A 72,089-nucleotide genomic window follows, 5' to 3' on the forward strand; every position below is an offset into this window, starting at 1 on the left:
TTTTGTGTTGTTTCTGGGTTCCTGGAGAGGAACCGCCTAGCGGCATGACCCTGGCTGCCAGGCGATACATGCATGCAACTTATTTGGCTAGGTTTTTGTTTGAATGGCCTGACGATGATGTACTACCGCCAGGCGACGCGAGTCAAATTGACTCGATTTTGGGTTTTTACATGTTTTGGGCAACTTTTGATCGGTGGAAAACAGACTTTAATCATGGATTGATTAAAGGGAAGGGATTAATGGTGGAATTATGTGGTGATACGAGGAAAATGAACGATTTTTGGTATGAACTGGTTTTAGGGTTGAGCAATTAGGGATTTTTGATGCATGCTTTAAGTCCAGCATGAATTGGACTAGGAGTGATTCATTTGATCTTAATTTATTAAGGTTTAGATGTAGTGGATTCTATTATAGTCTGATGAATGGATGAACTGAGGGGATGGTAATTTGAGGACTCTCGGGTGCTGGGAAATTTTGGAATTTTTTCTAGAATGGGATACACCGCCTGACGGCACGGGGCCTGCCACCAAGCGTCGGCGTAGTAAAATGCAACCTTGCGTGGCTGTGAGGGATTTTAGGCGTTTGGGGGCTTTCTGCGAGAAATTGTTTTAGGATGGTGGAGCTTGGGGTCACTAGACCAAGAGTTAGTGAACCGAAACCACCTAAACTGTAGGTAAATTATGTTGGGTTAAGAAAATGGGAATAATGGAAAATATAATGTGATAAATGTTGTGATAAATGTTGTGATGCATAAATTTGTTGTATTGGAATATAGTAATCTGATGTGCCTTATTTGGATACCTTAGTCAATGCATGAGGTTAGTTAAGATAAGAGTATAGATGGTTGATGCTAGAAGTGCAGTAGGTAAAATCCATCATGGGAAACTATGGTAATCATGGTACTGCGAGGGAAACTATGATTAATCTACACCTGAATGATGAATGAGAGGATTTCCATGATTTGGTTGTACTAATGGATAGACTAAAGGGTGAGAATAATTCCAATTGGAAAGGTCATGAGCGAATTGTCACCTTTAGGCAATAGAGTCGTGGATACTAGAGGGTATGTCATAGAGATTTTGGATTGTTCAACTTCAACTGAAGGATGCGAATGCCATAAGGAAACAACGAGTGGAAGAATTATGCAATAGACTCAAACTAGTAATGCGCAAGTACTCGTGTAGCGCGTGGCAATGGTGATTAACCCGCCAGGCGATAGCCACTAACACAGTGAGGTTATGAGGTGATTGGCGCATGACGGTGAAGGTGGTCCCTCCAGGTGATGTTTGATGATCAGTGAGCTTTGAGGCGCTAGGAGCAGTGCCAATTAATAATGTATAGGCTATACTTGTGTTTTGCATGATTTGGATGTGCGTGATCTACAAGGCTTTGGTGATATCTCGAAGATCGGCTTGCAGGTGTTCCTTGAGTTGTGGCTCGGAATGATCCCTTGAGTTGTGGCTCAGGATAGGGCTTTTGAACCTTTAATTCACACAAATAGTTAGCCATGGAGTCAAGATCTATGATGCTCACACGAACCTACCCGCTCGTGGTCCTTCCTCTACCAACCTTTTCACTCGTAGTCCTGCTCTACAAACCTTCCCGCTCGTAGTCCTGCTCTACGGACCTACCCGGTCGTAGTCTAACACACATGATCCACCATCTACGAACCTCTCCACTCGCAGTATCTCTCAAGTGTAAGCACGAAATATATGAACCTCACTACTCGTATCCCCACATAAGAGTAACATGATATGAATCTCCTTGCTCATATCATCACGTGTTCACCACCATCCATGAACCTACCACGACACAACATCTCCTGATCCAAGTCTTGCATTAATGCATACAAGCAATACACGCATGCAACTACTTGTAGCACTATCGCCTGGCATAGCCTAAGCGCCGCCAGGCGAAATTCCTATGCAGACCGCTTGGCGGGACACCCTTGCCACCGGACGCCAAGCGCCAGGCCTCACCCAGACCCACTATTTCAGAGTCTATCGTCTGGCGGATCACACCTTGCCGCCAAGCGCCACGCGTTGCAAGGACACCCCTATTGGTCCTACACATGGTGGAGACTTGCAGGTCGCCAGACGCCACACCAGTAGCGCATTTCTGCTGATTTTTGGCACCTAAAAAGGATTTTTTCTTCGATCTGATTTACTTCCAAGGGAAAAAGGCACACTCTTATATCATAACCTAATTCTAATTACCTAGCCATATCAACGGGGTTTAATTACCTACAACTCATATTCAACATTCAAACATTCCAAAACACGTGATTTACCAACCACGCAATAATAACACCATGACTTAATCAACTTATAACAGAACCAAACTCTTACTCAATCCATGTACCAAATTCAGGTCATTAGCAATCTTATACTTAACCAACTTTTATACAGCTTTTCATCATTCAATTGCTATGCCTAATTTCACCTACTCCAATGCACCAAAATCCACATTTCTAGTTTAGTTATCCTTTTTTTTTCTCATTTCCCTGTTCCAGATTGTTAGACCATCACTAAGAATTTATTACGAAACTCTAATTCACTTTGCCGTAAGCACATCACCTCACTCTATGCATTGCCTTGTTTATCACTGACCCCTATTCAATTATTTTAATCTCTTTGTCACACTTAGTTTCCTTTCAACTCAATTCAATGATAACTCTCTCTCAGCCATCCCATAAATTTTCATAACCATCTCATTGTTCACCACTTATTATTGGCCGCCAGGCAGCACATCAGTTCCTGGGAATAACCCAGGTTCTTCTATGCCTTTGGACACCATTTTATTTAACCTTCAAAATCCAAGAATTCATGTACGAACCAATAGTTCACAATCATTTCATTTCCAGTTGCGTACTCAACCAATCACATCATACTAATCCAACCAATTCGTAATTGACTCCTATTTCCCTAATTCTGATTCATTCATCAATTTAACACAAACGCTTCATGTTTATATTCCCAATTTAGTTCCCACACATCATAATGATAACAACACGATGGCATCACGCATTTACACAGAAATACACAAAACAAAGACAATCACCACGCGTCGCCTGGTGGGTTTACCTTCGCCACCAAGCGGTTCATAGTAGAACCCAGAAAACTGGGCAGAGAAGATGATACAATCTATCAAACACGAATAAAAACATGCAAGAATGCCTCCCCTCACATGGTAATCCTTGCTCCAAATGGTCTTTTAACCTTTGCTTTATGATGCCCAAGAACCTTCCTTTGCTTCTCCAAAAACTCAGCTCTCCTTCTTCCAAAAACTCGACGATCACTCTCTCAATTTTATCTTCAGAATTCCCTTTCCACATGCCCAATTCAGTTTCTCTCTTCCTCTCTCACGTTTTCCTTCTTTCCTCTCCAAAAACTACCTTAGTTAAGTGTAATTAACCCAAAAACCGAAAATGCCATTAAGTTTCATGTTAATGGCTATTCAAGAACCATTATTGGTTGTCTCCCAGCCCACTAGGCTACCTCTCTTGGCAATGCACAACCACTTCAACTAATTCATTTTTCGTGATAATTCCTATAATTTTAGGATTACATTATCACTAAGCACATTCAAACATAACATTAAAATAATACACATATTAAAATATCATACAATTGGCATACATAGGACTCAAACTTAAGTCCTCCCACAATAATCAAGTACTCTTAACCAATTGAGCTAGTACCTTTCCACGTCATAACAATTCGCATTAAATGACATAAAGGCTCCTACAACCCGTATTTATTAAATTATTTAAATTTCTAAGGTCTTATAGATAATAGATGAACACGAGAAACTCTTGAGTTGTGGCTCAGGTTCATGAATGTTGCTTGTGTACGTGTGCATGTTGTGGCGCGTACGGATGGGTCTAGTTAGATTTCCCTCCTTAGTATTAAGATGACTTGTTTGGTAGTCTTGGGACGTTACGAATGTTATTCGTATTAGGAACTCCACCTGGCATTACAAAGTGTGGTCCGTAGCATGGTTCCCCGCACGTGCTATACCAGTTGTGGCTGGTAGGTGTGGCAACATGACATCTTGAGATACTCATCAGAAGACGTAGAACACGGTTAATATGGTGGTGGCCATGTGGTATGGAATCAAAGGATGAAATTTCTTTGGTGGGACTGTGATATATATATATATATATATATATATATATATATATATATATAAATGTGTGTGTGTGTGTGTGTGTTTGTATATATGATTATTTTAATTGTTAGTTCATCCTATTTGCTTGTGTTTGGCAATGATCGTGTACGCGATACACAAGAGCATATGATGTTGCAAGTGGATCTGGTGAGGCATAAAGTCGGAGCAGGGGCTAGACTGGAAGGGTTTTTTACTAGATTTTATTATGTTTTTGAATAAATTGTAATCTTTTATATTATTGAACATGAATTTTATAATGGAGTTATATTAGAGGTTTTGCAATACTTTATATTGATATCAAGTTTTAAATTTCTCGAGTTTTTTGGGAAATGATGTCTTAATAAATGGAGTCTATTTATTGTGTTTTAATTTTATTATTTAAAATTCATAATATCCGAACGAGATGTTACAAAGACGAATTATACCCTTCCCTTCGTGTCCCTCAGTCGAGATCACCGGTTGTCCTTTCAATTCGATCAGCGAATAAGCCAAGACCCTCCTTCCAAGACTTAGGTTCAAGGGTTGATTCGAAGACGCATCTCCTCTCTTCGGGAAGCTAACAAATAAAGAAAGCTTTCGGCATCCTTGCCTTTGTATGAGCCTTTTCGCTAATATGCTCAATAAGGGACTTTATTTGATGGTTCATGTAGGCTTGGGTCTTTCTTTTGTGCCCTATTGGTGGGGAACCCTTTGGGCCAATGTGTATAAGCTTGGGTTGTCTTAATATGGCTCATTTGACGACTCATTACATGGACGTAACGACTCTATTGGCATCGAATATCGAATCATTTCCACGAAACCTGGTTGTATAAAGTTTGTTTATTCATAATGGCAGTGTGATTTGGGGAGACTTTGTTTGCTCTGCAAGGTAGCCAAAGCCTGCTAGTTTTTCATTAAATAGGCATGATAGTCTTGAACTACAGAAAAGTAGTGGGGAGAACTAGCCAGAATTGTACCTGCCATCCAATTCGGTGACGCATGGCGGGATTCCTCTACCACTATATAAATGGAGGCTCCATAAATTTCTTCTTCATCAAATTCATTTAAATCAAAGAAATTTTGTAATAGCATAGCTATGGACATTGTAACTTCCAACAGGCTTACTGCAATTGATGCAGAACTGCGTCAAATACAACAAACGATTCAAAATCGTCAGAGAACTCTCCATTTATTTTTAAGGAATATTCAAGCGGTAGATTCAGTTGCGACAGACGAACACATTCACACTTCTATAGCAAACATAAGGAATTTTGAGCTATGGCTGGAAGTGCTGTAGAAGGAATAGCTTGAACTCATTTCGGAGGTTGTGTCCTGGCTGTGGCACTGGGTGACAGGTAGGGAAAACTAGAAAGAAAATTAGTTCCTTTATCTTCTTTCTACTTGTTAAGACCTATCCTTTGACTTATTTCTGTTTCAAAAATCATTAATCTAGTTAGCATATCATAATGCTTTTAAAGCTATAGTTCTCTAGGAAAGTCATATGTGGTTGTTTACGTAATGTAGTGTTTTATGTAGTCGTAATAAAGAAATAGTTTGGATGAATGTTTTTTTTCGATTGATAGAAGGACGAATTAGATTCTAAATATTGTTTTCAACCTTGCTCGCATAAAGTCGGATTTGAATTTCAATCGAACAATCAGGATGGATAGAAAGACATACCATCTGCGCTTTGATTCTATGGCCAAGTTAGAATTGCATTTTTAGAGGGAAAAAGTTTTTACATTTACATGAGTAAGTGATAATTTATAAGAATCTAATTTACTGATGCCTACCGGAAATCTCAGTAGTTGTTAAGCTAGACAAGCAACTATCAGCCCTCCAAATAGACAGGGAGAGATCCTTACCAATACATTATAGATCTGGCTTAAAAGACAAAGCAAAAAGCATCTCTTCTATTTATACAAATATGAATATCGATTCTTTGAGCTAGCCCAATACAGATGATTGCTGGCTTGCACTTCCAATCAAAAGATAAGATGCTTAAAAATCGATTTAAAAACCGAAAATTTTCACAAATCTGCTTAAATAAAAAAAAGCCAATTTGAGATTGTTTATCCAGGAAAGGCAACATCCATCGCAAACCTTAAACTATTGATTGAACTAAATCTAAATAAAGAAGGACATGAAGAAAAGAAGGTTTTTCTCACTACACGAGTAAGAAGTTACTAGCCACCTATTCTATATCTATAAAGAGAGACGAATTGCGCCTGCCACTCTACCGAGCTAACCAGAGCATATGAGCATCTCTTTATTTCAAGAAAGGATTGAACAAGTGATTAAACATCTGGCAGGAGAATCGACCCACTTTTTCAGATTATTTGTGGACGGATGGCCAATAGCTAATGTCGTTACCATTTCAACCGACTAAGAGAGAGAGGCCCATGCTTTCCTTAGTTTAGATTTCGAGAGGTTGGTCAATTTACCTTTAAAGCAATACAATGGTAGGTTATGAAATACATTGAAATGGATGAATGTGAGCGAGATTGATATTCCACAAAAATTCCCTTTCGTTTTTTATGTGATGCTTCTTATTTAGAGTTATTCAAAGACCAAGTTCTCCATCCTATTTTTGATTCTTTGAACTTGGCTTTTTACTATTGCAAAGAGGCCAAACGAAGTAACAAAAGCCCAATGTAGGTTGAACTCTCTTGAATGCCTCAGTACCCTCTTAGAGCGTTACTAGGAATTTTAGGCCTAATGTAAGGCCCCATATGGATTCAATTTAATAGTTTCTGCTTAGGGATTTCTAAGAGATTGATTGATAGAACTAAGTTAAACTTATATATAATATTTAACCTAAAATAAAGCCCTAGACTGAATTAAAGACACTACAAGAAAAATGTGAATTATCTACAGATAATTACATACGGATATGGATTCGTACGTAAGTTAGTTGTTACATACGGATTTTACATATGGATCTGAAAAATCATTTTACATACGGATTTTTCCGTATGTAATGCTAAATAAATTTCGTCTCGATTTGCCGTATGTAAAATCCGTATGAAATTTTGGCGCGTGAGAGCGGGAAATTTTGCGAAGGATATTATCCGTATGTAACGATATAAGAGTGGTAGATAATTTTTAAAAACTTTTACCTACTGATCATATATACGGATCTGGAAATAATTAATTAAAAATTAAAATCCAAAATATGCTTGTACCCTATCTCGCGCTCACTACTCTCCCTCCCTAAAAAATTGGAACTGATTCACCCACAGAGAAAGAAATCTCTTGCGCTCGTTAATCTCCCTTGCTCATTTTCGCTCACCACTCTTCATCTTTCTTCTTCATTCAATCTTCTTCATTCACTACTCTCACTGTCACCACTCTCTCTCACGGTCACCACTCTCTCTCACGCTCACTACCCCGCTTTCACTAAAAAAAGAAGAAGAAGCTTGTTCTTCCAACTTCCAACGCTCACTCAGTCTCCTTTCTTTTGGATTTCGTTCTTCTTCTTTCAACGGGTAAGTATAATTTGCATTCCTACGTAAATCCCTAAATTCTTAAAACCCTAAATCCCTTTTTTCTTTCTTACAATTGGCATAGAGCGCACTACCGTGGGATTGAGGCGAGCTGCTGCGTTTTGGGAAGATTCACAATGCTCTAAAGGTATGTTTCATAATTTCAGTGTTTCCTTTTTATTTGTCTATGTTAGTTGCAAAGAAAATTGTTAATTTGTTCAAAACCCTCGATGAGAATTATGGGATGAAGCTGAAATGGTTTAGGAATAAAAAATCTGTGACGAGAAAATGGGTTAGGATTTAGTGGAAGTGTGGGGTGAGAGATAGACGAGAAACTGAGGTGAAGAAGAAGTATTTTGTGCCTTGTCTTCCACACTTTTATGCCATGAGGTGTTTGTTTTCCATCTCTGAAGTTATTAGTTTATTTGTGTGTTGACCCACACTGGTTTATTTTGGTTTTTGGTTAGTGATGAAGTAAGTAATCTTGTTTTGGTGGCGGTGGGACCCTTGAGGGGCTACCCTTGGTTCTGCTAACCAGCGAGTCATAGGCTGGTTCTGGACTTCTTAATTGCCCCTTAAAAACAGGGGTGCCTGGTGCAAAGTATTAGGGGTTTTGTCAATTTTTCCAACTAAACATAATAGTTCTACACTGTAGCTTATTGGTTTCAGGTCCTTCAATCTTCACCCCTTCAACACGCAACATTTTAATTCTCCTTCAACTTAATCTCTGTTTTTTCTTTTCGAAATTCCTGAGATTGTGTTCTAGTTTTGTGAAATATAAACCACGCAATCATATTTGTTTATGGATGGAAGAGATAGAGTTGTACCTTACAGTTCATAGGCAATGACACGAACCTGACTTAAATGGATTTCTTTAAGAACTATACCTCTTTTCTTTCTTCCATTAGGTTAGGTCACAGTACTTTAAGGACATGTTGGGATTATAAAGATTCATTATAAACACATAATGATACATAAAACATGTGCACGAAAGTATTCACACACACATTTATTAAAAGGATTTTAGCACTAAAACGTGAGTTCAAGTCAAAAGTGCATTAACTTAAAGTTCACTTTTACTTCTGCATAAACCCATTTTGTAAATGAAAGAGAGGAATCAAAGAGATTCTCGGCTTCGAAAGCAATGATATATTTAACTTAATGTGATTTTTAGTAGGATGATATATTTTAGTAGGATGAAGTATTTTAACTTAATGATATATTTTAGTACTGAATACATATTTAACACCGACAATCACACCAAAGAAAGAGATGACCAAAAGTTTGCATACATTCTTATGGGTTTGTTTTTTGCTCTCATGATTGTGTATTATTTATTATTTTTATATTTTAATAATATTTGTTATGTGATAACAAATAATAAATGTGATCTGAAATGTTAGTTGAGACGTCAAATTATATAGAAATGTCTAACCTAAGTATTTGACGAATAAAATTGAAAAACAAAGGAGAATCCTATTTGAATTCAATATCAATTAATCTTTAAACCAGGTAGAACACAAATTATTTGAATATATTGAAACTCATTATATCCTCCTTATAATGAAATATAAAAACAAAACACTTTTTTATTTATTTTAACTTTTCAAAAGTCATCATATTGCTAGAAAAAAAAGAGGATAAATATGGTACGTTCAAGGGACTCTTAACGAAACCAAGAGTGAAGGTGTAAAATGAGAATATAGTGTATTAACAAAAAATTGTTTCTTCATGTGCTACAAGAAAATGGGTTTATGCAGCCGAAGTAGGATGAAGTATATATTTATTTTTTTATTTAATTATCATTACTACATTAAGTTTAAAATAATGTCATTACTACATTACTACATTAAGTTTAAAATAATGTCATTAAAACATTGTCAAAGAAAAGAAAGAATTCGCTAAATGTGATTAAAGAGACTTTCTAAATTTTCCTATTAAAAATAATAGTTTAAAATCAATAAATATCCTATATCAATAGTTTATGCCATTGAAAATGATTATCTAACATGTTTAAAGTAAAAGTTTGTTGTGACCAAATTATTCCAATCGATTTAGTTAATTATAAGACATAAATTACGAACCTGCAAGGTTCATCTTTTACAAAATGCTTTGGCATTTTGGGTGCTTAGGCCACTTTTTCACATAAAAATAAATCATTTTTTATTCTCTTACTTTTTGTTTATTTATTTATTTATATTTGAGTAAATCTCAAGTTTCTTATGAAAAATAATTAGGAGTATTCTTTCCTTAAAACAGTTGTAGATAATCCAGTTATCTACTAATGGTTCTTGATATATAGTTTCCTTCATCACATATTCTTCACACCCACAACACAAGAATCATCCCCATCCATGTTCAAACTTACAAATCTTACATATTTGAGTTCTTTGGAATTAAAGGGATTACAAATTTAAGCAATTATCTTAGTTTCAAATATCAATATAACTTTCAAGTACTGCATATTTTTATTTGATGTAAAAATGAGTTTATACAGAAGTAAAAGTGAACTTTAAGTTAATTGAATTTTACAAAACCACCTTATGTCCACATTGGAATATCTCTCGTAATTATCTCCCATTGGCTAACTTCGTAGATAGTCAAAATAATTGTTAGGTTAAGATATTTGTATATGTCATTAACATTATATTGTTTATATGAGAAATAATGGAGTGACTTGTAAGTTAAATATTATATATGTTTTAAACTTTTAAAGCAATTTAATCTTAAGACAGGGACCAATTCAATCTAAAAGTTTTTGTTTTGAAACTAGTTAAATGTTATAGCTAGTTTTAAATCAGCTAAATTTTAAAACTAGTTCAGTTTTAAAAATGTTTATAAGTACAATAGAATATAATGAAATTTGTGTTTTGATCATTGATTTGGTAATATTTTTTTGAATAAATTATTAAGGTGAATTGGCATGTGATTTTATCATGATTCCTTTGATAGTAAATCAGTTTTGACAACAAGGATTGTTGTCCTCTCTCCCAAGTTCAGAGAAAATGAAATCACTTAGATTTGTATAAAAAGTTTTGTGATGCAGTAGTCTTTTTTTTATTTTTTTTTTAGATTAAGCCTTATTAGGCTTGTAGTTTGTAGCCTTATAATGGGCTTTGAGTAGGGTATATGTAATTATAAGACAGTTGTAGTTGCAACTGTCAAATAGTTATAGGTAAATACTTGCTGTTAAGTCAGTTAAAGTATACCTATTGTATCTTGCTCTATGTATAGAGCCTTGTAATAATTATTTCCTAATTTTTCGTTAATTGGTATATGTACAGAACATGGATAAATTTCCATCAAACCGTGGATGGATGTATGATAGGTGTCATAAAGGAAGAGGTGCTTTGAAAGAGTCTTTTGTATTGGGAGTTGAAGAGTTTATAACCAAAGCTTGTCAACGAGATTGTTATCACAATGATGGTGGAGTTCGATGTCCATGTAGTAAGTGCGATTGTACAAAGATTTTGAAGGAAAGAGTTGTGAAGGTTCACCTTTACAAACATGGTTTCAAGCCTAATTATTGGATATGGACAGATCACGGTGAACGAATGCCAGAAGGTCATTTTGATAATGATGATAATTGCATGGGTTTTGGGAGGGATGGTGTACATAGGCAGTCAAGAGATGACCAATTTATGTCAATGCAAGACATGGTTCATGATGCTTTTAACCAACGTGAGCCATTCCAACGATCAAATTCGGATAACATGGAAGAGACTCCGAATGAAGAAACTCAAAGATTTTATAACCTTTTGTTGGATGCAAATAAGCCGTTGTATGAAGGGGCTTCAGACTCTAAATTATCTATGTGTGTTAGGCTATTAGCTTGCAAGTCCAATTGGAATGTTCCTGACCAATGCTTAGAGTTTATTTCAAAAATGCTATTGGATGTAACACCCATCAAAACGGGTTTGCCTAAAAGTTACTACGATGCAAAAAAGTTAGTCTCGAAGTTAGGATTAGAGGCTAGGAGGATTGATTGTTGCGAGGATGGTTGCATGCTCTTCTATGATAATGAATATGGTAAGAATGATGGTGCATTGCTTGAATGCAAATTTTGTCGAAAGCCAAGATATCGACACCACAACACAGAAGCAAGTAATAAAAATCAAGTTCCTATAAAGACGATGTTCTATTTGCCAATTATTCCAAGGTTACAAAGAATGTATGCCTCAACACAAACTGCAGGAGACATGACATGGCACTATGAGAACAAGACCACAAATGGTGTATTGCGTCATCCATGTGATGGAGAGGCTTGGAAGCATTTTGATAGAGTATATCCTGATTTTTCCATTGAGGCACGCAATGTGCGACTTGGTTTATGCTCTGATGGTTTTAACCCATATGTGCAGGCATTAAATATACCATATTCATGTTGGCCAATAATTGTGACCCCATACAATCTTCCTCCAGAAATTTGCATGTCTAAGCCTGACATGTTTTTGACTTGTCTAATTCCAGGGCCATTCAATCCAAAGGTTGGCATTGATGTTTTTTTAGAGCCTTTGATAGACGACTTGAAAAAGTTATGGACTGGAGTCCTAACATACGATATTTCAAGGAAACAAAACTTTATGATGAGGGCCATGTTGATGTGGACAATTAACGATTTCCCTATTTATGGTATATTGTCTGGTTGGGGTACTCATGGCAAATTGGCATGCCCGCACTGCATGGAGCATACAAAGGCTTTTAGATTATATCATGGGGGGAAAAATTCGTGGTTTGACTCCCATCGTAGGTTTTTACCAAATGACCATGCATTTAGGAGGAATAAGAATGCCTTCAAGAAGGGAGAAGTTGACATGGATGTTCCACCACCTAAATTGACACCAACAGAAGTTTGGAATAGAGTGAAGGATTATCCTAAAGTAACTGAAAGTGGTGTACAAAGAATAGATGGATATGGGGAGTGGCATAATTGGACGAAACGAAGCATCTTTTGGGATCTTCCTTATTGGAAGGATAATTTGTTAAGACATAATCTTGATGTTATGCATATTGAAAAAAATTTCTTTGATAACATCTTTAATACAGTGATGAATGTCAGTGGGAAGACAAAAGACAATGACAAGGCCCGAATGGATTTAAGTTTGTATTGTAGACGAAAAGACTTGGAGCTAAAGTGTCATAGTAATGGAAAGATGTATAAGCCAAAAGCAAATTACACACTTTCAGTAGACCAAATAAAACAGGTGTGTCATTGGCTAAAAGATCTTAGGATGCCTGACGGATATTCCTCCAACTTGTCAAGGTGTGCTGATATCAACAGGGGAAAGGTGATTGGGATGAAAAGTCATGATTGTCATGTATTCATGGAATGCTTACTTCCTATAGCATTTAGTTCTTTACCAACTCATGTTCTAAATCCCATTACCGAGGTAAGTCATTTTTTCAAAGATTTGTGTTGTACAACAGTGAAGAAGGAGGACCTTAATGTGATGGAACAAAACTTTCCAATCATTCTTTGCAAGTTGGAAAGAATATTTCCTCCATCATTCTTTGATTCTATGGAACATCTCCCTATCCATCTAGCATATGAGACAAGACTTGGTGGACCAGTCCAGTATAGGTGGATGTACCCATTTGAAAGGTAATAATATGTCTCTTAGTCTTCAGATTTGGACATAATTATCAATCCTAACATACCACTTTCATAATTGTAGGTTCATGGGATATGCTAAACGATCAGTTAAGAATAAAGCTAGGGTTGAAGGATCTATTTGTGCATCATATTTGCATAGGGAGACAACTCATTTTTGTTCCCACTACTTCAACTACTTTATGTTAAGACCACATAGTAGTAGAAATGAAGTTGAAATTGAAAGTGGAAGGCTTTCGACAACATTATCAGTATTTGACCAACTTGGTCGTCATTCTGGGAAGGAATCAACTCATTGGTTAAATGATGAAAAATTGACCTCAGCTCATGTTCATGTATTAATCAATTGCAATGAAGTTCAACCTTACATTGAGTAAGCCACTCACATTATTATTTTTCAAAATACTTCATTATTTTTATTAAATTTTCATTGACCAATATCATCACATGTGTGGACAGCTCCTTCTTACAATCCAATCAAATTTCTGAGTCAAATGCTTCGACTCATATACATTCAAAGTTCCCTTTGTGGTTCAGGGAACAAGTATGTATCATCATTTTCATGAAAATACTTTCTACATGACTTTTTTAATCACTCCTTCAATAGGTTCACACATTTTATGTTTGTAGGTTCATAAAGAACCCTTAAGTGTGAGGAACCAACATCTCAGAGATTTATCACTTGGTCCTTTAAGATGTGTAAAGGAATGGCACACCTTCTTTGCGAATGGATACAAATTCCATACTCATGCATGGAGTCAGGGCAAGAGAACGATAAATAGTGGGGTTCATGTAACGGGGCTTATAGAAGGAGGTGAAGATGATTTCTATGGTGTGATTAAACACATGTATGAGGTGGAGTACAATTCTTCAACTGCCGAAAAGAAAATTGTTTTATTTTATTGTGATTGGTTTGATCCATCAAGAATAGGTACAAGAGTGGATTCAAAATATGGCACTGTGGATATTCGAATGGATAAAAGATATGTGCTATTTGATCCTTTTATAATTGCACATAATGTACAACAAGTGTATTATGTACCATATCCAGCATCACGCACAGACAAACGTGGTTGGTGTGTTGTTATAAAGACCAAGCCTAGAGGTCGAATAGATTCTAATGATGTAGAAGTCGAAGTGCCATACCAAGTGGAGGAAATGTCACATGTTAATGAAATCATTGAAGTTGAAGAAGTTATCAGATTGCAAGATATACAAGCTGGTCTTGAAGAAGTAGACCCCATTAATGTATCATCATTTGAAGGTCATATGGATGAAGAGACAAATGAATGGGATGAATGGGATGAAGAGGGAGAAAGTGAAGATGACCATGGAGATGAACTTGAGAACTCTAGCTCTGAATAGATGTAGACATGTTCATGTATTTTGGATTCATTTTTTGCAAAGATTTAGACATGTTGCACAACTTTATACATGTTGTGCTTTTTACTTCTTTAGTTATTGCTTAACTTAACACATCTACAACTCTATATATGTGTTGTTACCAAATCTATTGTTTCCAATTTCTTGTCATTATCAATATTAACAAGTTCATGCTATAGTAAAATCTGTCTAACTTTAGTTTTCAAGCAAAATTTAGGTTTTAGCATCTATTTTGCATCTTAACTGTTGAATTCATTACAACATAGTATTGTTTAGTACAAAAGCAAGCCTGATTTGGGAGATGTTGAACTCCCTTTCTCTATGAGTTTGAGAATGCTTAGTACAAAAAATCAATATCAAAGGCTTTTACGATGCCTTTCTCGTTCACTACTTTTCTCTTGTGGTAGTGATTTTAGGTATGTGGTAGAGAATATAATAATTCTTTTTGCATCCTTATTGAATAATTGAGTTTTGGTAAGAGAAAGTAGACTTGTTGAATGTTATATCTATGAAATAAATTAAGAATGCATGATTGGATTAAAGAATCATTTTACTTAATTCCTTCCACTAAATAGCACATGATCCGTGAAGAAGACCATTATTCTGAATCAAATTATTGAAGTAGCTGTTGTCATTTTCATAGCATTTTTTTATCCTGGGCTTTAAGTAGTTATGTGTGAAATTGTCATTGACAGAGTACATTGATACACTTGTCCAGTTCAAGTCTTTGTGGAGGAAATTCAGGACAGAGTCAAAGTACATTGTCTCTCAAGCTATTGCTGCTAAGGTATGATGTTGGTTATTTGTTAAAGACTTTTAAGGTTCCTTTATATTAGGGAAAATGTAAAATCTATTTTATTGTGATTATTAGATTATTATTATTATTTTTAATGTAAATTTAGTGTCTATTTTGCTGTGATATTTAATTTTGTTTATTCCTTGCATTTCTAAAGGGTAAAAACTTACATTGCAATTGTATAGGTACTGTTGGCAATATTCTCCACTGAATAGCACTTTATTTGAGTGAAAAAGATCCTTCTTCTCAATCAAATATGTGAAGTAGTTATTGTCAAATGAATTGTGTGTCATGAAATCTGTTGCTGCCAATTTCTTGTCATTTTATTAACAAGTTCATGCTGTAGTAGAATCTGTCCAATTTAGTTTTCATGCAAGATTTTAGGTTTTACCATCTATTTTGCATCCTTATTGCATAATTAGTGTTGTTAGGATAAAGTAGACTTGTTGAATTCATTAGAGCATTTCGTGTTGATATTTCTTCTTCAACCATCACTCTTATGATGGAGGTACTAAAATATTCAAGTATTTTATTCATGTAGATGTCATCAGGTGGTTCTGACCGTCCTCTTCCCTCGTCAGGTCATGGCAATAAGGGGAAGGGGAAAAAAACTTATGTGGTGAAGTTATTATCTCGTATAAACAATATAAATCCGCCATCCACTCAGCCAACTACACCTACTTCAACCTCCACTGCTAGATCCACCCCACCTGCATTGGATGTTGCTGGGTTGACACCTACACCACCTCCTATTGTTGGATCAAGTGGACAAGCAACCCATGTTGGACCATCCAATGTATTATTACAAGCTGATCAATGCACATCATCCCATTCCCCTCGTGTTGCTTCTAATCCATCAACTCCTACCACAAACGTTGCACCATCATCTTCTACACATATCCCAGGGACACATTCAAGTTCAGCAGTTAATGATATGGATGCAGTTAATGATATTAATGTGGAAGAGGAGTCCAATAATCGTCCTATGATTCGACCTGTTGGTGGAGGGTAACAATATTATAAACTTTTGTATATAATTTAATGTTGGTATATCAATTTGTTGTATTATAATGTTTGAATTGTATTTGGTTTAGGTTTTATCCATCAAAAGTTGCATCAAAAGCCATCACAGCCACTATTAAGCAGCAATTTGATCAACCATGGCTAACATGGGGAACAATCCCTAAAAGTGAGAGAGGTCTTTACTTCCAACGTTTTAAGGTACCAATATAGTTATTCTAGGACAATTAATGTATTGATATGTTTTATCAATCAGTTTTGAAAATGCTTATCTAATCACAAGCTCATACTTAAAATTTGAGTCTCCTATTTTTGAAAAATAAATAGTGATATGCGATTGATAGTGAAAATCCTTTCTTGTGTACTTGTCATCCATGTTCCATTTTCCATGCATTTTGCTCCATTTGAAATAGATCTTACATTCATAAAGATGTCATTCATTTCACAGATGCAACGTCTTGATTTTATTTGTCTCATCATTTATAGCTGAAGCTCCATTTTTCTTCTTACACTTTCAATATTTCTTCAAACTTGTATAAAACTCTTGAATTTCAATAGTCATTTATCATATTGATATTTCTATTCTACTTTATTATTATACAATTTTAACCTATATTCATTGCAATCTTAGAGAAAGGTGTCATGGAGGGTTGAGGACGAGGATAGAATTCTAAAAAATTTTCACTCCAAAGCATCTCATAGACTTTCAGAGATGTTTAAAGAGGCTCGAAGAGAAGGTAAGAGGCCTAATTGGATTGGAGATTCTATTTGGAACAGTTTGTTGGAGAAATGGAACATGCCTATGTATCGAGAGAAATGTGATACAGCTAAGAAAAACCGATTATCTGAGAAAGGTGGGAGTTTACACACGGGGGGATCTATCAGCGTGCATGACCATGCTATTCGTTTGGTATGACATCTTTATATATGTCCTATTCATGTATGACGTAATAAGAATTGTTTCATTTATAAACTTTTTTGTTTCAGACAGAGGAGCTTGGTTGTGCAGTCCATGTTGATGAAATCTTTGAACAAACGCACATACGAAAGTCTACAGGGGATTTTGTCGATGAGAGATCTAGGCGGACACATGTTAGTTTCTACCATGTTTTTTACAGTTTGACACCTCAATTATTTACTATTTTAATACAAGCATTATATATTTGAACAGGAAGAATTTCAAAATAGATTTTCTCAAGCATTATCTGAGACTGCATCTGTTGGTGTCTCACAATCCACACCCATGGACCCTGCTGAGGAGGAGAGACTAAGGAACAGATGTTGGTTAGAAGCGGCAGGTGGAAGGTACAAGGGATGAGTGTATGGGGTTGGACATGTTGATTCTAATGATGATTGTGTTGATAGTTACATACAACAGACACAAGCATCTTCTAGTCAGCAAGTAAATCCAGAGCAGATTATTCAACTTCAAACGCGACTAGCAACTAGTGAAGAGCGCATTCGTCAAATGAGTTCCCAATTTCAAACCCAATTTGATACGATACAAAATTTTATTGGTGCGATCATCCAGTATTTGCCACCTCCAGCAGCAGCGGTTGCACAAACTATTTTCCAGCAGCCAAATACTGAGCAAGGGAATCAGGCTGAACAAGAAAATCAAGTGCAGCATCAACAAGTGGAACAAGATCATGAAGAAGCCCCTACTTCACCTCGTCCTTATCGTGATTATTAGTAGACTTTCTTTTTGTATTATATATTATCACTGCATGTTTTTGTATTCAGATTTTTGTATTTTATTGTCTTTGGATTTTTGACTTTGTTTGTTAAAACCTAGGTACGAATATTGTATTTAACAACTTTGATGTTATATAAATTCTCTGCTATGTAGTTATACTTTGAATTTTTATGATAAACTATTATGTCCAGGTTTGTACAGGTGTTCTACGAAACAATTTCATTAAAACTAATACAAGATGAAAGTTATGCAATTTAGTAGCAGTTAGGTAATTACATACGGATAGATCCGTAGGTAATTACATACGGATAGATCCGTATGTAATTACATACGGATATATCCGTAGGTAATTACATACGGACAAATCCGTATGTAAATTTAGCTACGACATATTTACATACGGATTTTTGTCCGTATGTAATCCGTAGGTAATACTCTCTTACCTACGGATTTTGTTAGTTACATACGGATTTTGGCTGTAGGTAAATCGAGTTTTTCTTGTAGTGAGAGCAGAGGTTTAATCCAAAACCAGGAAAGCAAGCTAGATTGAAGCCTAATGCAAAGCTAAGCCCCAGACTAAAAGTGAAGAAATGGAGTTCCACTAAGCGCACTTAACCAAAAACAAGATGGAACCCTATTAGGTAGGATAGTGGGCCTAGTCAGCCCAATATAGGCTGTCCACCAAAAAGGGGAAGTTCCCGTGATTGAAGGCTTTTGGATATCCTACCCTAAGGCTAAAGGGTTGGGCTTATAACAAAACCCATCGGTGGATAAGATCACATCTTCATAACAAAAGGTGTACACGTTCGACTTCACTCAAGGTAATGGGCCAAACCCAACGAGTCCAAACAAATTGGATCTTATTGTATGACAAAACCACATATAGGTAATTTTTTTCAAGAATTAATTTCTTCAAGCAATATGGTTTTACCAGTCCCAGCAGAGCCTGTGATGAACACGGATTTGCCTTGAGGGATGGTAGACTAAATATGCTTATGCTTGTTTCCCCTTTCTATTGGAGTGAAGGTTAGTCCAATGTTAGCATTTAGATCCATTTTCAGTCCTTGCTCGAAAATGCCACCTTTTCCTGGCTTTCCAAGCAAAGCCCAAGTCCAACCCATCTAATTATTTTATTACCATTTGAGGACGGCCCAGGTCGTTATTTGAGTGCAATCGGAGAAAGCAAGTTTACCTTCTTTGAATAATATAATTCGTTCTAATGTCAAAACTAAGGGAAAATGTCAGATCTTATCACTCAAGCGATAGAGGCAGAGGCTTTACTTCAATCGCCTACGCTAGGACGGAGTTGTTGTCGCGTGAGGATTGGTCGGGGGGAATGCCATCATGTAGCCAGGTATGAATAAGCCAGTGAAATAAGACAAGGAAATGTACGACATAACATGCGTAATACATAAACCAATATTGATCAAGTGGGTTTGTACTGATCCGCTCTTAAGCTGTCGAGTAAGGATTGCTCCATCTATAAAGAAAGGACACAAGGGGTTTCAGAATTAAGCCACGTGGCGATATCCGCGAAAAACGAAAGACTTTTTTTTTCGCTTTGACCTTCGCACATCTATAAATAGAAGTTTCTCTATTTGGCAAAGCAAGACGAGATATGGATCCACCAGTAACCACTTTAATGCTTTTTCAAATTGAGCAAGCAATTAATCATGTAGAGAACACAAAACTCTAAAGGAGCAAACCCTAGCTGCCATTTGGAAGCACATGCCTCCTGTCGAGGAAGAGGTCTTGGTAAAGTAGATACAAGAGCTTCGAGACTGTTTTTACGCTCTGAAAGAACGAAGGAGAGCTCTCATCCGAGAGCACGAATTGTTGCTTATCTAAGCAACCTCCATTATCTGGGGGGGACTAGGGGAAACAATTAAGAAGTCCTTTGTTTTTGCTTTTCTTTTTCTTTTCACTTAATGTGTTGTTTGTTTAATTTGTTGTATTGTTGTGTTTAGTTGTGTGGCTTGTTTGTCTATGTGTGCGTAAGCTTCATAAAGGGTCTGTCAACTCTTTTTAGAAATGAAAGACAATAAATTTTTTTTGCCTGGATGATCACTCATATGTCAAGTATACACACTGGTTTCGTTTTCCACAAATTGGTGATCTTTCACAAAGCTCACCCGATAGCTTAGAAAAAGCGTTGGCTAGGCGAAGAAAGGAGAAAGGTGGCAAAGGCAGAAGTGAAGATGCTGGAGGAGATCGACTTTGCTCAAGAAATCAAGTATACCACTTGGTTGGAAAACGTGGTACTAGTGTAGAAACCTAATGGCTAGTATAGAGAATCTGCACAAAATTCACTAATTTAAAAAAAGGCATGTCCCAAAGATGCATATCCACTTCCAATCATCGATCGATTGGTTGATAGGGTGTCTGACCATCAGGTGTTCAACTTTTTAGATGCCTATTATGGGTACAACCAAATACCTTTGTATCATTTAAATAAAAAGAAGACAAATTTTATCACCGAACATGCTAACTATTGTTATGAGGTTATGTCGTTCTGGTCGAAAAACGCAAGGGCCACCTATCAAATGATTATGGACAAGATCTTTCGGGAGCAAATAAGTAGTTGCATGGAGGTCTACATTGACAACATAGTGGTTAAATCCCAATCGGTCTGCAACTATGTAGAGGCTCTCATGGAAGTATTAGACCAAATCTGAAGGTATAATATGAGATTAAATCCTGCTAAATGTGTGTTCAGTGTAGCAATAGTAGAATTCCTTGGATTCAGGCTAAATGCCCGGGGGATAGAAACCAACCTGGATAAATGCGCAACCATCCTTGATATGTGGTAACCGCAAAACTTGAGAGAAGTACAAAGGCTGGTTGGCCGACTATCATCCTTGTCAAGGTTTTTACCTCGACTTACCTAGCGGATCAAACTGATCCTAAAGGTAATGAAAAAGTAGTCGATGGCCGAGTGGAACAATCAATGCGACAATGCCTTCACATAGGTTAAGGCCATTCTAACCAACCCTACTATCATGAAAAGACCAATACCTGGTAAGGAAATGTAGTTATACTAGTTTTAAGCAAACGAGGTCGTTAGTGTCGCCCTGATTTAAGAAGACTCGAAGAAAAAGTTATCATGTAATTGTTTGCATTAATGGTCGTCAAAAGGATATGTTAGCCCTTCATTAGCCGAGTGTTGCAATGCACAGAGACTCGATATCAACTCATCGAGAAGGTTGTGTTAGCCCTTCTAACGGTCGTCCAAAGGATGAGACCATTTTTTTAGAGTCACCAGGTAATTGTTTGCATTAAGGGTGTCAAAGTGAGTCGACTCGAGGTTAGTTCACCATTTATAATAATGAAATCAAAGTGCTTACTTAATTCTCGGAATATTAAAATATTATTATAAAACTAGTAGTTAAATATTAAAGTATCAACATATATAATTTCTCATCGTTACTTTTTAGTCACAAAAATATTGATTATATTATATAAATTACTTTATTTTAGGTTTAATTAGTCGGATAATATCATTTGAATGAAAGTGAGTACCATCCGACTAATTAAACATTTATTTTATTTATTATTAATTGTTAAATACTTTATTATATATTATTATTTTAAGAATTGAAGATGTTGATGATAATAAACATTTTATTTCTTCTCTATGAGGAGTGATGATATTGTTTTTTAAATAATCACATGGATTTACTCTTACTTTTATTTTATCGTACTTGTGTTCCTTATAGAAAAACATTATTCTAAATATATTTAAATTTGAAGGACTGAGATCCATTTCCATGGAGAGTAACCACTCCAAATACTCAAATTCCATTCTTCTTCATGCTCTTAAAATCTATTGTCAGAACCGCATTGAAATCAACCAGGTTATATGGTTCGTACTTACTTTTATACGTAAAATGTTTTCTTTTTACTAAAAACAAATCCGTTTCTACCTTTTACATATCCATTTAATATGTCACTTTAACAAGAATAGACTTTTTTTTTAAAAGAAACTGATTCTATGCAATTATTTGGAAAATATATATCTTCAGTTTAAAAAAAATGGGATCCTGCGACAGATAGGAAATATTACGTAGATTAGTTACTGCATGTATTATGCATACACTATCTCTTTGGTTTTGTTCTATATATATATATATATATATATATATATATATATATATATATATATATATATATATATATATATATATATATATATATATATATATATATATATATATATATATATATATATATATCAGCTTACAAAGATGTATGAGTGTATCTTTTGTTGGGTTTTTAATAAACTTATATGTATTAGCTATTATGGATAACTAGTCGTTGTAAGAAACTAATCGTTGTGAGTAGTTAATGCACTAGCCGTTGGAGTCTAAATAGTTAATAAATTAGCCGTGTATAGACGTTGAGAGTACAATGGTCATGAAATGTGGGTCTATAAATTATATTATGTATTGTATGAATGAAAAACAACACAAGAGGTGAATAAAGTTTGTTCATAAGTGAGGTTGATTGTCTACAAAGTGGTATCAAGAGCCACTTAGCTTGAGTGTTTGAGTGGAAAAAAGAGAGAGAGCTAGAGAGCTTGAGTGTTTGAATAAAGAGAGTAAGAGAGCTAAGTATTTGCAAAAAAAAAAAAAGAGTGAGATGGCTAGTCTTACAAACAGTGGTTCCTGCCCAAGTTGATAAAGGTTGTCAACTATGACAATTGGAGTTTAAGAAGGAAGGCTCTTCTTGGCTCCCAAGAAAATTGGGAGGTGGTTGAAGATGGTTTCGATGAACCAGCCAACACTACAGGTTGGTTAAATGCCCAATTGAAAGTGCTGAAAGAAGCACGTGTGAAGGACAAGGCAGCTTTGTACATCCTGTACCAAGCTGTGGACGAGTTCGGCTTTGAGAAGATTGCAAGTGCTAAATTTTCAAAAGAAGCGTGAAACATATTGGAGAAGGCGTATAAGGGAGATGACCGAGTAAAGCAGGTGCAACTTCAAACACTCAAGGGCGAGTTAGAGAGCATGAAGATGAAAGAGACCGAAGGAGTAGTTGAGTACATTACTTGAGTTGAAGCCATGGCGAACCAACTTGCTAGAAATGGAGAGACGTTACCCGCTAGCCGAGTTGTGGAGAAGATCTTGAGGTCATTGAAAAACGACTTCGAGAATGTGGTGTGCGCGATTGAGGAGTCCAAGGACTATCAAAACTCACGGTTGCAAAACTTGTAGTATCTCTTGAAGCACACGAACAACGAAAGAAGAAGAAGTGAGAGCTACTTGATCAATTATTCAAAACAAAGATGTCAATTAAAGATGAGAAAGCTTAGAACACTCAAGGTAGAGGACGATATCGAGGAGGTATAAGAAACGATCCTAGTGGTAGAAGCTGAGGACAAGAAGAGAAAGAACAATCTAGTCAACAAAATTGGCACGGAAGAGGACGAGGTCCATGAAGAGGAGGTCAATCAAGCAACTCAAATGTTGAGTGCTTCAAGTGTGGCAAGTATGGTCATTATGCAAAGGAGTGCTACTCGGGCAAGTGTTTTAGTTGTGGTAAGTTCGGACATTTTGCCAAAGATTGTAGATCTAAAAGTAGAAAGGAAGAGACGATCACCCTCACAAAAGATGTTGAAGAAGAAGCGACATTGTTGATGATGGCGCGTAGCTCGGGAGCCTAGCATAAGCAAGTGGTGAACTCGGCAAGAAGACCGAGTAGCATGGAGAATTCAGCAAGAAGACCGAGTAGCATGGAGAATTCAGCATGGACAATCAAGTAGTGTGAATAGCTCGGTGAGACAACCGAGTCGGTTGCATAGGATGGTAAGACATGTAGATAGCCCACACAGGGTGGTGGAGCATGTAGATACCTTGGACACCATGGTGGAGCATGAGGCTAACTCGGCTAACTTGGTGGAACGCCTACATAGCTCGGATAAGTTGGTGGAGCAAGTGGATTACTCAGATAGCTCGGTGGAGCATGTGAAAAGCTTGAGTAACTCAGAATTTGAAGAAGAAGAGCTTATAATCCAAAGGTTAGAGATTGCAAAAAGAGACTTGCAACAGAGTATTGAAAAGGAGGTTAGAGACAATTTAATTCTACAAGCAAGCTTAGAGAGAAGGAAACAGGCTTTGCAAAAGCGGCACTTGGAATTTGAAGAAGATGTTTCAAGTTAACAAGAACAGTTACAAGTTGATAAGGATCTGAGAGCTACACTGGAGGTGCAAGATGAGAAGTGGCGACTTGAAATGGATGAGGAGATTGAGCACAACAATACGTGGGTGTGGTATGATCTTTCAAAAGAAAGTCGACCTATTGATAAGAATTCAATTAACGACAAGTCGGCCACAAAGACAAAGAACCCAATGAGTAACAAGTCGGCCAAAGAGAAGAACAAGTTTGCTAGTAAGAATGCAAAAACTGAGAGAGTAGAGAACAAGTTAGTCATAGGGAAAGCGAAGTATAGGTCGACCATAGATAAAGCGAAGAACTTAACTATTCATGAAAGGGACAAACACAGTGTGAGAAGAGTTATTGCACGTTGGAAGCCGTGATGAAGAATAAAGGAACAAAGATGAAGAATAAAGAAGCATTTAAGTTTACGGGAGAGTTTTGTTGGATTTTTAATAAACTTAAATGTATTAGCCATTGTGGATAACTAATCGTTGTGAGTAGTTAATGTATTAGCCATTAGAGTCTAAATAGTTAACAAGTTGACCGTTTAATAGTCGTTTATAGTCGTTGATAGTACAATGGTCAAGAAATATGGGTCTATAAATTGTATTATGTATTGTATGTATGAACAAGAAGAAGAAGAGGTGAATAAAGTTTTTTCATAAGTGAGGTTGATTGTCTACATCCTTTCCTTTGCTACAATATATGAAATCTCCTTTCTCTCTCTTTCACTCTTGTGTTGTTTTCCTTACAGTAAAGAACTATTCTCGAAAGCAAGTGTGTTTATAACACTGGCCAATACAAAATTGGAAACTTTTCTGAAAAGTCAAAACTTGTGAACTAATGCGTGTAATCATGAGGCAGCCGTAGACTGTTGTTGTATAACCAAAACAGAAGCCCTAGTCTCCATATCAGGTGAAGCAAGCAAATCACCAATCACTCCCAGCTCCGAATATTCAGTCCAATTTTCCAACCCATAGGTTTGAGAAGATCTCATTCCGTAGCGTCTTCCGACAACGATGAAATCAAATTTGTTGGCTATGTCTTTGAGGAAAACCGTTGTCTCAGATGCATCTTCTATGGTGCGCTCTTCGTATGTCACATTTTCCAGTTTTCCATAGGCTCCACGCACCTCCCTCAACTCCTCGTCATCAATCATGTCTTCCCAATTCGACATATCACGGTCGTATGCGACCAACCTATACACAAACAACTTGTTGCCGAGGTTTTTCGTGAACCTCCTAGCCAAGCACAAGGCCTCTCTGTCATCGGGTCCTCCCAGGAAAACCATTGCCACTTTGTAGTTTGCCATGCTGAACCCAGCAGAGCCACGTGTCAGAAGAATCCCAATGGAGCAAGGTGCCCTTTCCAAGACCCTTGAGTTAAATGACCTTATGTTGCTGTCCTCTAACTCAATGGAACCATCCCCTCCCCATTTCACATGAAATGGAAGGATTATAATGGCTGCGTTTTTGTCCAGTGCAAGGTGACACACATCTTCATGCATCAGTGCCATTGGGGATATGGCAGTGTAGGTGTTGGCGGTGGCACAACCCGCATAGTCACGTTCAAAAAGGTCAAAGGTCACGATGAGTTCCCCGGAGTAGTTGTAGGAGGACCCCACCTTTTGCTGAAGTCTGTGTGCGATGAAAATGGGAGTGGACCTTCCCACCAGCTCCATCAGATGCACAATATCTGCCACCAGTGTGTTCTCTGGACAAGGAGAACACAGCTGGAGCACGTTTTTCATGTGAATCACTTGGTATGTCTTGTGGATGCATGCGACAATCCTAAGCTCATGATTCTGTTTCAAGTTCATGATGTTCCTTTTTTGATACCCCGCGTATTTCCTTGAAGGGTCATACAATGCCTTCACACCAATCTTCGAAGTTGTTCCCAGAACCAACACCGACACGATCAGAACACCTATTACTTTTTTGTTTTGTGCCTGCAATGGTTGAAGAATCAAAACCACTTACTTATCTATTATTATAACATGGTTGAATGAGTGGTTCAAGAGTTAATCACGTACCATTGAATCGAACATGAGGACATAGGAGCAGACATCCACGACACCTTTGGTGCTCAAAATGAGAGCAAGGCAGAAACCATCAGAGAAGGGCATTTTACAGTAGCCGCAAATTCCCATGCACAATAGTATCTTAATCAATTGGGCTAATAGAATGAAGAGGAACACGACCACAAAGAAGGATAAAGGTACACAGGCTTTGAGATCCACCTTCATGGTGCAACATGTGACAAAAATTGAGGTGAGGAACCAACTGCTAAACAGCTCAAGTTGGGAAACCAATTCTGACCCCAATGGAGGACCTTCAGGGACTGCAAGGCCTAAAATAATAGCCCCTACTAAGAAGGGTTGGTTGAAATACCCTGCGAAGAACCCTAATCCCAGAAACGACACTATGATGGAATAGATGTATATCTTGCTCACGGGTTTCCCTTCTGGGGTGTTCTTCACAATCCACTTCATCGCCGGTCTCCCAATCAGTGGAATGCAGATTAGGTAAACAAAAAAAACCACTACGTTTGTGATTAGACTAGGAACTCCCAACTGCACGCTTTTCACATAGTCAGCGCCGAACCCTGCTGCGATTCCACCTACACAAATCACAAACATGAAAAAACACAAAATCAATAAGGATAATGGTAATTTCATTATTTTTTTTTTAAATACAAAAATTTACTTTTTTTTATAAGATTATTTTACTTGTGTAAAATTTGTTAAATGATAATCAAATCGTGTAAAGAACATCTTTCCTATCAATAAAAAATCTATAGTCACCATATCCATCCCATTACTTTACCTTTGAAATTTAAATTTAATCTAATTTATATAGTTATTTAATGGAACCAACTTTATAATTTTGTCTTACATTTTTGTTTTTCTTACAAAAGGTATTAAATGGATGAAAAAATTCCGTAACATAACCCTTAATAATCACCTTTAATTAAATAGTTTCAAACTAAATATAAGTCATACAATAGTTTTACAAATTTACACGTTAAGGGAGCAATAAAAAAAGTATGTAGAAATTATAAAATGATGTTTTATTAAAATATTATTTTATAAAGTAGTTTGACTGATGAAGAAAACGATTCCATTACCAGTTAGGTCATTGACGAAAGCTGTGGAGAGGGCAAGGCGACCGAGTTCGGAGTTGAGGATTCCAAGGTCGTTGAGCATGGTGGAGACGACGGCAAAGGAAACGCCGCCCTGAGTTACGATTACCATTGGCAAGCTGGAGAAACTGTCATAATCATCATTTATTTGTGCCAGCTGAGAAGACACCATGCTCATGACGGTAAACCCAATAGCTATGGAGACGAAGTAGGAGGAAAGTGCGATGACCCATGCCTTCTTCCCCGTTTTCGTGATCAAGCTCAGGTCCATTTGCACTGAGGTTATGAAGAGGAAGAACGAGAACCCTAACGCTGACACTGTGTTCAGGATATCAGCACTCCCAAAAGGGAACAACATCTTCTTGTACTGTTCAAATGGTCCTGTCGGAATTGTTGGCCCTAGCAGAAAACCAGCCTGAAAAAACATGCAAACCCTAATGCTTTAACACATGTTGTTTAGAACCAACTTTTAAAGGAACGATGATGATGATGATGATGATGATGATGATGATGAGCAGAGAAAAGGGGCACACCATGACTTGTGAAACGAAATAGGGGAACCCAAATTTCTTGAGAATGAAATGAAAGGCTTGCGTGACGGCAAAGATTGTAACCATTTGAATCTGAAGCATGGTGTATGCAGATTGTGTGGGCGATGAACCATTGGGATGGTTCCAAATGCCATCGGAGATAATATTCATGGGCTGATCCATGCACACGTTGTAGATCTCACGTCGTGAGAGAGGGATGCTGAGCATGAGCGTGGCGGAAGAGAAGATGGTTTGGTTGGAATTCATCTTGAAGGACAAGCAAAAAGAGTGTTAAACTCACCACCTCTCCCCTTCTCTTTCAAACCCTCCGAGACAACCTTATAATTTTCAAGATGTCGCAGAGAGTTGAAGAGAAGGTGATAGTGGTGAGACAACAACAAAGTGATCGAAATGGTGAATTACAATGAAAGGAAAACGAAGAGCATTAGAAGAGTGGGAAGGGAAATATAATTAGGGCTTTAACAACTAGATACAGAGAAAAACCTGAGTTTACAAGTTTTCATTTACTTAATTTGATGGTTATGAGGAACTTGCCTAGGTGTTGCACGCTAATTTGTGGCTTCTCCATATAGAAAACAACAGTGAAAGCTTTCTGTGACAGATCATGTGTATTTTTTAACATTCTATTTTGTTTATGTTTAGGGTGTCATTTTTTTTTCAAACGGACTCTTTTTTATTACATATTTAATTTTATCTTATTAGGATGTATTTTTCTTTTCTTTTCAGGTGACTCATATATTTAATTTCCTTTCTAACAATTGTTTGTTTAAAATTGACATCTTAGTGAGTACTACAACATTATTTTATCAGTAAAAAAAGTAACTCGAATAAATAAAAAGAAAGAGAATACCCACCTTTATATCAAGAGCCGTCACTACAGCCAAAAAGTTAGAAATCTCCTCTTAACTAAATCCTCTACTTCCTCTTACAGCATGCAAACAGAGGAAAAAAAAAAAACTAACAAGTTTATAAATAGTGTGATATAAGAAAAAAATTACATTAATTAAATAATGTAATGAATTACAAGAATATTTTGATTTGATTTTAATAATACATTTTAAAATAATTAATTACAGAGAAATTAATATATAAAATAAAAAAAATAATATTTAATTTCTTTTCTTAATACTGTTCTATAAAAATAAATTAAATTCAAAAAGAACTAAATTTTAATGTAATTTTATATTTTTATATAATTGTCATTTATTTTCTTAATATTTATTTTGCAAGAAAAAAAATTAAAATCGCTAATATCAAATTAAACAAAATAGTTAAAAATTACAAAGTAAAAATAAAATTTACTAGAATAAAATTAAGGGAGTGATTAAACATTTAATATTAGTTTGAATGAGCAAGGAAATATATTATATAACATTGTTCTTACTAAGCTAACAAACTCCTTATGAATCTCGGTATCCCTTTTAGGATTGTCTTCTCACTTCTTACAATTACCAAGTTATCCTCGTCACTTTTTTTATTACATCGAGATTTCCCATGTCCAAAGGGGTACTTTCAATAACATTTTAACGTTAAAGTCAACTAGATGTATATATAATAAATATTACCTACAACTCTTTTATTGACGGATATCCGTCCGTTAGTAATCAGTCGGTAAAACTCGTTTACCAGCAGATATTGATTCTTTTCGACAAATTTGGACCGTCAATAATACCTTTCGTTTTTTTGTAATGTGAGTAAACCTTATGAATAACAACCTTTTATACTATTTCCATGGACCTTTACCTGAGTGGGCCTATTCTAGGTGATTTTTAGGATATATATTTTGATCTCATGTTAATCTTTGATTAAGAAACTCTTGTTTATCACTCCAATTTTCTCATGGTATGTGAATCTAGATGACGTTGTCTCGTGCTAATGACATTATCTAGGATTCATATCCTTCACACATTCCTCCTAGGTTAGAGATCTTCCAATTCGAGAGTCCACGGTTAGATGTATAGGACCTTCAGATTGAATTTGATCTAAATGGTTGGGGAGGAGTTGAACACAATTGTCAAGTTCTCTTCGCGTGCAATAAATATGGGCCTTGGTGTCATCGCATTACCGTTGTTGCTCTGATAAGCAAGATATTTAGATTTGATATTAGTTCTTCATAACCTTCTAATCTTAGAATGTCTGTATGCCCTTCTATTTCTCATTCACCAAATAGATTGCCTCTAGGTGAGGGGACATCTTGTAGGTTTGGGGAACCATTAGCGAAGGCATCTAATAGTTGTGATGTTGATTCACCAAGTACCTTGGCCAATGAAGAGTCGAGGGTAACCTAGATCTTCTTGGGTGAATGAATAGGGTGGACCCTAGGGTTAGAGAATATTTTCCAGATATAGAAGGTAGCCTATTGTTCATACTTTGGGGAAAGTATCGCTTTACTTGAGGGTAATGTAGATGATGACATCATATCGATTGAAAGGATAAGCGTTATAGACAATATTTGTCATTGTCAAGAGGGTTATCCTTCAAAACTCTTTTAGATGTATTATGCCTTGATAAGCAACCTTCATGACTTTCCTTTGATGAATTGACCATATAGGAGTATTGTGGGTTCTAAACATTGTCCTAACACAACTTCACCCTAACAATTAGGTGTATCTTCATGCATTCCAAGTTATATGATTAATAGTGTAGAAGGAACTTTTAACAACGGTTAAAATGGACTTTTGAAGACGGTTCCATGACCGTCGTTATTCAGTATGTCATTAAAGTGGGCTTTTAACAACTTCAACTCGAACCTCTGCTATGTAATTCCCTCTCATTTCTCATGCACTACAAGAAAAAATGGATTTAACGGAAGTATTCTTTTACATTACTCAGGGTTAAAACCTCTACTAAGTTATTTATCCAAATCAACACACTTCATTACCTTCCCCACCTCCTTCAACGTATCCCATTTAGCTAACTGATTTTTTGTTGAAATTTGCAGGTTACATGGCATTCCAAAATCAATAATCTCCGATAGAGATCCCTTGTTTCTTAGTAAATTTTGCAAGGAATTATTTCGTATATAGGGAACAAAACTCCAATACAGTACAACATATCATCCACAAACAAACGGACAATCAGAAGTCATTAACAGAAGCTTGGAAATTTACCTCAGGTGTTTCACAAGTGACAACCCTTGAACATGGTACAAGTATCTTCACTTGGCTGAATTTTGGTACAATTTTTCCTACCATTTGGCCATTAAAACCTCCCAATTTCAAGTTCTATACGAATATCCACCGCCCACCATTCCAAACTATATTTTATGAACAATTGCTACCCCCACACTAGACTTGGCTTTATAGTAACGCGTAGAGATGCTCCTCAACCTTAAGATCACACTCGAACAGACTCATCAACATATGGCCTCCGCTGCCAACAAAGGTCACCGTCATCACCTCTTCAATCCCGGGTCCTCCTCTATCATCGTCCACACTGTCAGCATTCACTCTCGGTTAACTTTTATAACAAATTGTCTCGAGAATATTTTGGTCCCTACTCAGTGAAACAAATAAGGGAAGTTGCATACCAATTATACCTCCTGGATCCACCTAGTCTTCCATATTTCTCTCCTCAAGCCTTACCATGGACCAGTCTCTCCCCCTTCTTTTCACTACCCACTAGAACTTTGTTCTTCACCTTAGACTACTAATCCCTTGCCCACTCTATTTCAAACTTCTAAACAAAACATATACACTTCCTCACACTTAACTCCCATCTCGAGCAACTCAAACAACTCCTCCCAACCATCCACTTCTCTCTCTTTCCCATCCAATGACACGTTGCCAACATCTATGGCTAATATTACACTGTTTCACCAACCTTTACTTCTTACCAATTACCAAAACTTCACCCATACCCGTACCCGTTTTCTTACTACTTTAATATTAATTTTAATTAATTTTTATAAAATAATAAAAAATTATGATAAAGGAAACATAATATTATCAAATATTTAATATTAGCAGGATGGTTGTTTCTTCGATATCAAATACTTTGAAATAAATTATAATTGTTTACATTTTATATTAGAATACTAAATAAAATTTCATGAGAACCAAAACATTTTTTAAATTTGCAAACATTAATGAAACCTAGTTGATAAAATTTAAAAATATTTTTAAAAAAATATAAAAGAAAAATAAGTATTCAAATTAAAATATATTTTAAATGCTTGTTTACTTCAATTTTTTAAATTATAATGAATCTCTTTTTTATACACTAATAAAAGTTATAATAGATCACTTTATCAAAATGACACAAAGAACAAATAATAAACACAATAATAAAATTTTAAGATAGATCTTGTATCTTTTGAACTTCAATATATGTTGGATGATGATAAAACAATATTCATGACAATTACATTAAATTTTTATATTGTAGTAAATAAAAATTATTTATTCAATTATAGTGAAAAAATTTAAAGTATGATTGTAATGAGTTAGAAAATAAAAGATAATTAGATAAAACTTTTCGAAATAGTATTCTACATGATAAAAATAAACAAAAAATAAAAATATTAAAAAATTAACAAATGTGTGTCTTATAAACAATTTGGAGACTCTTAAAAAGAATCGCACAAAGGAAAACAAATATATAATTAAAGGTATGATAAGATGAAAAATATCTTAGAGATCTAAGAAAACTTTTCAAATATCAACATATATACTTAATGGTTGAGAAATAACAAAAATTGTTTTAGCGAATCAAAAGAGTTCTTCAAATAAAACAAAAATTAATAATAATAATAATAATAAGTAAAGAATTTTTTTATATTACCAAGTAAATGAAAGGTTTATGTTATTAAACACTTAAATTGAGAGTATTAAACATTCTCATATGTGAAAGGAAAATATACAATAAATAAAAATATTAAAAAATAATAGAAATATTCAAAATGTTAGACATAATTTTTTTTTTAATTGACATACATCATTTTAACATAATTACATAAAGGTTATGATAAGATAAAAAATATATTGGAGATGTGAATGAGTTTCATGACAAACCAAATAATTAGAAGAAATAAAAAATAGAAATTATATATATATAGTTACTTAATTAATTGTAAATATTTTAATATGGCGGGGACGAGTATTATGGCAGGGATATGTACATCCCCATCCCTATCCCCATCCCGATACCCAATTGAAAAAATCGGAGATTTTCCATACCCATACCCATACCTAGTCAATGCCGGGATTTCCCATCAAAACGGGGACGGGTTCAGGCAATACCCAAGGGGGTGGCTTTATTTGCCATCTCTAGTTACCTGGTGGGGATGGGGATGAGACCAAAGTTTCATACCTATTGGATTTGGATATGGGGATGGGGATGAATTTTTTTTACGGGGATGGGTATGGATAACGAAACCCGTCCCCGCCCTGCCCCGTTGCCATCTCTAGTCTCATTAATATTTGCAAATTTAATAAATCTTTTGGTTCTCATTAAATTTTATTTGGTATTCTAATCTAAAATGTAAACAATTATAATATATTTCAAAGTATTTGATATCGAATCATCCTCCAAATATTGAGTATTTGATAATATTATGTTTTCTTTACCGTAATTTTTTATTATTTTATAAAAATGAATTAAAATTAATATTGAAGTAGTAAGAAAACGGGTACGGGTATGAGTACGAGATTATACCCATTACTCGGTGGAGATGTGGATGAGACAAAAATTTTATACCGGTTTGATTTGAGTACGGGGATGACGATTGGAAATATATATATATATATATATATATATATATATATATATATATATATATATATATATATATATATATATATATATATATATATATATATATAAATAATGTAAGGCCCACTTTATTTTTCTTCCTTTAATTAGAAGGGATGCCCCAAATCTGCTGGGCCTAAGGGCTGGCCCATAACGTGCCAAGGCCCTAAAGCAGCCAAGAGTCCCCTTTTAGCTCTCATTTGCAAATTGTTCCCTCTCATACACTCACTCTTTTAGTAACCTCGTTCCTTTTTTGTGTCGTTGTTCCAGTTCTTAGATCTGCTCTTAGAGTTGTTGGTTCCGTTGGTTTTAGAGTCGAAGCCCGATATTAGCTCCTTTTCAGCTAAGGGAAGTTAGGGTTCTGAGTTTTAGTCTATTTTGGTCTGTTTTGGAAGTTACTTGATTTTTGCATATAATGTACGTTGTTGTGAATGTATGGATTGCCTTATGTTGTTGTTTTGGATGTGAAAATGCGATTGTTGCAGGAAGGCAGTGGCGAGTGTTGCTCTCGCCCAAGCGAGACTGACTCGCCCAGGCGAGACTAACAGGGCCAGACCAGGGTAACACACACGAACTCTCGCTCAAGCGGAGTGCTCTTGTTTTAAGCGAGGCATTGTCTCGCTCAAGCGAGAGACGCTCGCCTAAGCGAGAAGGCGTCAAAGCCTTGGGGTGCTGCTGCAGTTTAGCCCAGGCGAGGAACCTCACCTTTAGGCGAGGAACCTCACCTTTGGGCGAGGGGTTGTCTCACTCAGGCAAGGGAGGGGTCGCCTAAGAGAGTGTGCGATAATCTCCTGGGGCCTCTGTCGCGATCTCGCCTAAGCGAGAGCCTGTAGCTTGAGCGAGGGGACTCCTCTCGCCTGAGCGAGGGCTTCTGGCTTAAGCGAGGTCCGCTGCAGGCCATGCTATTTTCTTCGCCTGGTTGTTGTGAGTTGCTCAATTTATGATATATTCTATTTATTGTATGAGGCATGTGAAATGTATGACAAAATCTGTGACTATGAACTGGATTGATGTGATTGTGTGATCTTGGCACGGGAAATGAATGAAATGGTTGGTAATCAAAGTGGCATGGTATTGGCATGAGATAAAATTATATATTCATGAGTTGGGAAGAACGAGATAATATGGATTCAACATGGGATGTGAATGAGGATGGACTACAGAGGTTGGTATGGGGTTTTTAACGCATGAATAATATTGTTTGGTTGCTTGGATATTTTTGGTATGAGGTCAGTACGTAATTCCTTGAACATCCCTAGGTGGGATTTCAGGGTCGTGTTTGAGTGGTCAAGACGTAATTCCATGACCCCTGTTAGTGAGAGTTCATGGTGGTGCCCCATCTATATAGTCTGGTAAGGATTCAAGGTAAGGTTGCATCCTGACACTCTAAGGAGTCAGTTAGTTGTTAGAATTATGGTGCTTGATTTAGTCCCACATCGCTCAGAATAGTGAGATGTGGTTCTCTATTTTACTATATAAGAGACTCTATGTAAAGCTTTAAGATACACCAAAAAATACAAATACTTCCTAGTGTAATCGTGGACGTAGGCATACACATTGTAGCCGAACCACGTTAAATTCTCTGTGTCTATTTTTCTCTCCTTTATTCTTTCCTTTATTGCCTTGTTCCTAACAATTGGTATCAAGAGCCATTTTTCTTAGTATGCTCTATGGTTGCAGCATTGTCTGATCTTCCACATCAGAAAAGATTTGGTTTCTATTTTTTCTTCTTGGGGATCTCAGTTTAGAGAAGTAGTGGGAGCTTTGGTCAAAGGCAGCAGAAGCTTTGGTCAAAGGCAGCAGAAGCTTTGGTCAAAGGCAGCAGGAGCTTTGGTCAAAGGCAGCAGGAGCTTTGGTCAAAGGCAGCAGGAGCTTTGGTCAAAAGCCGCAACAGGAGCTTTGGTCAAAAGCCGCAGCAGGAGCTTTGGTCAAAAGCCGCAGCAGGAGCTTTGGTCAAAAGCAGCAGGAGCTTTCGTCAAAGCAGCAAGAGCAATGGCATTGGAAGAAGGGAAGGTGAAGATTGAGAAGTTTGATGGCAGTGACTTCGGGTTCTGGAAGATGCAAATAGAGGACTACCTGTATCAGAAGAAGTTGTATCTACCCTTAACAGGGCAGAAGCCAACTGACATGGAGCAGGCGGAATGGGATTTGTTAGATCGGCAGACACTCGGTGTGATCCGATTGACATTAGCCAAGAATGTTGCGTTCAACATCATGAACGAGAACACAACCGTAGATTTGATGAAGGCATTGTCAAATATGTATGAGAAGCCATCTGCAGCCAATAAAGTGTATTTGATTCGCAGACTAGTCAACCTAAAAATGGGTGAAGGTAACTCGATTACTAATCATATTAGTGAATTCAATACAATTATTGCGCAGTTGACATCAGTGCAGATAACATTTGATGATGAGGTGAAAGCATTAATTTTATTATCATCTCTTCCGGAAAGTTGGAGTGCAACTGTTACTGCAGTTAGTAATTCTGCAAGTAATAGTAAGTTGAAGCTTGATAACATCCGTGACTTGATCTTAAGCGAAGATGTTCGCAGGAAAAGTTCAGGGGAATCTTCCAGTTCTAGTTCCGGTTCAGCATTGAGTACTGAAACTAGAGGAAGAAGTAGCCAGAAAGGTCGTAATCAAGGCCGAGGCAGATCAAAGTCTAGAGAGAAATCAAAACCAAAATTCCGGAATGATATCACTTGTTGGAATTGTCAGAAAAGGGGTCACTTTACAAATCAATGTAGCGCTCCAAGGAAGAACAACAACAACAAGAGGCAAGATAGTGATCAATCAACAAATGCAGCAACTGATGAAATTGAAGATGCACTATTATGTAGTCTAGATAGTTCTATTGATTCATGGATTATGGACTCAGGTGCGTCATTTCATACTACACCTTCTTTAGAACTATTATCTAACTATGTTCCAGGAAAGTTTGGGAAGGTCTACCTTGCAGATGGAAAATCTCTTGATATTATAGGAAGATGTGATATCAATATCAGAACCTCTAATGGAAGTGTGTGGACTTTGAAGAATGTCAGACATATTCCAGCCTTAAAGAGAAACTTAATATCTATAGGGCAGTTGGATGATGAGGGGCATTACACCACCTTTGGAGATGGACACTGGAAAGTAATGAAAGGTAATCTTGTTGTTGCTCGTGGAAAGAAACGAGGATCTCTTTACATGAAGATGAGGATATGATATCAGTTGCAGAAGTTGGCAACAGTTCCTCTTTGTGGCATCAGAGACTTGGGCATATGAGTGAGAAAGGAATGAAGCTCATGGTCTCAAAAGGTAAAATACCTAACTTGAAGCATGTTGACGTTGGACCTTGCGAACATTGTATCTTTGGAAAGCAGAAAAAGGTTAGCTTCTCCAAAACAAGTAAGTCGTCTAAAGTTGAAAGACTAGCACTAGTGCATACAGATGTTTGGGGGCCAGCTCCAGTGAAATCTCTTGGAGGTTCACAGTATTACGTAACCTTCATTGATGACTCTACAAGAAAGGTATGGGTTTATTTTCTTAAAAATAAATCTGATGTGTTTTCTGTGTTTAAAAGGTGGAAACAGGAGGTTGAGACTCAAACAGGTTTAAAGATTAAATGTTTGAAGTCTGATAATGGTGGAGAATATGACAGTAATCAATTCAAGGAGTTTTGTTCAGAGAATGGGATCAGAATGATCAAGACAGTTCCAGGAACACCAGAACAAAACAGTGTGGCAGAAAGAATGAACAGAACCTTGAATGAAAGGACAAAATGTATGAGAATCCAGTCAGGATTACCCAAGGTATTTTGGGCAGATGCAATAAGCACAGCAGCCTATCTCATAAACAGAGGACCATCAGTTCCTTTAGGCTATCAGTTACCTGAAGAAGTATGGTCTGGAAATGAGGTAAACCTTTCACATCTGAAAGTTTTTGGTTGTGCTTCATATATTTTGTTGAACTCTAATAGTAGAGATAAATTGGACCCTAAGGCAAAGCGATGCTATTTCATTGGCTATGGATCTGACATGTATGGCTACAGGTTTTGGGATGACCAAAATAAGAAAATTATCAGAAGTAGAAATGTTACTTTTAATGAAAACATGTTCTATAAGGACAGAACTACAGAATTTGCAAATGCAAATAAAAAGGCAGAGCAGGTATCATTAGAAGAAATTTCAGAAAGTGATGTAGCCAACAGAAGGCAGAATACAAATGTAGAGCCTGAGTCAGAGCCCGAGTCAGAGTTTGGGTCAGAACCTGAATAGATAGTAGAGTCAGTAACTCCTGAATTACCGACTAGAAGGTCTAGCAGAACCATTGTAGCACCACAAAGGTACTCCCCTTCATTGCATTACTTGTTGTTGACTGATGTTGGTGAGCCAGAGCATTTTGCTGAGGCTATGCAGGGAGGTGAATCTATTAAGTGGGAGCTAGCAATGGAAGATGAGATAAAGTCTCTTCAAAAGAATAAGACATGGTCTTTAACGAAGCTTCCAGGAGGAAAGAAGGTTTTGCAAAACAGGTGGGTCTATCGGTTAAAAGAAGAACCAGATGGCAGCAAACGATATAAGGCCAGACTCGTAGTGAAAGGATTCCAACAGAGACAAGGAATTGACTTCACAGAAATTTTCTCTCCTGTTGTCAAGATGACTACCATCAGAGTTATCTTGAGTATAGTAGTTGCAGAAAATCTTCATCTGGAGCAGTTAGATGTGAAAACTGCATTCCTACATGGAGATCTTGAGGAAGAAATCTTTATGGCACAACCAAAAGGTTTTGAAGTACAAGGCAAAAAGAATCTTGTATGCAAGCTTCATAAAAGTTTGTATGGGTTGAAACAAGCACCGCGACAATGGTATAAGAAGTTTAATGAGTTTATGAGAAACTCAGGATTTCACAGATGTGAAGAAGATCATTGTTGTTATGTGAAGAAATATATTGATAGTTATATCATTCTTGCCTTGTATGTTGATGACATGTTGATTGCTGGTGCTAATATGACAGAAATTGACAGGTTGAAGAAACAATTGTCAAAAAATTTTGAAATGAAGGATCTTGGTCCAGCCAAGCAAATTCTTGGTATGAGAATTTCCAGGGATAGATCTAAAGGTATTCTAAATTTATCTCAGGAAAAATATATTGAAAAATTGCTTAGCAGGTTCAATGTTGGAAATGCTAAAACCAGGAATACACCTTTGGGAACTCACTTAAAGTTCTCAAAAAGGCAATCTTCTCAGACAGAGGAAGAAGAAAATCACATGTCTAAAGTGCCATATGCATCTGCAGTAGGGAGCTTGATGTATGCTATGGTTTGCACCAGACCTGATATAGCACATGCAGTGGGAGTTGTGAGCAGGTTTCTATCCAATCCCGGAAAGGAGCATTGGGAAGGAGTGAAGTGGATATTGAGATATTTGAAGGGCACTTCAAAGATGCATTTGTCCTTTAAAAGAAGTAATCTCACTTTACAGAGGTTTTCTGATGCAGATTTGGGAGGTGATTTGGATGGTAGAAAGAGCACAACAGGTTATATTTTTACGTTGGGTGGCATAGCTATCAGTTGGAAGTCCAAACTTCAAGGAAGAGTCTCCCTTTCAACCACTGAAGCTGAATATATAGCTATCTCAGAAACAGCAAAAGAGATGATATGGTTGAAGAATCTTCTAAAAGAATTAGGAAAAGGGCAAGATGAACCTTCATTATTCAGTGACAGTCAAAGTGCCATTTGTCTTGCTAAAAATCCAATTCTTCACTCCAGATGCAAACACATTGAATTGAAGTATCATTTTATCAGAAACTTGATAAATGATGGAGATTTGATTTTGTTGAAGATTCCAGGTGCAGAGAATCCAGCTGATATGTTGACCAAGACTGTCACAACAACTAAGTTGAGGCTTTGCATTGCCTCAACTGGCCTTCGAGAAAATTGATGATGAAGGCACTACACTAGGTGATAATGTAAATCAAACCCCAAGTGGGAGAATTGTTAGAATTATGGTGCTTGATTTAGTCCCACATCGCTCAGAATAGTGAGATGTGGTTCTCTATTTTACTATATAAGAGACTCTATGTAAAGCTTTAAGATACACCAAAAAATACAAATACTTCCTAGTGTAGTCGTGGACGTAGGCATACACATTGTAGCCGAACCACGTTAAATTCTCTGTGTCTATTTTTCTCTCCTTTATTCTTTCCTTTATTGCCTTGTTCCTAACATTAGTCTCACTTAGAGTGGACTGACTCTTGTGGTGAGAGTAGTAGGAGGCCTGAAACTCATTAAGGACTAACCTTGTGTGTGGGGGAATTGAAATATTGTAACACTTGTAACACTTAGCTCGGGGGTGAGCAGCTCGGGGGTGAGCAGAGATATCCACCACAAGTGCGAGCATCCGCTGAATCCAACCAGATTATATGTATCCGGATGAGTCGAGTCAAAGTCTAGTGTATTGTTTGAGGAGTCATGACATGTTTGGATGATATATACTGTTTGGACTGTGTAATGGCATGTGACTATTTGATGAACTGTTTATACTTTAGCTTACCCTGTTTGTTTGTTAGGTTGTCTTGTATGTGGTTCTTCTCCTTTTGCGATGATCATCAATTTATTGATGGGAACAAATGCGAGAGGTTCTCGCGGTCAACAGGGGAATAGTGACTCCGCTGCTTAGCACGTCTGGGCTGGATCCCGCTTAGTGGATTTTTCTTTTAGGGCCACAACCCATGTATTAGCTGTTCTTAAATTCCCAATTTTATTACTGTTGAATATTTGTATCTGATTCGTTTTGGCATAGTTAGGTGTCTTGGATTGTATGGAGTTGTGTTTAAACTCTAAGACTGCGTGTCTATAATATCATGTGTAACGCTTCCTTTAATTTTGTTTATTAATTAAATGGGGTGTTATATGTATCAAATAAATACTTATCTTATACATCTTATCAATTGTTTTTATTATATTTTAACTAAAGACTAAAATATTGTGTCTAAATATGTAAATATATTTTATAACCGTTAGTCATTAAAAATTAAAAATGTAATATCTAATTATATTATAAATTTTTATTAATAATAGAGTTTGTTTAAGATTCTATTATATTTTAGTTTATAAACTTTTTGAATTTAATTGATATAATGACTAATTATCTTATGTTTCTAAATTAGTTTATTTTGTAGTTTAATTTTACATAACCAACATCTATTTTGTAAATGGTTGTTAAAAAACACCAATTATGTAAATAGTGAAAATATAGTTGTGAAGCACATACGTGTTGCCTATCTTTATTTTATTATTATAAAAAATCAAAAATTATTAAAATAAATTTAATTAAATTTATAAAAAAATATAAAAAACAGTTGGATACAAAAATGAAAAGAAATTATAATTAATAGAGTAGTTTATATGAATAAGAATAGGTAATGAAATGTGTACACTACAAAAATGGTTACAAATAATTACCAAAAATAATTATATATATATATATATATATATATATATATATATATTACACATTACATATTGCTATATATATATATATATATATATATATATATACATATATATATATATATATATATATATATATATATATATTACACATTACATATTGCATATTACGGATAAACTGGGTAGATATTTCGAACCATTGATAAATTAAAAAGTAAGCCAAGATTTGTGTCAAGTTCTTATTTCTCATACTATTTAAAGCTAAAGAGATTTTTAATTAGTTTTAAAACGTATAAGTTTGTGTTTTGGTTTTTGTAAGCTTTTCTATTTAATTTAATTTCTCTAAAATCTAAAGTTCATATCTTATGTCTATATTATTTGATGCTGCATTGCAAAAATCATAAGATGGATTAGGTTTGTTGTTCACCAAATACTCTCCACAAAAATCCAGTAGATTTTCATCCTCATTGCATGTGTCGCAGAAATTTGAGAGTAACGTAATATTGTTACTGCCAAACCATAGATCATATAATAAACATCAAAACAATACAAATTTTCTTCACTTCAATATCTATGCGAATGCCAACTTTCTTTTCAATGTTACTGTAATTTCATTTACCATTTGTAGCATAGCATTGCTTATATATACACACTCATAGTATTTATTTGTAAGTATTTATTTGTAAAATAACATTGAATCCTTGTACAATATTTTTCAATATTTTCTATAAAAAGTAGTAAATGGATTGACAAAAATAACTAATGCAAAATATAATATTAAATGGATGTTATTATTATGTTTTTAATTTTTAAAGATACAACTACAAAAATTTTGATTTTTATCTGCCATTATTTATTAGCGCGGTTATAAATAACCGTTACAAATATTAAATAAAATAACTATTAATTTATTTAAATTAATAAAAACATTAATTAAAATACACATCAACATATAACTTTTTTTATCACAAACTTTTATTTAAATACATGATAAAAATTCTTTACGATTGTCTTACCATGTATTAAGTTTCATAATTTAAACTATATTTTCTGTTGCTGCATGAACTTTAGCAGTAGGCGTCTCCTTTAAATGAAGGAAGTTTAAAATGACTCTTTATAGGTTTTGGTCAATGAATTGATCAATTAGGCCTAGTTGGATTTGTGTTTTTGATTTCATATAATTGTAAAAGGCTTGTTATGCATATCATACTTTTGTTGCGAAGTTTCTTTTTTGAATTTTAATGCAGTTAATTTGATATTAATTTCTTTTGAAAACGTTTTTATAATATATTGAATGTAGGAGATAGTCCTTTGTCATTAATTTTTTAAATTGATTTGCATCGATTTTATTAAAAATTTAATTATAAATTTAAAAATATTATTAATTTTTCCCTCAACCTCAAAATTATTTTAATTCAATATACATTTAGTAATATTAAAAACCACAAAATCAAAAACCAATTTTTGCATAAACACAAGTTTAAAATCTATTATATATTATCTATTATCCATTATAATATAAAAAAGAATATATTAGTAATTTTATCTTTTTGCCTTTGCTGACAGTTTCATACGTTCATTTTCTAGTTATTTAATCATGTTAATTTACTCTTTTACTCATTTTATTGTAACATGTCTTTGACTAATTAATTTATTCTTTTATTTTTATTATATACCATTTTTATTTTTTTATGATTTATAATTATTTTCCAAATTTATAAGTAATTGTTAAAGTTAATTATATTCAAAACTTAATTATACACTTAAAAGTATTTTTATTTATTTGCTCATATGTCTTTCTTTCAATATAATATATATATATATATATATATATATATATATATATATATATAAAATAAGCTAAAACTAACAATGCATAGTCATAGTTTTAATAAAATTATCAAATTCTTTTAAACAAATACAAAGAGTTTACTAAAATCATTTTAAAAAATAATAGTTAGAGAGTTTTAGACTCTCGCTAAGCTTATTTTAAAAAGTAATATAAAGAGAGGTCAAAATTTTCAAGAATAATTTCTAACATATAATAAATAGAGTATTTTAAAAAGTAATATAAAGAGGTCAAAATTTTCAAGAATAATTTCTAACGTATAATAAATAGAGACGGCTAGATCCTTTAAGCTAAAACTAATTTTAAGATATAATATAGGGATAAGTCCTGCTTAACAAAAGTTAATTTTAAAAAAATATAGAGAGGGTCATATTGTTGTTAATGGATGAAATTTTATTTTTTTAAATGGTTAAACGCTTCAAAGTGTTTGATTAAAAAAAACTATAAAAAGTTTATTGAGGTAGAATATCATTTTAAAGAATAATATATAGAGAGGGCTAGACCCTTGCTAAACTAAAATTAATTCATAAAATAATTTAAAGATGGATCAAAATCTCTTGGTAAGATAAAATTAAATTTTACAACATATAATCATTTTAAAAACAAAATAGATAGAGAATGTTATACTCTCGTAAAGCCAAAAACTAATTTTAAAAAATGATATAAAGAAAGAACTAATTTTAAAAAATGATATAAAGAAATGACTAAGCCCTAACTAAGAGAAAATTAATTTTTAAAATATCTAGAGAGAGGGCAAGACCCTCGCTAATGGATTGAAGTTTTATTTCTTAAAATTATTAAATTTTGTATGCAGTAAGGTGGTTGCTATATTTGTGTTGATTTGAAAAAGTTGACACTATTTACTTCCAATTTTTGGCCTATGTTATTTTTTCCTTGTTAAATGAATGTATTCTTGTAATGGAATATTTAAAAATATTATTTTTCTATTAGCGTAGTTTGTCTTACGCACGATTTAATATTGTAGAATCGAAGTAACATCTCTTATAACTAACCTCCATGATTTTCTCATGAGTTGCCTTGTCAACACTAAACTGACGATATATATGAGTTCCTGTCGCTTGGCCTCTTAACTTTTGACTGACACTATTCGCTTGATTTCTTGTTTTTATTTTATTTTAAATTTCATCTTAAAATATTAGCGAAACATTAATTAATATTTCTATTATAGTTTTGTATCTTTTCTCAATATATATTTTATGTAGATACAATATCTTGCTCAAAAATTTTGTTGAACCCTAAATTAACAAGTAGTAAATGAATACATAAACGATTAAGAATAAACGATTTTAAGATGCAACAAAATGGGAAAATAAAAAATAAACCAAAGGTAAAAAATGTGGAAATTGAAAAGATATTTAAGTGTAATATTTAAAGTATGTTTTATTATGAGCGAAGGAAATATTAGTTACAATAAGGATATAAATCAGGGACCAGATACACATAACTCCATACTAAATGAAAGTTGAATGTGACATGCAGTAGGAAGGCTTACAAGTTTATCTGGATGAAAGTGGAGATTTGATCCTGCAACCCTAAGACAGTTACAAATATCTCTTATACCTTGTCCATTAGGAACAGCCATGGCTCTTTTGAATGCATCTGATGCTCCATTGCAACAATCAGAAGATGGATTAGCTACATTATTTATCAAATACAATCCACAATAGCTCAATAGCTTTTCATCCCCATTGCATGTTGCAGGAATTTGACCATAACTCAATCTTGTTACTGCCAAACCATACACCATAACAAACATCAAAATACCAAAAACTTTTTTCTCTCCCATCTTCTCTTCAATCTCTATGTCAATACCAACTTTCTTTTTAATCTTATTCTAATTTCATTTATCATTTCTACCATACCATTGCTTATATATACACTTATAGTATTTATTTCTATAATAACTTCCCATCCTTCTGCAATCTTTTTCAATCTTTTCCATAAAAAGTATTAAATATCAATATCAAATATAGATTATTGTATTATTTGGAGTTAATGTGAATATCAATCATGATCAAAGCATAATGTACCAAAATTTATTATCTTTTTGTTATTATTTCAAAAGATATAGAACGTCTTTATAAATGCAAATTTCAAATAGTTAAATATTTTCAATACTTTAAAAAATTATCTTTGTAAGTTATTGATAATATTTAATTATATTTTATTCTAATAAGTTATTAACTTTGAGAGTGGACAAGTGATTTTTTTAGTTATTACTACATGATAATTCATAAGAAGAGGAACTTTTTCTTCTCTTTTATCGGGTTTTGTACTCATTTTTCTATCATATAATAAAATAAGAACTATGTTCGCCTGTATTTATTGTTTCTTAGAAAAAACAAATTATCGACTTTTATAAGTTTTTCAATAAATAAGGATTTCAAATCAAATCATATTGAAATTTGATCAGCTCAAAACTCAAACTAAACAAAACATGATTATACATACAAAAAATTACCATACGCTTTTAGAGTGATCTTTTTTTTATCAAATAATCATAAAAGTCTCTTTAAAAATTCAGTATATATACATCCATTGGTAAATGTAAATGGTTGTTGAAAACTTCATTTCTAAGGTGCTAAAATTATGATAATTATATTTGTCAATAATATAAAATTTGAATTGAAAAATTATATTCTATATATACTGATTATAGCATTACTGACTTTTATGGAAGGCAACGGGATAGGATAGGGACGAGTTTCGCTATCCCATACCTATCTCCATAGAAAAAATTTATCTCCATCCATATACCCAAATCTAATAGGTATCAAACTTTTATCTCATCCGTTATGCACACTCAATGGGGGGAGATCCTTTCTAGCTAAGTGACTACCAAATATAGGTTTGACAGAGAGTTAGGTGAGGTCTACTCGCTGGGCGAGCAAACTCTCGCTGATCAAAAGCCAAACTCGAGTTTGGCAAAGAGTTAGGGGAAACAACCTTGTTGGCCAAGTCTACATTCGTTGACGAATAAATGTGCATTTTTGTTCTAGTGCTCAGCTCATTGAGCCAGATGTTTACTCACTAAGCAGGTGTCCTCCCCAAGGAACTCCCTAAGCGAGTGGTTAGTCTCATTGAGCCAGATTGTTTGCTTATATGAGTGAATTTTGGTTTGGATTGTGAAGAACCTTCTGGGAAATTATGCTCTATATAAAATTTATGGGGTTATGACTATGAAAGTGAATCAATGGAATGGAAAGGTGTAAATTTTGAATTGTATTGTTGTGTAAGGTTTATGTTTCTAAGGAAGAAGTGTAAATCCTTTATTAGTTAATGTTATGCATTTACTAGGGATACATGTTAGTAAAAAAGTCATTATAAACTCTAGTAGACTTATAAACTCATATAAAACATTGTAGTCTTGGTGGTGAGAGTTGAAGGAGGTTCTGATGGCGAGATCTGGGGTTGGAACTTTTTTCTAGTGAAGCCATAAGTTAACTTCCCTTAGTCATGCAAGGGTTGAGATTGTGTAATTTAGTATGGTCGGTCTTAGTATTTTGATTCACTATTTCATGATAGGTGTGAGGCTTCTGGTATCCAAGTCAATCCATAAATTCAGATATTGACTCTAAAATATTGGTTTTTCTATAGAGAAATTATTATGTTGGTTTTAAGTGGTAATGACTTTAATATTATAGATGTTATAATACATTTATGTTTGAAATTATAATTGCCTTACCCTTTTTCTCTTGTTGGTGTGTTTGTTTGTGTTCTCTTTTGAAATGATCACTATAATGGTCTGAGAATAAGAGCCTGCAAGTGAGAGTGAGAATATATCATAATGGATAGTTCTTTTGGAAATCTTTAATGTTTAGTCTATTTGAAGATTGTGTATTGTGCAGTAATGTCTTCATATTCTGGTCCCAAGTTGTATAAACAAAATATATTTTGGTTAGGTTTGCTTGACGTTCTAAATTATTGGATGAACTCTATTTTTGGGTTGTTATACTAACTTCTAGTAATTTTTTTTTCTTCTCTAGTAAATATAAGGACATTTATTTATTTTTATTTGTTTTTAACATATGCAAATAGTAATTTTAATTTCCAAAAATTTAATTTATAACGATTTTTAATCGGTTAAATTTATAATTTTAACCTTTAAAAAGTATAATTTTTTGTAGTGTTAAAGAAATTTGAGATAATGAAAACAATTTAAAACTATTTCAAAACTTAAGTACACATTAAATAATATAGTTGTGAAGCACATATGTGTTGCCTATTTTTATTTTATTATTATAAAAAATCAAAAATTATTAAAATAAATTTAATTAAATTTATAAAAAAATATAAAAATAAGTTGGTGGTTTAAAAATAGTGAGACTCAATTATGTTAATATTAAAAGGTTTTAGTATAAATAGAATTGTTATAAATGAGTTTTATTATTTTAAAACACATCATCTCTCTAGAAACCACTTTTCTAGAGCTCTTTGACTTCTCTATAAAAGTTCTGTCTTTTTGGTCATCTGATTGAAGAATCAAGACAGTAGGATTGATCCTCTCATTGAGCTCTTCACTATAGTATATATATAGTGATAAAACTCATATTAGAAAACGATAAATATATATAGTGATAAAACTCATGTTTGTCATCGTAGGATAGTTTTTTTTAAGTGTAGTCTAATATTGGTTTTAACTTCCAGATTTTATTTTAGTTTTATAAAATATAGATCATGAGTAATAAGAACGGTTCCCAATTCTAGGGTTCCACTTCTATAACATTCCATCTCACTGCATCCCACTTCTATTTGTGTGCCTCTCCACCCCTACCAACATCTCACTTCTATTTGTGTTCCTTTCCACCTCTAGTGACATTCCACTCTCATTGTTTCACCCCTCAACAGGTTGGTCTTATATATCTTTCAAAATTTGGACCTCCATTAATTTCTTATTGTCACGTTGTTTCTTATTGTCATACATATTGTTTATTATCATCATGCTTTTTAATGACTATATGTTAATCAAATCTTGTCCATAAGTAGAAGGAATTAATCTCTCTGAGGTATTAATTTCTCTCTTTCTTTCTTAATTTGTTGTTTTTCAATAAGGCATTGTTCATCTCCTCTTTTGTTATGCCTTACTTATGAGAATATTTTTTATATGAAACTCCAATAGTAATAATCATCATGTGAGTATTCACTAGGAATTAAACCTAAAAATTTCCACCTACCTCTTTACTCTTGGGAAAAATGTTGTAAAAATTTAATTGTTTCATTTTTTGAATAATAACACATTGATTTTGGTAGAGAAATTTATTTCGCATCTTTCAAAATTTAATTTAATATCGATAAGAAAACATAATACTTCCTCTACATGTGAAATTTGATGAGTGCTTGAATAACTCCATGTAGTTTTCTCTACCCATTCAACTTTTAATATAAAATGTTTTCTTCTTAGTTTCATTTTTCTCCCCTAGAATAGCTCAAACCAATGATAGTATGCTTGAATCCACAAAATTTAGCATCGACACAAAGTTATACTCTTGTTTGAAGAAGAGTCTCGATTGGAAAACTAAATTCCACTACAAGCCTTATGTGAATGTTGATTAAGCTCTAAAAAGAGGAAGCACTAAAACATTAGGCCTCCATATAGGTATGGAAACACTTAGAAAAATACTTAAAACACTTCATAGGAAAAATAAACATAAAAAATAATCATAATCACCCCATAACAATTAACCATCTTGTTATACATCATTATTAATATTGATTTGTTACATATATTGACATATTGAATATCATATTACCATTAAATTTATTTTATGTTTGGTATAATCATATTCAAACAAATTTATTTTATTATCATGAATATTTTTGGTGTTAACTATTTTATATTAATATTGTACAAGACAATTTAAAAAATATGGATGGAGAGAAAAAAAAAATTCAAAAGCATGTATCGTTAGTTAAGCATTTTGGATTTGTACCTTAAGAACAAGACCAACACACTTGCAAGGTATAGGAATATTTTGATTAATATCAATGATTATATTTTTAAATTTGTAATATATTTTATTAAATACTTGCAAGGTATAAGAATTATTTTTTATTTGTAATACTTGTAGATGTTGTCATATGCCATTTTTTAAATACTTATTTAATGTAATTGTATAAAATAAAATTAGGTATCATTTTATATGTACATTTTTGGATATATAATTACGTATCTTAGTTTTTTTTGTAATTTTAAATGTAATGGATATTTTTACATTTATAATATATTATCGATTATTTTTTATTAAATACTAATGATTTACTTTATTTATTTATTTTGCAGGATCAAAATCCTTGAAGATGTTGTTATATGCCATTTTTTAAATACTTATTTAATGTAATTGTATAAAATAAAATTAGGTATCATTTTATATGTACATTTTTGGATATATAGTTACATATCTTAGTTTTTGTAATTTTGTAATTTTAAATGTAATGGATATTTTTACATTTATAATATATTATCGATTATTTTTTGTTAAATACTAATGATTTACTTTTTTTATCCTTGAAGATGTTGTCATATGTTATTTTTAAAATATTTATTTAATGTAATTGTATAAAGTATAATTAGGTATCATTTTATATGTAATTTTTGGATATACAGTTACATATTTTTGTTTTTGTAATTTTAAATGTAATGGATGTTATATATTTATATTTCATGTTTATTTATTTTAATTGATATTTATTTTCAAAATGTAAATGTGACTTATCTATTCATTACAACATGCTATTTGCAGCAATTATTATATCATTTATAATAATAATAATAATAATAATAATAATAATAATTAATAATAGTAATAACTAATTAATTTTACTCTTTTATATATTTTTTATAATTTTGTGTTATTACTATTAAAAAATATAATAGTGATAATAGATTTGTCACTAATATCTTATATGTTAGTGATATTTCATTATTGTCACTATTACACAAAATTTATAGTGACAACTATTTTTGTCACAATAAAATTTAGTTTTAGTGACATTTAAAATTATTGTCACAAGTATAATAGTGACATAACTATTAGTGACAATTTTAATTTTGTCACAAAGTACTATTAGTCACATATTTATGCCTTTTAGTGATGAATATTTATATCACTATAATCAATTTTTCTTGTAGTGGATGCAATTGGTGTGAATATTTTGATAGAATTAATGTTTGATACTCGAATGGTCTTTGGTGGAGGTTTTGGAGTTGTATGGATTGGTTGAATAGATATAATTTTGCTTAAATAAGTTCCTGTAGAATTATGCAAATTTGCTCACTTGCTGGGCGAGCCTACTCGCTGGACGAATAAGTTGATCTGCAGAATTATGCAGAATGTAACGTCCTAGCCGGAAATTACTTACAAGATAAATAACGATAATATTTATCTGAACAACCTCATTTATTATGAACAATTTCCCAAACGCAGGAATAGATTTAAAGTCAAAGTCTAACGCGCCAAATCAATTAATCATATCGCGCGGCAAAATCGAACTGTAAAGTAGGTGTCTATAAAATTTATTACATCAAAATCCATATCAAGATTCATACTCGAGCATACATGCCTCACGACCATATCAAGAACTCCTTTAACCTAGTTCCCTCGCTTAGGCTTGAAAACTGAAGCTTTTCCTTGGATCCCTGATGAACTCCCATTGACCCTCCTCTAAACCAGTACCCTTGTTCCTCCTCAGACTCACGTTACTTCTCTGTCAACTCTCTCCTCACTATCCTCAAACTTTCAGACTCAAGGATGCTCTCTCTCTCCCTTCATTTTTCCCTTTAATGGCCCTTTAATGCTAGATAATCAAAGTAAAACGAAAAAATATACTTATGCTTGGTTTTAATTGTCATTCAAGTTACCCTTCTATAGATTTTTCAGCACCCTTAGGTGTTCCTCTAGCTAGGTTTTTCTCGGCCCTTCACATTCTTACCTAAAAATAAAATTGATAAAAACAAAAAGTCTATGATTTTGTCCAAGCCAAGGTTTGAACCCATCACCACACAATTCAATTTCAAATGCACAACTAATCCAACCAAATCACATTTCATGATACAATTCATACTTCAAAGGTTATATTCTACTATCAAAGGTTATATTCTACTATCACACATATGGCATACATAGGACTCGAACCCAAGTCCTCTCACATAATAAAGTACTCTCAACCACATGAGCTAGTACTTTTCCACGTCCTGAAAGTTAACATTTAATGCTATAAAGGCTTCTCATACCCGCATTTATTAAATAATTACTTATTTAATTATTTAAATTTTGTGGGTCTTACATTCCCCTCAGCTTATAAAATTTTCGTCCTCAAAAATTAAAGCTTACTAGGAAATAGATGCGGGTAAGACCGTCTCATTAGGTCATCCGTCTCCCATGTCATTTCTTGAGTAGTTTCATCCCATAGGACTTTCACAGTCCGGATCTCCTTGCCTCTCAACTGTTTAATTTGTGAATCCATAATTCGCACCAGTCCCGCCTCTATGGTCAAATCCTCCCGAAGCTGAACATCGTCTGATTCCAACACATGCGAAGGATCTGCAATTACTTTCTTAACTGCGACACATGAAAAACGTTATGCAAGTTCGCCAATTGAAGTGGTAGTGTAATCTCATACGCCACATGGCCTATCCTCTAAGTAATCTGATACGGCCCAATGAACCTTGGGGTCAGCTTCTTCGACTTGAGCACCCTCCCAACACCAGTGATTGGAGTCACCCTGAGAAACACATGGTCCCCAGCCTCAAACTCCAACGGTCTCCTTCTTTTGTCAGCATAAGACTTCTGCCGACTCTGTGTAGCTCTCATCCTCTCCTGAATTGTCTTGACTTTATCGGTGGTCATCTGTAAAAACTCAGGACCTAGCACCACTGTCTCACCATCCTGATTCCAGCACAATGGAGTCCTACATCTCCGCCCATACAGTACTTCATAAGGAGCCATCCCGATACTAGAGTGATAACTGTTATTATAAGTAAAATCCACTAAAGGGAGTACCTCACTCCAACCGCCCAAGTGATCCAGCACACAAGCCCTCAACAAGTCTTCTAAGGACTGAATAGTCCTCTCCGACTGCCCGTCAGTCTGAGGATGATAAGCTGAACTCATCCTTAGCTGTGTACCCAGTGCTGCCTACAATGACTGCCAAAATCTCGACGTAAATCTTGGGTCCCGATCTGATACTATACTGACTGGCACTCCATGCAGTCTGACCACCTCCCTCACGTATAACTCGACCAATTTATCCATTGACAATTTCTGGTTTATCGGCAAGAAGTGGGCACACTTCGTCAGCCGATCTACAATCCCACTTCCACTGAGGGATCTCTAATGGTTCCAGTGTACCGCCCGACCTCTGATGTTCTATCTTTGCCTTCTGACATACCAGACATGATGCGACGAAATCTACAACATCCGTCTTCATACCAGTCCACCAAAAAGAATCTTTCAAGTCTTTGTACATCTTAGTCATACCAGGATGTATACTAAGACGACTCTTATGACCCTCTTCCAGTATTCTCTTTCTCAACCTTGGTCCCCATGGAACACACACGATTCCGATAACGAAGAATACCATCCACTCCCATCTGATAGTCCTTACCTTTCTCGGTGCCCAACCATCCCACTATCTGTTGTAACTCCTTATCCTTCCCCTGTGCTACTTTAATCTCTCCCAGAAAATCATTAGTAACCCTCAGCATCCCACAACGTATATGGTCTGATTCTGTCTAATATTCCAAGTTCATGTCCCGGAGCTTCTCTATCAATTCCAATTCCTTCACCATCATAGACGACATGTGTACTCGTTTTCGTGCACCTTCAATTGTCTCGATGCATATGCTACTGGTCTCCCTCCCTGCATCAGAACACAACCCAAACCCTGATACGACGCATCATAGTATACTTCAAATGTCTTAGTCGTGTTTGGAATAGCCAAGACTGGAGCGGTAGTCAGTCTTCTCTTAATTTCCTCAAAGCACTTCTCGCAACCTTCCGTCCAGCAAACAGGTTGATCCTTACGGGTAAGTTGCGTCATAGGACTCACCAATTTCGAAAATCCCTCCACAAATCACCGATAATATCCTGCCAGTCCTAGAAAACTCCGCACCTAGGACACTGTTTGTGGTCGCTCCCAATTCATTACTGTTTCAATCTTTGCCGGGTCGACTGCAATACCCTGCGCAGAGATTATGTGTCGAAGAAACTGAACTTCTTTCAACCAAAACTTACATTTGGATAACTTCCCATACAATTAGTGCTCTCTGAGTATATCAAGTACCACTCGCAGGTGCTCAGCATGTTCGTCTCGATTTCTAGAGTAAATAAGAATGTCGTCAATAAATACTACGATAAACTTATCTAGCCACGGTCGGAAAATTCTATTCATGTAATCCATGAAAATTGCCAGGGCGTTGGTCACTCCAAAGGGCATCACAACATATTCATAATGGCCATACCGCGATCTGAAAGCGGTTTTCTGCACATCCTCGGGTTTAACCAGGATTTGATGATACCCGGATCGAAGGTCTATTTTTTAGAATATTCCTGCCCCTCTCAACTGGTCCAACAAATCATCTATTCTAGGTAAAGGATATTTATTTTTGATTGTCAACTTATTTAATTGCCGATAGTTTACACAGAGCCTGGAACTTCCATCTTTCTTCTTAACCAATAGTACTAGAGCCCCCCACGGTGACGCACTAGGTCGGATGAACTTCTTTTCTAGCAGATCCTCGATCTGCTACTTCAACTCAGCCAACTCGGTCGGTGCCATTCTATATGGAGCCATCGACACAGGCCCAGCTCCAGGCACAAGATCAATAGTGAAGTCGACGTCCCTACTGGGTGGTAATCCAAGCACTTCATCGGGAAACACATCAGCGTAATCATCTACTACCGGTATGCTCCTGATCACATCAATTGTACTCTTTTTCTCTGGCTGCACTATTAACATATAACACGAGGCTCCCTCGGCCTCTTCTTGCATAGCCTCACGTGTAGAGATCATTGACAGCCCCTCAGCTTCAGGAAACACTAAATTGCGTCGTCTACAATCAATCATAACGTGACTGCTTGACAACCAGTCCATTCCGAGTGTCACATCCAACCCCTTCAATGACAAGCAATTGAGGTTCACCTTGAACCTACGTCCTGCCACCTCTATAGAACATTGAGCGCAAACTGAGTTGGTCGATACTTGCCCAGATGTAGGTGTCGAGATTGTCAGTTTGCACCCCAAGTCACGGACGACAAGTCCAAGTCTACGCACACATTCCTTGGAGACGAATGAGTGTGTAGCCCTTGAGTCAAACAACACCAATACACTATGATTAAATAGCAAGCATCTGTCAAATATGAGGTTACTTGACTGAGCAGCCTCAGTACTGGTCAACGCAAAAACCCTCCCTGCAGCTCTGGGTCGTTCAGTTAATGCCTTGGGTCGTTCTTGTTGGGACATTGCCTCACATAATGCCTCATTTGCTCGCATTTGTAGCACTTCACATGATCAGTACTACCTCCTGTACTACTCGTAGCTTTAGTGCAGTTCCTGCGAAGGTGTGGACCACCACAGTTATAACATCTCAAACCTGGAGATGATGACGAAGGTCTACTGTAGGGTGCCTTCTACTGCCTAGTCTCAGAAGTAGTCTTCTGTGTTCTCGCAACCCGGCTGGGCCTAACCTTTAACTCCTCCACGGTCCTGGCCTGCTCAACCAGGATTGGAAACTCCCGAATTCGTAGCAGCACCAAGAATCTGCGCAACTCGTGCCTCAAACCTCCTTCAAACTTGCGACAGCGCCACTCTTCCGTGATCGACAAGTCCAAGTACTCAAAATGGTCCACGTAAGCCTGCACAGATTTACTGCCCTGCTGTAGTGTGAGGAACTCAGCTTCCAAAGCATGTTTGGCTGAATCTGGAAAGTACTTCTCCAGGAATCTCATCCTGAAGTTCACCCAATTCACCTCCTCCTGACGGGTTTGCATCTGCTGCTGCATCCCTGTCCACTAGTATTCCGCATCACCCACCAGTAAAAAGGTGGCAAACGTCAGTTGTTGCGCCTCGGTACACGCCAACACTTGAAATATCTTTTCACACTCCTTGAGCCAGCCATTGGCTTCGTCAGAGGTAGCCTTGCCGCTGAACTTAGACAGCTTGTGCTTCAGTACATCTTCCATAGTAACTACTCGAGTGGGTGGAACCATTGCCCTTGGTTGCGCGACAACAGGCTGCATCGCGTCAACCATGGGGTGGATTGCCTGCGCGATCTCATCCGCCCCAACATCATTCCTCATCCTCCTGTTTGCCATGGCTTGGATTCGCCACATATTTAGCTGGTGAATCACACAACTTAATTTCAATATCATAAATAAGCAAAACATATATTCACAATGCTAACGTAATAAGCTCACTCCCCAAAGATCCCAAAAATCATTGAAATTACGGCTCTGATACAAAATGTAACGTCCTAGCCGGAAATTACTTATAAGATAAATAACGATAATATTTATCTGAGCAACCTCATTTATTATGAACAATTTCCCAAATGCGGGAATAGATTTAAAGTCAAAGTCCAACGCGCCATATCAATTAATCATACCGCGCGGCAAAATCGAACTGTAAAGTAGGTGTCTATAAAATTTATTACATCAAATCCATATCAAGATTCATACTCGAGCATACAGGCCTCACGACCACATCACATGCATCTCAAAAACATCAAAATTAATCCAAACAGTGAAACTGCGTTCGTGCCACCTGGCGGTTCATCACTGATACCCAGAAACTGGTTCTGGTGCGTGTGTCACCTGGCGGTCCCGCGCGACCCGCCAGGCGGTTTTTGGAAAAATCCCACAAACCTAGTTTTCCATTCTGATTTTCACGAAAATAACAACCCCCATTCCCTCACACATCATAATACAGTCAATAACGAATAAAATACAACATCAACAATCATAAGAACTCCCCTAACCTGGTTCCCTCGCTTAGGCTTGAAAACTGAAGCTTTTCCTTGGATCCTTGATGAACTCCCCTTAACCCTCCTCCAAACCAGTACCCTTGTTCCTCCTCAGACTCACGTTACTTCTTTGTCAACTCTCTCCTCACTATCCTCAAACTTTCAGACTCGAGGATGCTCTCTCTCTCCCTCCATTCTTCTCTTTAATGACCCTTTAATGCTAGATAATCAAAGTAAAACGAAGAAAATACTTATGCTTGGTTTTAATTGTCATTCAAGTTACCCTTGTTGGTATCGCGCAGCGGAATGTTTGAGCGTGCGGACAAAACCAAGAGGGGGGTGAATTGGTTTTTAAATAATAAAATTAATACTTTAAAATTTTTCCAAAATTTATCAAGTAGATCAATAAATAATTTCTTTATAACAAAATAATGGATGAAATAAAGAAATAGAGAAGAAGATTGAACACAAGTATTTATACTGGTTCGGATCAAAAGATCCTACGTCCAGTTGTTAATCTCTTAAAAACGAGATTAACTAAATCACTAACAAGTAACAGATTTACAATCAGATATTTAGAGTGTAAGGAAAGAAAACACCTCTCTTGAATCTCACAAGAGATGAACACCTTTCTCTGAATCACACAGAGAACCTTGACCTTAGCTTTCCTAGCAACAGCAGCAGCACTCAATCTCCTAGAACACCTCTCAGGAAAAGTTATCGCTCTACCCACACTAGGTTTTTCAAAGCTTCAATTGAGAACACTCAGAGAACTCTCTTGCAGTCACAGCACTAGCACTCTAGCTTCTCAAAAAGGTAATTGAGAGGTAACTCTGAAGTTCCTTAAATAGGGGTTCCAAAAATTAGGTCAAAAAGCTGAACAGTCGCGCCCAACTGACCAGGATAATCGATTATCACTAGTGATAATCGATTATTCCAGTGTGGTTTATGGAAAACAAATTTTTGGGCAGATAATCGATTATCAGAAGTAATAATCGATTATTCCAGTGCTTTCTTGAAAAAATTTGTTCAGCTCAGGATAATCAATTATTCCAAGTGATAATCGATTATCATTTTGATATTTCGAGAAATACTAGAATTTTCTTGTACAATACTGCTTCTAACTTAATCCAATTACATTTTACACAATAGCTTTAAACATAATAACATGTAGTCTTCATATTGTCTTCCAGATGGCTTTCAGGCTTCTTTTATCATGATCAAAATCTTGCTTCAGCATTTAGACTTGTATTGCTTTTGCCAACAGCCCTTCTATAGATTTTTCAGCACCCTTGGTTGTTCCTCTAGCTAGGTTTCTCTCGGCCCTTCACATTCTTACCCAAAAATAAAATTGATAAAAACAGAAAGTCTATGATTTTGTCCAAGCCAAAGTTTGAACCCATCACCACACAATTCAATTTCAAATGCACAACCAATCCAACCAAATCACATTTCATGATACAATTCATACTTCAAAGGTTATATTCTACTATCACGCTTCAAACACATTATTATCAGATCAAAATAATAAAGTAAAATAACACACATATGGCATACATAAGACTTGAACCCAAGTCCTCTCACATAATAAAGTACTCTCAACCACATGAGCTAGTACTTTTTCACGTCTTGAAAGTTAACATTTAATGCCATAAAGGCTTCTCATACCCGCATTTATTAAATAATTACTTATTTAATTTTTTTAAATTTTGTGGGTCTTACACAGAACACTGATCTGCAGAATTATGCAGATTCGCATACTCGTTGGGCAAGTGCTACTAACTGGGCTAGCATGGGTCAGTGGCTAGGCTGGTGTTACTCGCTGGGCAAATTTCCAAGTCAGAAACTTCCAGACTAACTTGTTCCTTGTTGTGGTATTTAGTTATGGAGAAGTTTTTTTTATGTTCCAAAGCAGATACTAGGATTATCACTTGTAAGGGGTGAGGTTCATTGTTGCATTGGTGTCTAAAGCATGACCAGTTTCAATAGTTTCTTATTGAATGATTTTTGTAGGAAATGTGGAGTAGAGACAACATGTAACATCCCTAAGGAATATTACTTTAAAAATATCACAAACAATTAAATAAATGAGACTAAATACGACAATATAAAAATTTTCCTCATTTATATACGCAGATTCCCAAAACGCAGGAATTTAAAGTCGTACTATCAAAACATTGTAACCGTTCACAATTCAAAAACATTACAACTCATAAAAGCCAAAACGGCTAATGTCCAAAACATAAATACATCAGAAAGTTTAAATCTTCAAAAAGCCCAAATCATCCCTCTCTCTGGTCTCAAGCGTCTTCCGGCTCACCTGTCAAGTCATCTGCTCCCGGATAACGAATCATCCGATCATCGCCATGCACACACAGATAGGGTGAGTTATGCATATTAAACAAATTAAATATGATACCCATCCCAATAAAAATTTACAGATACATGTTAAGTACAAGTTATTCACCACGATCTCAGATTCCTTCCTGAGTCCCATGCATGAAACTAGGTCCTGGGACTTTCACTGTGCTTCCACGAAACTATCCCTTTCGTGGTCCAACCCTACGAGCCAATCCTGCTCATAGTCCAACCCTACAGACTCCTCGCCTGTAGTAACACATCCAAGCTTACACAACTTGGACCCTAGCACGCACGCAATCACCATACTATGGACTCCTCGCCTGATAGTAGCCAACGGGAACATCACAGTTCCTTGCCCATCGTGCGCACAACGCATGCAATCACCATACTAAGGACTCCTCGCCCAATAGTAGCCGACGGGAACTCATCTAGTTCCATGCCCATCATGCGTTCCACCACTCAAGCACGTCTCAGACCTCTATTGGACTTAGTCCATCAACCCAAGCATAAAAGAAGTGAACTTAGTCCTTAGAGTTCACTAATCAAGCAAAAGAAGATAATTGTACAGCCACACAAACCGCCTGGTACCGCTTAGACACCGCTACGCGGATACTGGCAAAAAACTGCTCGGCGGTCACACTCCCACCACCAGGCATTGCGCCCCAGATTGGACCCGAAATTCTCCATCACTGCCTGGCGGACACCAGCCTGCCGCCAGGCGCCTAGCGCTAACAGTGGCCACTGCCACTTGTCTTTCACTCTACCGCCAGGCGGTTCACCTCGCGCCGCCAGGCGCTATACCAGTAGCGCAAAGCTACTGGTTTTTGGCAGTTTTTACAGGTCTTAGTAGACCCACATTTACATAATATTTCCATCACTCATTCATTCATAACTTTACAAGACGTAAAATCAAACCAGAATGTAATATGTACAATTAGCTAAACCCGAATCTCAATCCTCTCATCTCGATATGCCTCGCATAATACAGTACAAGAGCATGCCCTATGGTGTAACTAGTAAGCTCATCACTCACCACAATACAAAGTACAGTTTGCAGTACTCTTCTCTAATTGCACTTGCACCTAAGTCATACCACAAATAAATCCTTAGTCCTCCTATGTTAGTATGCTCACTTAATTCATGAAAAGAGATTTATTGACTTTTAACCCAAATCTTCCAGAAATCCCCCCCTGTGACTCTCCATAACACATTTTTCAGCAACATCACCAAGACGTTCTCCCCTCTGATGCGTCGCCTGGCGGTCACCCAAGTGCTGCCAGGCGGTTCATACCAGTTTCGCACACTGCCACATTTTCCAGCATTCACAGTGTTCACCACTAACCCAAATTCCTTTTGCATTAATTCTAACATATCTCCACCTCCACACAACAATCAACATTCATATCCTAATCACATTAATTATCTATTTTCAATCAACAAAACTCACCATCGCGATCAACCATGTTTTCCAATTCTAATTCCTCATAAACCCTAAATTCCCAATTCCATTATAATTCATGTATTAATCCACCAATTATAAATTTTACAATCAACAATCCATCAAATCAGTTATATTCAAATCACCAGATTCTCCCCGAACCTCACACACCACAAAAATACCAAGAATCAGAAGAAACTGGGTAACCCAGTTCGTGTCGCCTAGCGGGCTACCCTTAGCCGCCAGGCGGTGCATATCAAAACCCAGAAAACAAGCGCTGGTGGCATGAGCAGCCTGGCGGTCCTTCAACCCCGCCAGGCGGTTTCTGGAATTTTTCCAGAAAACGCAGAAAATAATAGTGGATCATCAATTTACACATTCCATATAGTCCAGAAAAACACGAACGACATATACATATATATATATATATATATATATATATATATATAAGCAAAACAACTCCCCTAACCTGGATTAAAGCTTTCCCCGATATTCTTCTACTTCTTTCCTTGAACTCCAATTGATCTCCCTAGCCTTCTCTCAATTCAGCCCCCCATTGATCCACCCACACTCTTAGTTCCTCACTGAATTTCGCACTCTCTGTCTACCTCACAATACCCTCTGCAGAAAACTTTCTTTTCCCTCACAATTAGGCTCTTTAGTGGTGTTTTAAGGGTGAGTTAAAACCTTAAACGAAAAATTGCATTAAGAGGGGAAAATGACCATTCAAACTCACTAATTGGTTTGCTTTCCAGCTTCCCCTAACTGATACTCCTGCTAGGCTTTTCCTTAACCCTTCAACTTCAAATCAAAACCTAAAATGGCAAAAATGAAGTTTCCTTTGGGTCTCCCAAGGTTTGAACCCACATCCATGCACAAGCCAACTCAATGCCTAACCAATGCAACCAATTCATATTTCATACTAACCAATACAATTCAATAATCATAAAACCCACAACACGTTTTAATATACACAAAAATAATACAAATTTAATAACACACAAAAAAATAACATACATAGGACTTGAACCCAAGTCCTTTCACACAATTGAAGTACTCTCAACCACATGAGCTAGTACTTTTCCATGTCATACACTCCGCATTTATTACTTTAAAGGTTCCCCTTACCCACATTTATCCACTTAATTACTTAATTAATTATTTAATTTTTTTCCCGTGTCTTACACAACATGTGAAAGAGCTATTAAAGAAAGTAGTGGTTTAGTTGTAATGTGTCATTGTGAGGAATACCGTATAACAATTTGGAAAGAGAAGTGGTAGTATATTTTTACATGCAGACGTAAGTGTGTTTAAAGGAAGTGAATATAGGATAAATGGTTAAAGTTGAGTGGAAACATGTGGAAGGAAAGGAAGTTCTAAGACTGACTCTAAGTAAGTTTTTTTTTTAAGTAGGTTATTGTTGCTATGATGGTTTTGTGGAAAGTTTCTCATATATAAAGAGTTTCGTCAGGATGTTGAAGAATAGTAGAATTGACGCTTCAATGCTGATCATTTTTTGCACAAGTAAGTCTTTGAAGTCTTTTATGACTAAACACCCAGATGTGAGAATGTTTGTTGATTAGAGTGGTGCAGCGGAATGATGATGGGACATGTTTATCAATGGTGGGAGAACGTGAGGAGAACTATTTTTACTCATGACCTGGTGGTTGATGTGATAGCAAGTTCTCTAAAAATAGCAAAGGTGTCATTAGTATGTGGACATGTTAAAGGCGTTCAGTGATCACCCAAAGCCAGAAGTGTGAAGTTGCACAAAGGAAGTCGGACAAGAAAAGTAGAAGATGAATAGAGCTATAGTTTCACGATGGGATGTCAACCTAGAAGCGAGAAAGTAAGAGGGGATGCTTAACCAGGAAAATTGGTTCAAGACTTTGGTTTGATGAGGTAAGAGTAAGAGTTAGTGAAGTATATGAATATGAGTTGAGAAGTGGATGGATGAAGAGGTTTCATTAGTATAGTTATTTGACTAAAACTATTAAGTTTCTCAAAATGGTTGGGAAAAAGCCAAGTGCACAATCCTAGTTTGAGATGTATCATAGATTTGCTACCAATCAAACTATAGATTTTAAGTCAAGAAAATATGTGGTTCTAAGGTTTCTTTGGAGGGATGGTTACAAGTTAGTGGTTTAGAGATGAAGATGGAGTGCCGAGAGAATTTGGTGGTTGCAACAGTTAAAAGTTTAGTACGGAAGTGGAATAAATTGGTTGTGAACTTTGTTATCCTTAGTCAAAATCGGTAAAGGAAGCCTTATGTTATAAGGGTATATGTGAATAAGAATGGCTAAGGGTATTAATGTGTAGGTCAAAAGTTGTGTGTGATCAAGTTAGTGGAGTAATGTTTCAAGAAAGGAATAAGGTGAGGTGAAGTGATAACTAACATGTTTAAGTTGAAGATCTGAGACTATCTTTATATTTTCGTAAAAACCTACAAGATGTAGGGGGAAGCTTATGGAAGGTGAGTTAGTATATCATATCCTAATTGGTTGTTCAAGACATAAAAGATCTTTCAGGTTTGAGGTTTGGAGTTGAGAAGTTGTTTTGAGAGCAAGGTAGATCGATCTGCACTATTGAACACTATATCGCTTACCACAGAGGCAGATTTTTCAGTGAGTTCAAGTGTCGTAGTCGTTAATTCAACTAAGTTTAGGTAGTTGTTATAAGAGAAAATGAAGAGAGCATATTTTTCTTCTACATGATGAGTGAATTTTTGAGGACGGAAATTTTTCTTGTTGGGGAGAATGTAAAATCCTAGAAAATGGTATTTTAGAAGTGATGGTGGTTTAAAAATAGTGAGACTCAATTATTTTAATATTAAAAGGTTTTAGTATAAATAGAATTGTTATAAATGAGTTTCATTATTTTAAAATACATCATCTCTCTAAAAACCACTTATCTAGAGCCATCTGACTTCTCTCTAAAAGTTTTGTCTTTCTGGTCTTCTGATTGAAGAATCGAGACTGTAGGATTGATCCTCTCAGTGAGCTCTTCAATTTGGACCATTCAGATTCTTCGTTCGCATAAGTTAAGTTTTCACTATCTTTTTGGTTTTTTCTGTTTTCTGTTGCATGTAAGCCCTCTTCCGCTTGCATGCGTCATTTTATTTATCAGTATGAGTCTTTGTTGATCAGTGATCATAATGGTATGTCCTGATCGTTCTTGTGATGTTTCTATATGTAGATAAAGCATTCTGTGAAGTTATGGACGTTTGACATTTATAGATTTGTTTAAGCAGGATACCAGGTAAGGGAAGCTAATGTCTATTATGTCTCATAAACCTGTTAGGAATGTTATTATATGATTATTCTGTAATTAACTTATGTGTTTGATATGTGAATTGGGTTGTGATGTTTGAAAACGATAAATACTTAGGTTTTATCTGTTGTTTGGGAATAATCGTATGCTATGGGTGCAATTGGATGCAACTGGTGTGAATATTTTAATAGAATTAATGTTTGATACTCGAATGGTCTTTGGTGGAGGTCTTGAAGTTGTATGGATTGGTTAAATAGGTATAATTTTGCTTAAATAAGTTTCTGTAGAATTATGCAGATTTGCTTACTCGCTGGGCGAGCCTACTCGCTGGACGAATAAGGTGATCTACAAAATTATGCAGAACACTGATCTGCAGAATTATGCAGATTCGCATACTCGTTAGACGAGTGCTACTAGCTGGGCTAGCATGGGTCAGTGGCTGGGCTAGTGCTACTCGCTGGGCAAATTTCCAAGTCAGAAACTTCCAGACCTTGACTAATGGTTGGACGAGTGGTACTAGCTGGGCGAGCGTGAGCCAGTGGTTGGGCGAGTGTGACTAGCTGGGCGAGTGAGTCAAAACCTGAAACTTGTAATTTTAAGTTAAATTGGGTGGTATTTTAGTTATCATAGAAGCTTTGTAATTATTGTGAATGATGAGTATATGGTATGAGATTTTTTATATGAGACTGAGTTGAGATTGGTTGATGTTAACCTAAGGACGATTAGTAGTGATTGGGGTAGTGTATGCATTGAGGTAGGAATTGTCTTGGCAGTTATCCTGATGCTCTAATAACCATTCAAATTCTTAAGTAGAGAGGAATGAGGTATGTGGTGAGAGGAGCAGGAGGTCCTAACCTAGGGGTTTTTCCTTGACCATAGGTGTTAACGAACTTACCATGTATGTGGCAGAGTTTTCACTCTTAATCTGTCGCTCTGTAGAGCATGAGATGCCACTACAAGTGCAGAACTAACTGGATCCGACCTCAATGCATGTATCCGGATTAATTGAGTCTTAGTTTATACATTTATGTATGTGAATATCTGCTTGTCTGTAGTTGTTAGATATATCAATATTATATGATTTAAGAAAATTCTTTCAAAGTCATTAGCTTACCTTTCTTTTGTGTTTCTATCTTATGTTGTATGTTTTCTTTTTGCGATGATCACCTATTCGGTGGGAGCACTGGTGGATGTTGTTTCGGAGGCACCTCTAGAGGTTGAGAAGCCATCTTTTAGGTCGGAAGGAGGTCTCAATGAGAAGTTGTTGTAAGTGGTTAGCTTGTGTTTAGGGTTAGAAATGTTTGGTATGTATAATTGATATATTTATATAGTCTAATCATTTGTAAGATTGTATTAATATACTTTATAAATTTATTTATTTGTTCTGTCGGGGCTAATTTCGCATAGACATTATCGACGGATTAATCCGTCGGTAACTAAGTTCAAAATTTCATACAAGCATTACCGACAGATTAATCCGTTGGTAATGATAATCATGGGTGTCCGTCGGTAATTCCGTCGGTAAATGTCAATTACCGACAGATATATATCCGTTGGTAAACATCTGTCGCTAAATATGATATTTCTTGTAGTGTTATTTGCTTCATCATATTCATATATCTTTTTTATTGATCATGTGATAGTTTCTTTGGTTGATTCTAGAATAGTGTTATGTTTCATGCGGAGCATACTTCTGCCCACTACTAATATACCTGAGGCATATGCACATGGTTCAAGTGAGGAACAAGTAAGTCTCTATAAATTGGTTATATATTAGAAATTTAAAACCCTGTCTTTATTTCTACAACTGTGTCGGTATAACAAACAAAATGTTGGGTGGGTTAAGGTTATGGGTTCTATTTTGTAACTTTGTAAAATGGGGAACTCAAAATGCCATTGCCTCTTTCTATGGATTTTTTTTCATATCGTTGTCTGTTGCGAAATTAATATTTGTATTGGCCAGGAATTAAAATTTGGATAAATTATTTTACTCCTTTGCATTTATATATTTACGAAGTTATCTCTTTTATATTTTCTTTTAACTAAATCCTTTTCAAATTTGAATTAAAGTTAGAAAAAGTTCATCCACAATTATTTTGTCTAGTTAATAAATATTAAATTAAAATTAATTTAACCAAAGACGAACACACATATTGTGTCCTGAATACCTGCCTAGACGAGACACACATTTAAGTAGTATTTTTCATTTGAGAAAACACATCTTTTATCTTTCTATTAAGTTTAAGTTAAAATATATTTATATAATATTTGAAAGTTATAAACATGAATAAATATTTTTAGTTTTGCTTTATACGTATATAGGATCCTAACTGTTACCAGTGCTCAACAATTTCTCCTTTTCTTCTCTCATATTTGACATCCGTATTATATATATATTTTTTATATTACAACATTACCTACGAAAAGTTTCGTATGTAAATTATCTATGAAAGTTTTCGTAGGTAAATTACCTACAAAGGCTATCGTAGATAAATAACCTATGATGATTTTTGTAGATAAGTTACCTACAAAATATTTCGTAGATAATTCCAGTTCTAAACTTTTCACGACTGTGTTTGTAGATGATTCGTAGATAATTATCCATGTCTTTGTTTCATAGATAATATTCGTAGATAAATTATCTACGAAACGTATTTTCGTAGATAAAGTTACCTATCAGCTCAATACTTACGAAATTTGTTTCGTAGGTAATTCGTAGATAACGACACATTACCTACATAAACAACACATTACCTACGAAAACTTGGCGTAGATAATAAGTTGATTTCTTGTATACAAGTTGTAGTTATAATCATTATAAAAAGTGGGCATAATGATATTTTTGTAATAAAGAGAACTTTTTATACCAGATCTAGTTACAACTTGTATAGAAAGTGGGCGTAGTGTCATTTTTGTAAAAAGGAAAAACACTTTCTATACTGGTTCTAACCATAGCCAGTACAAAAAGTACTTTTTTGTTTTTTTATTTGTAAACCAACAAAGACAAAGGGTTCTCAAATCCCTAACCCTCATTCTTGTCTTTCTTACCCTTCTTCTTGCTCTTAGCATCACAACCTTAATTTCTCCCCAACCTCTTTCACCTTCGCCTTCACCGTTCCCACACTCTTCTTTGAACTAACCTATTGTCCTCCACCTGTCATTGCCAAGCCAAGGCTATCATTAGCATTTTTTCATTCCTCCAATCACCATCTTCTTCAACACGTGACTAAAATCGTTTTTTTTTCCTATTTTCGACGGTGCCACCAATTGGCTAACCATTGCCATTCCTCCAAACCTAGAGTTATGCATTGTTTCAATTTGGAAATTCCCATGACTCTATTTTTTGGATTGTTTCAATTTGGAAGAAATTCTTATAAAGGTTGAAGGAGATAGTAGGGGCCATTATGTTATTTATAAGAGTGTTTCACTTCCAGCTATTGGTTTTCATGAATCTGAATGGGAGTGGATAGCAGTGGTGGGTTATTGAATTACTTTGGGGTGGAGAATGTGAGAATAAAGCAAAAGGAATCATGTGAGGTGTGAGAAGGTGGAACTTTCTATATCGATTATGGCTATAACCGGTATAAAAACTGGCATTATCTATTATGGGTCTGAAATTGGCATAGAAAGTGGAAATTTCCTATATCGCCTATATCTATACTGGTTCTAGTACCATTATAGAAAGCCTTTTTTAACCAATATGAAAAGGCTTCTAATAAGTCATTATTTTCCCTTATTTCATTGTTTTTTTGTGCCCATCTTGAGGGTTGTTAGTGCTTAATTATTTTTTGTTAGTGCATTTTCCTCTATTGGGTTTTATTGGGCCATTATTCTGAATTTTGAGTAATTTGACATTAGTTGGTCTAATTTTTGCTTTTAATTATTTTTAGGTATTTTGTGGAGCAAATTTTAGAGCTTGGACATTAATCTTAAGATGAAGAGAGAGTTTCCACATCATTGCCACGTCTGTGCCATCTCAGTTAGCCTGTCTACATCATTGGGCCAGAATTTTCAGCCTATAGTGGCATTTTTTGTAATTCTACTGACCAGAATGGTAGTTTTGTAGTTTTGCAGCCCTGAGTGGCATTTTTGTAAATAGAAATGGCAGAATTGAAGAGAGCACGGGTTTTAGGTCATTTTTAGAGTATCAACCACTCTCTTCTTCGTCCCCAATATGATTTGCGTTTTGGGAGAGCACAATGGTTAGGGTTCATGCAATTTCTTGATTCTTCCATAAATTGGAGCTAATAGTAACATTTTTTCTGCACATTCTCTCTTCTAGTTTTAGTTTTTTGGCTCGTTTTCTTGCTTTAATGATGCATTTCAATTAATTTTTTATTGGTGATTCGAGTTCCATGGGTAACTAATTTCGTATGCATTGATTCCTTGAGCACCAAAGACTCCCCCAAGACACCTATCAAGTTTGTGAATACAAGTCTTAAAACAACACAATTTTACAACTCAAAAATTACAATACAATCAAAATGGTGCTTGCTTCTCTCAAAGGTGTTTCACTCCTTCTCTTCTTGTCTCTTCCTCAAGAATTCAAGATCCAATTATGCCTCCACTTCCCCCCAATATGCTACCTCAAGGGTTGGTCCACCTCAAAAGAGAAGTCTATATACCAAAAACAAGCCAAAACCGAGAAGAGTCCAAGCAAAAAAACAAATAAAAGGAGTTTTAACTTGGAAAAAATAGTGAGCAACAAGGAAGACAAGCAATAAAATAATGGTTAGAAACAAAGGTTAAGCACAAAAAAAAAACACCTAAAGAGAGGCACTAGAATAGATCACAAAAACAAAAAATAACTATAGTAGAAAAATGGTGCTTCTTGTTTTAACAAGCAATGAGTTAATGGTGCACTCTGGACACTCTTTTAGCATCAAATGTATGACACAAGTTTTTGTTTAAGGTCCAATATTCACATAAAAACAGCAGCAAGATCAACCTCAAAGTGCTTACAAAAAGTTGGTGGTAGTGGTCCCTTGTACACACTTTTGTACTTTTTCTTTGTTTTTTTTTTCTGTTTCTCTTCTCTTTTCTTTTGTTTTCAGCATACATAAACACCACTACACACCATAAATCTGATTTGAAAAGTTGTTTTGGAAGCTGAAAAGTTCAAGAAGCACAAAATAGAAGAAAAACCCACTACAATCAAAATAAAGCATGAAAATCAAGCAAACATAAAAGAAACTTAACTCTAAGAAGTTGCCAATGGTCTAATGACAAGTATGACATCAAATATGCAAAGGAAAAAGCACTCAAATGGATGTATAAAGTGCAGTTTTGAAAACCAAATTGAACATATACTTTTCTGATTTTTTACAAAGCTCAAACTAGGAAAAAATGACATCAAAATGAATACATATGACTCTAGACAACATGGATGGATTTAAAAATAAAAATGTCTTAAAAAACATGACATGACCAAATGGTAACATGAAACAAGACTCACCAAACATAAAAGCACACAAGCAACACAAAGTATGGAAGCCAAAGCACAAAAGCTGAATGGTTCAAGATGGAGTAGAAAATATAACCATGAAAAACATATTTTGGCAACTTTGACCTTTGATGACTATTTTGTTACTAACTCTCTCCAAAGAACTCCAAATGTGTTGCTTCAAGAATGTATTTTATGGATCTCTAAGCTAGATGCATTTTGATTTTGAAAATGGTAAACATTTACTGCCAACACTGTTTTGTGTATAAGAGAGGTTGATTTGGAATTTTCCAACATAGCTACAAAAAGACAAGGTTAGGAAAACATAAAGGCAAACACAAAAACCTAAACCTTTTTAAAATGATTTGCTTGGTTCTTGATTGAGATTGTGTTTTAAAATGTACTAGATTGGCGTTTGTGTGTTGTGGAGTTGATTTCATGTTCGTTTGGTACTATTTTCTGACCTTGCATGCGTGAGTGCAAATGGGGATTTGTTGTGCTTGCTTAAGCGAGTGGATTTTTGCCTAAATGAGAAGCTCTCGCCTAGGCGAGAATAGTAGAAGCTTGTCCCTACACTTTGTCGCGAGTTATCACTTGAGCAAAGGCCTTTTACTTATGTTTTATCAGATGTAACGAGACATGACTTGGTTGGTTGGCTGTGCAATGACATGAGATTATAATGCTTGAGATGACATGAGAAATGTTGTTGGTAAAAGAGTTTCATGGGAAACTCTTGGTGATGGTGTGGTTAGTGTATGTCTTGATATACGAGATATCTAGATAAAGGAATGTATCATGAACTCTAATAATTGTTCACACTCACGTAAAGTAGAATGAATTATGTGGTGAGAGTGGAAGGAGGTCCTAGTCACGAGAGGTGTTTGAGCCTAAGACATAATAGGATTAACCTTGTGTGTGGTTGTGTGATAACCCCTTGTGTCTAGACTCTACAGAGTTTAGAAATCAACATAGGTGCATACTTCCTTTAAAATTCTATATCGAGTGCATAATCTGGATAATTGAGTCAAAGAGTCATATTATTTGCTTTCACATGTTTTGAGTGCGTAATGATTTGCTTGTTTATAACCTGTTTTAACATTTACTTGCTCATCATCATGTTAAAAATATTTTACTCTAGCTTACCCTTTCTTTTTTGTGTTTGTTTCCTGTTTGGCTTTTCTTTTTACAATGATCACCAATTTAATGGTGTGAGCAGATGTGAAAACCCCTGGTGGTCGTCAAGAAGATGAAGATGTTGTCGTGTAGTTTAGACTTTGTGTTTGGATGTGGCTCATTGTTGAGCTCCCTTTTGTAGAACTCTTGTTTGTTTATAATTCATTGTTCCGTAAACAATCTTTTGTTAAATTGTTGATCTTTTTAATGTTTGGTTATTGACATTGTTTTGTACCTTAACTTTTCCTTCCAATATATTATGGATAACTGTAATCTATATATTTCATGTCGTAGACTCTAATTAATTATACTATAATTATACGATATTTTTATTTAGTAGAATTATTCTATTTAAATGGAAAGTCACAATCTTTGTTTTGTTCAATTTTGTTTTTTGTTTTTTGTTTTATGTTGTCCGATTACTACCAAGAAGTCATGCAAATTGAATATATAAGTATTTTGTCTTCTAATCATCCATAAATTTAGAAAACCTTTGTGTATTTGATTAAGTAAAAATCATTAACGCCTTTTGATTTCATGTTTTTGAAATCTCTTTTGGGTTAAAATATATAGATCAAATTACCATAAGTTACAACATAATAGATAAAATTACGATGAATTGATTGACAAAATTCATTTTTGTGTGTGAAATTAAAATATAATATAATTTGTTTAGAGATATGTGTTTTCTAAAAAAGGCAAATTATTAATATATGGTGAAAAAGTATATCATGCACAATACCATGAATTTAGACAATAAAATAAATGAAATTCGTGATGTCACTTTTAAAGATAATTAAAAATTTTAAAACGTTATTTTTTTTATTTTTTACTTAAACTAAATAGTTAAACAATCATATCATCTTAATTATGGACAATAACTTTACTAAAAACTATAAAAAAAATAGACACTTAATAGAATATAATTTTTTTAACAAAATTCAATAAAAAATACTTAAATTTACAAAAAATTTCAAACTTAATTAAATCATTTTCATTACCTATGTAAAATCACATAATGACAAAAATAAATAACAAATACTCAATTAAAAATATAACAAAATTTAAAATGCTTAATAAAAATGAAAAATTTACTAAAAATTTAATTAAAAATCCCAATTAAATCTAAAAAGTTAAAGTTTAATAATATTTTGAATTTCTTAAGAAGGATAATTTCCATTTTCCAATTCTTAATATCTAAGAAAAAGAGGAACGCGCAAAGTACCCACTAAGCTTTCACCTTAGACTTTCTCGACAAAATCGTGGTTGACCATTGAAAACAAAGCAACAAATAAACGTGTTATCAGTGACACGTGTCACATCAACAGAAGCCGAGGATAACAATGACGCAAAGAATCCCCTCTCTACTCTTAAGTCGTAACTGCATAAAAGGAGAAGCGCACGAAGCTCTTCTCAGTTGCATACAAGAGAGAGATCATGGCAGCACTCGGTGGCAATCGTGATGTCGCAGGAAACCAGAACAGCCTTGAGATCGATAGTTTAGCTCGCTTTGCTGTTGAAGAACACAACAAAAAACAGGTTTTTCTTTTTTCTTTCGCACGCCCTTTAATTTTTTTTTTCCTTCGAAAAGATTAAAGAAATTGGTACCATTCATTGTGTTTTGCTCTGTGTTTGTCTGTTTCTCGAGAAATTCCCAAGCTTTCTGTTGATTTCCTATTGGGTCTGGTCGTTGATCGTTTTCCGCCATGCCAAGGTTTCTTCGGATATTCACGTGTTTGATTATATTATCTCTTTTGTTTAGTGGACAATAATTGTTTACTTTTGGATTTTTCTTCTGGGTATAATGGGGTTCTTCTGTTGTTGGATTGATTATTTATAGCACCTGCACTGTTTGTTCTAAAGTAGAGTTTTCTAAGAAGAGAATATTAAAGTTAATTTTGTGAACATACTCTATCAATCAATGAACCCTATTATTGAAATCGGTTAAGATGCTTTTTTTAGCTTCTAGAATCTATTTCTTAGATGAACTCTTATCTTACTAGCTGGAATCAAAGAATTAGTAGATATGCTTCCGAAAATGGGAATGAGCCACGGTTATGAACTTCTAAATTTTGTAAGTTTTTTTTTCTTATTTATTGTTTCAGACATGATTTTAACAACTTCCAAGAAAAAATTAATCAGTAACGGAGAGTAACTTAGAAGGAAAATATTTCAGAGTGTGTTGGCAGATCTATTTGGAAAAATAAACCAATATTTGCCTAAGAAAGCATCTTCTACCGAACATGCGCTTTGCCTCAGTATGGTATGGTGCAAAGAGGGTGAGAGAGAAGAAGGTTATGCTGCAAATATTTGTCATTTGAAGCTTGTGGAAGCCCATAATCGATTATCAGAAGCCAATTGATGATTGATTGTTAGGATAAATTTTGCATTTATAGTATGTG

At 35.2% G+C, this 72,089-nt stretch overlaps 4 protein-coding genes and 1 pseudogene across 4 annotated transcripts in view; 3 read left to right on the forward strand and 2 right to left on the reverse strand.

Annotated features, from left to right (window-relative positions):
• The first annotated feature begins 10,921 nt into the window (after positions 1-10,921).
• Positions 10,922-14,610, forward strand: LOC114188397 (uncharacterized). Its single transcript, XM_085674239.1, has 4 exons — positions 10,922-13,236; positions 13,310-13,618; positions 13,705-13,789; positions 13,876-14,610. Exons 1-4 carry the CDS (start codon positions 10,922-10,924, stop codon positions 14,608-14,610), a joined length of 3,444 nt encoding a protein of 1,147 aa, XP_085530365.1.
• A 1,355-nt stretch (positions 14,611-15,965) lies between these two features.
• Positions 15,966-18,160, forward strand: LOC146885684 (uncharacterized; annotated as a pseudogene).
• A 6,944-nt stretch (positions 18,161-25,104) lies between these two features.
• LOC114188398 (cation/H(+) antiporter 4-like) lies at positions 25,105-28,234 on the reverse strand. The gene is made up of 4 exons (XM_028076984.2): positions 27,971-28,234; positions 27,423-27,852; positions 26,329-26,915; positions 25,105-26,244 (listed from the first exon to the last, which is right to left on the reverse strand). Exons 1-4 carry the CDS (start codon positions 28,232-28,234, stop codon positions 25,150-25,152), a joined length of 2,376 nt encoding a protein of 791 aa, XP_027932785.1. The 3' UTR covers positions 25,105-25,149.
• A 25,553-nt stretch (positions 28,235-53,787) lies between these two features.
• LOC114188401 (uncharacterized) lies at positions 53,788-54,534 on the reverse strand. The gene has a single exon (XM_028076986.2). It carries the CDS (start codon positions 54,532-54,534, stop codon positions 53,788-53,790), a length of 747 nt encoding a protein of 248 aa, XP_027932787.2.
• Positions 54,535-71,059: 16,525 nt separating this feature from the next.
• LOC114188942 (cysteine proteinase inhibitor) overlaps positions 71,060-72,089 on the forward strand; it is a 2,379-nt gene continuing 1,349 nt past the window's right edge. Inside the window, exon 1 of the mRNA NM_001376102.1 lies at positions 71,060-71,226. Coding sequence (NP_001363031.1) covers positions 71,125-71,226 — 102 coding nt within the window. The 5' untranslated portion in view covers positions 71,060-71,124. The remainder of the gene's footprint in view (positions 71,227-72,089) is intronic.

The sequence above is a fragment of the Vigna unguiculata genome, chromosome 6 (assembly GCF_037176805.1).
Source record: "Vigna unguiculata cultivar grain cowpea cultivar isolate G323 ecotype 2 chromosome 6, ASM3717680v1, whole genome shotgun sequence".
NCBI lineage: Eukaryota > Viridiplantae > Streptophyta > Magnoliopsida > Fabales > Fabaceae > Vigna > Vigna unguiculata.

Bases quoted from the DNA above. Each gene is read 5' to 3' on its own strand.
- LOC114188397 (XM_085674239.1), top strand. From the start codon at position 10,922: ATGGATAAATTTCCATCAAACCGTGGATGGATGTATGATAGGTGTCAT. The intron at 13,237-13,309 runs GTAATAATATGT...TCATAATTGTAG, and splicing joins TGGATGTACCCATTTGAAAG to GTTCATGGGATATGCTAAAC. The intron at 13,790-13,875 runs GTATGTATCATC...TTATGTTTGTAG, and splicing joins CTTTGTGGTTCAGGGAACAA to GTTCATAAAGAACCCTTAAG.
- LOC114188398 (XM_028076984.2), bottom strand. From the start codon at position 28,234: ATGAATTCCAACCAAACCATCTTCTCTTCCGCCACGCTCATGCTCAGC. The intron at 27,853-27,970 runs GTGTGCCCCTTT...ATGTTTTTTCAG, and splicing joins ATTTCGTTTCACAAGTCATG to GCTGGTTTTCTGCTAGGGCC. The intron at 26,245-26,328 runs GTACGTGATTAA...CAACCATTGCAG, and splicing joins TCCTCATGTTCGATTCAATG to GCACAAAACAAAAAAGTAAT.
- LOC114188401 (XM_028076986.2), bottom strand. From the start codon at position 54,534: ATGCGAGCAAATGAGGCATTATGTGAGGCAATGTCCCAACAAGAACGA.